The sequence below is a fragment of the Mustela nivalis genome (genome assembly GCF_964662115.1).
Source record: "Mustela nivalis genome assembly, chromosome: 7".
NCBI classification, from domain to species: Eukaryota; Metazoa; Chordata; class Mammalia; order Carnivora; family Mustelidae; genus Mustela; species Mustela nivalis.
In genome coordinates this window covers 136,954,407-137,026,495 of record NC_139026.1, presented here as the reverse complement: position 1 = coordinate 137,026,495, position 72,089 = coordinate 136,954,407, and the positions used below count along the sequence as shown (strand labels likewise).

The 72,089-nt window shown below is 37.9% G+C and overlaps 1 protein-coding gene across 2 annotated transcripts; it reads right to left on the bottom strand.

Moving 5' to 3' along the window:
* Nucleotides 1–21,274: 21,274 nt before the first annotated feature.
* On the bottom strand, nt 21,275–63,096 carry MTPAP (mitochondrial poly(A) polymerase). 2 transcript variants are annotated; one of them, XR_014314490.1, is made up of 12 exons: nt 62,913–63,096; nt 56,502–56,674; nt 54,610–54,843; nt 53,261–53,485; nt 45,781–45,992; nt 43,205–43,431; nt 33,307–33,399; nt 33,151–33,224; nt 30,810–31,518; nt 28,482–28,577; nt 28,234–28,391; nt 21,275–23,942 (listed from the first exon to the last, which is right to left on the bottom strand). XR_014314490.1 is itself a non-coding variant. In XM_082742208.1 (9 exons), exons 1-9 carry the CDS (start codon nt 63,064–63,066, stop codon nt 31,156–31,158), a joined length of 1,755 nt encoding a protein of 584 aa, XP_082598334.1. In that variant the 5' UTR covers nt 63,067–63,096; the 3' UTR covers nt 30,502–31,155. The 2 variants fall into 2 exon arrangements, 1 of the variants encoding a protein (XP_082598334.1); XM_082742208.1 differs by lacking the exons at nt 21,275–23,942; nt 28,234–28,391; nt 28,482–28,577 and having other exon boundaries at nt 30,502–31,518.
* Nucleotides 63,097–72,089: the final 8,993 nt, after the last annotated feature.

The window sequence follows — 72,089 nt, the reverse complement described above, 5'->3', positions numbered from 1 at the left end:
TGCTGGGATCATGACCTGAGTTGAAGGCAGCCGCTTAACCAACTGAGCCACCCAGGCGTCCCCAAAATAAATATTTTTGATGCATAATAAATTGTTGCTTAAAATTCATTCAGTTGAAATTATTACACCAAGGAACTACTTTAGTTACTTTTAACTACTAGCAGTCTTTATAAAACAAGAATACCTAACTTCTTATATGGATTTTCATTTTTGGAAAAAAAAAAGTTTCAGTGACATCAATACACTTATAGATCCTCCTACAACAAAGAACTGGGTGCCAGAGTGACTATTGATATCAAAAATAAAATTTAGAAATGCAAATTGGGTTCAAGACAAATACTTGTATTACATGTTCAGTTATTTTAATCTTAAAATGCACCTTTTCTCTATTAAGAAGTAACTTTTGGGGCGCCTGGGTGGGTTAAAGCCTCTGCCTTCGGCTCAGGTCATGATCCCAGGGTCCTGGGATCGAGCCCCACATCAGGCTCTCTGCTCAGCAGGGAGTCTGCTTCCTCCTCTCCCTCTGCCTGCTTCTCTGCCTACTTGTGATCTCTGTCAAATAAATAAATAAAATCTTAAAAAAAAAAAAAAGAAGTAACTTTTATTTTTTCTCTCACTCTTGTTAGCATCTCGTTTTAGAATAGAGGACAGAAATGTATGGATCCCTCTGGGGTTTCTCTGTTCCTATGAAGGCATCCCTGAAACCCCCAACAACATAAAAGTTCATTCCTGCGGGTGAGATAGGACGTTATCTGCCAGAAATAAGAACAAGGGCTTAGTAATAAAAAATCAGGGGGGGGGGGCGCCTGGGTGGCTCAGTGGGTTAAGCCGCTGCCTTCGGCTCAGGTCGTGATCTGGGGTCCTGAGATCGAGTCCCACATCGGGCTCTCTGCTCAGCGGGGAGCCTGCTTCCCTCTCTCTCTGCCTGCCTCTCCATCTACTTGTGATTTCTCTCTGTCAAATAAATAAATAAAATCTTTAAAAAAAAAAAAAATCAGGGGAAGAGGGCCTGAGTGGCTCAACCATTAAGCATTTGCCTTTGGTTCAGGTCCTGATTCCAGAGTCCTGGGATCGAGCTCCTGCAAGGTAGTCTCCCTCTCCCTCTGACCCTTGCAGCATAAGGAATAACACGGAGGACATCAGGAGAAGGAAAGGAAAAGTGAATTGGGGGAAATCAGAGGGGGAGACAAACCGTGAGACTGTGGACTCTGAGAAACAAACTGAGGGTTTTGGAGGGGAGGGAGTGGGGGGGATGGGTGAGCCTGGTGGTGGGTATTAAGGAGGGCACGGATTGCATGGAGCACTGGGTGTGGTGCATAAACAATGACTCTTGGAACACTGAAAAAATAAAATTTTTTTAAAAATGATTTTTTAAAGGCCAAAGAAATACTTTTGCTTTGAACAATTATAAGGTTATCAGTATTAGTCTAGTTTATAGAATAATTGGTAAAAACCCAAGTTTACTAATAAGATCCAAATTTAATAGGTGAAAAAACTATAACCCTAACCCATTATGTGACTTTTATGAATGAATAAACTTTAATTAATAATGGCTTCTGCTTCCAGCCAAGATGGAGTAACAGGGATAGGACTTGTTCCCTCCCCTAGAATAACTAAAATACCAAACAAGCTATATGGGGAAAAACAAAAACAACAATGAAAAAAATAGTTTTTATGACTTTGGACCTAAAGGAAAAAGCAAGTGAGCTCTGAGATATGGGAAAAAAATGAAACGAGCCCTAAGTTTTTCCCAGCCTCCTGTCTTGAGAGTTTGCAGCTGAAGTTCAAGGCAAGGGAAGTCAGGCAGAATGAAGAGAACTTCCTGAACCAAGGCACTGCAGTTTGCAGTGCAGAATACTTGGGATGTTTGTATGCAGACAGTATCTAGTTGGATCTTGTTTCTTAATTCATTCTGCCATCTCTGCCTTTTAATTTTCATTTAAAGCAATTACCAATAAAGTACTTACTTCTGCCATTTTGGTATTTGTCTTATATATGCCATATCTTTTTTTTTTTTCAGTTCCTTTATTACCACCTTCTTTTGTGTTTATTTGTTGTAGGATAAAATTTTTATTGAATTCTTACTTACTTTTCTGTATACTTTATAGTTGTTCTCTTAGTGGTTATCCTGAAGTTTGAAATTAACATCTTAAAAATAAAACAACCTAGATGGAGAGGAGAAGGGAGTTGAGGGAAATCGGAAGGGGAGGTGAACCATGAGAGACTATGGACTCTGAAAAACAATCTGAGGGTTCTGAAGGGGCGGGGGGTGGGAGGTTGGGGGAACCAGGTGGTGGATATTGGAGAGGGCACGGATTGCATGGAGCACTAGGTGTGGTGCAAATACAATGAATACTGTTACACTGAAAATAAATTATAAAAAATTATTAAAAAATAAAATAAAAAAATAAAAATAACACAGCCTAGTTGGAATTAACACCAGTTTAGCTTCAATAGTAGAAGAGTAGCTTCAATCTCTGTTCTTATATAGTTTTGTTCCCTATGTTTATAAATATCACAAATTGTATCTTTCCTGTGTGCCCATAACATAATTTTATGATTATTATTTTATGCATTTGTCTCAAATCATATATAAAATAAGATCAGGATTACAAACAAAAAAATATAATTTAACACTGGCTTCTCTGTTGCCCACGTAGTTAACCTATATTGGTGTTATTTCTTCATATAGCTCAGAATTAAGTCTGGTATCCTTTCATTTAAGCCTTAAGTTTCCCCTTAGCAATTGTAATAGGGCAGGTCTATAGGTGACTACCTAAGCTTTTGTTTATCCAGGAAAGTACTATTTCTCCTTGATTTTTGAAGGGTAGTTTTGCCAGATACAGTATTCTTGTTTGACAGGTATTTTTCTTTCAACACTTTAAATTAACCATCCACTACCTCGGGTCTCCATGGTTTCTGGTAAGAAATTAGCTGCTAAACCGACTGAGGATTCCATCTACACAATAGGTCACTTTTTTCTTGGTGCTTTCAAGACTCTCTTGGGCTTTGGCAGTTTCACTGTAATGTGTCTTGGTGTGAATCTCTTTGAGTTTATCCTACCCAAAGTTTGTTGACCTTCCTGGATGCATAGATTCATATCTTTTACCAATTTGAGGAAATTTTCAGTCATTATTTCTTCACATAATCTTTGTGCCCCTCTCTCTCTCTCCTTTCCGTGTTGGATTTCTATTATGTGTAGGTTGGCAAGCACGGTAAGTTTCCACAAGTTGGTCAGATTTTGTCTCCTTTTCTTCATTTTTTTTTCCCCCCTGCTCTCCAGACTGGATAATTGCAACTGACCCATCTTCAAGTTTATGGATTCTTTCTTCTGCCTGATCAAATCTATTGTTATGTCCCTCTGATGCATTTTTATTTTAATTGTTATAATTTTTTAGATCCAAAAATTTTTAGCTCCATTAATTTGATTCCTGTATATGGTCTTTAATCTCTTTGATATTCTCTACCTGGTAAGACACTTCTCCTTATTCTCTTTACTTCTTTGTCTATGATTTCCTTTATCTCTTTCAGCATGGATAAGATAATTTAAAGACTTTGGTAAGTACAATTTCTGCTTTCCTGGGGACACTGCTGTTAATTTCTTTTCTTCCTAATAGTGGTGCTACTTTGTTTCTTTACATGCCTCATAATTTTTTGAACATGGACACTTTGAATATTATAGTGTGGTAGCTGGAAATCAGGTCTTTATCCCTCCCCATGATTTGATGTTGCTGTTTCAGGAGGATTTTATTGGCTTTTTAGTGAGTCTTCTAAACTAATTTTGTAAAGACTCTATTCTTTCTTGGTAGTACACACATTAGTCTCTGTTATATAAGCTTACTGGTCAGCTAGTGACTTGCCAAAGACTTCTGTACGTGGCTTCAGCCAGTAATCATCATCCTCATCCTCATCATCTCCCAATCTTTGCAGACTGGCTCCACTTGGACACTCCTTCGATTCTTAGCCAAGCTGTGTATAACTTCATTTCCTGCTTTCAGGAGCCTAAAAGTCAGCCAGAGATAAAAGTTCAAGATCTGCTCATGTCTTTTCTGAGCAAGCCTCCAGTCCTGTGTGTGTGTATGACTTTCTGTATACCTGAGAGCTTCCCATAGCTCTTACATCCCTATATATCTATCCTCTTTTCCCTTTTTCCCCAGGATTCTTCAGCATATCTACTGTTTGGTATAACTGTTATCTCTTGCCCCAGGCAATTGCAGCTAGTATATTTGCTATTAAGTGTTTTGACAAATGCTTCCCAGACTCTGTTTTGATTCTGATAAACTCTGAGGAAAACAAATGAAAGCCAAGCCTTTGAGTTGATTATTCAGGGAGTCACCAAACAAGTCAAAACATGTAACACAGTTCTTTGAGAATAGGGTCTGTATTATTCCCTCTGCATCAAGAAGCTACGCAACGAATGCAGGCTGCTGTTTTCATAGCCACTGTCAAGCTGAAGACTAGGGAATAGTAAGCAGGTGAGTGAAAATGTCATAGAGTTCTCTTACTGAAATTCATCAGCTTCCTTCTTTATTATGTATCCTTCAGTACATTGTATAAAGTGTTTGTTAGATTACAAACTTCCAGAAATATTGATTCTGAAAATTGTCTCTAGCTTAATCACTGTTTCAGGAAAGGGATGGAATTTTGGAGTTCCCTACTAAAACATTTTAATGATTGCTGATTAGGAGTAATGTCACTCAGAGACAACTGATTTTTGACAAAGATACAAAGTCAATTTGATGGATATCTGTATGCAAAACAATGAATTTCAATGCATACTCTATACCATATATAAAAATTAAGTCAAAATTAAAGATAAACTAAATTTAAAATGTAAAATAACAAAACAGTTAAAAGAAAACAAATGAGAAAAATCTATTTCCGTGGATGAAGCAAAGATTATTTACCTGTGCCTCCAAAAGCATGATCCATAAAGGAAATATTTGTATGTTGGACTTTATCAAATTTAAAACTTCTGCTCTTCAAAAGATATTATTACATAGTATAGGGAGTGATGTCAACAACATGGTAGGATATGTTCCTGCTTTTTATCACCCCTTTTAGTAAAACGATTAAACATCCATACACTAACAAAAGTACTTTTGTGGTTATTTTTGGACCGGGTACTTTACCCCAAGAGGCTCTTTAGGAATCTTGCCCCTGAGTATGCAGCATGTAAGATGCAGACAGAACTCTGTAAGGGCTGCAGAACCATAGAGCCAGTGAGATTGCCTAGAGCCCTATAACTGCTGTCAGGACAAAAATCAGGTGAGTGCCATCCTGGACAGGGACTGATGCATGAGAGAGAATCTGCAGTAGTGGACTTCCCAAAGGGAGGCTGGACTTCCTGAAGGGAGATTCCAGGACACCACTGGGGAAAAAAAAAGAAAAGAGAAGAGAAAAAAGGAAAGAGAAGAGATGCCAATTTGGCTGCAGTGGAGATAGTAAGAGAAACTTTCCCAGTGCCGCGCCTCTCTCAAGGAAACACTGACACAGACTGAATTAACAGGAAGCCAACTCTCCCACAGGGAAATAGGAAAGTGGTGAGTGACAGCTGAAATATACCATTTGGAAGATATATTTCTCCCCATCAATACCTGCAGTACTGTGGTTGGAGCTCTGCAATGGGGGAAGGGAGCATAATGAGAAAGAGGCAGATAGGAATTTCAAACAATATTAGTTTGTGCTCAGTAGAAAGTCCACCCACATGCCTCTCAGAGTACCACCCCTGGAGATCTCTCTATTAGGTCCAGGGGCACCCCAATGCATGAAGTGCTAAACCCACACCTCCCCACCAACTCTGCTACCAGATCTTTGTGTATGATTAGGCATGCACCTGGGAGAACAAGGTCCAGCACACAAGGAGTTGGCTAAGGAAAAAGGCCAAGGCTGTGGGCAAGGGGCAGAGGAAAAAAACCAAGGCTGTGGGCAAGGGGCAGACCACAAACTTCAGCTGTGGGCAAGGGGCAGACCACAAACTTCAACTGTGGGGCCACTTGATGGGAAGAAAGAAAGGCTTCCAATATCCAGCAGGGTGAATTATAAGAATCAGAGTAGACATAAAAGTTTAAAAATTCATCCACAAGAGGGAACAAGAAAAGTGAAACAGATCAACTTTCACAGAGACAGAGAAGAAAAAAAACAAAAACAAAAAACCCTTAGATAATAACAACACCATAGAACATAACACTCCATCTGTTGAAGGAAAAGGGCAAAGAGTTAAAGGTGTCTGCTACTTCCAGAGCAAAAGCATAAGCACATAACAACAAAGAATATGAAAAATCAAGGTAATATGGCATCACAAAAGAAATGATAATTCTTAAGCAAACAAATTCAATGACATAAAATATTGTGATCTGATAAAAAATTCAAAATAGTTGTTATGGTTTTGAATGAAATTCTTCCACTTAGATATTTGGACTTTTTTCTGTTGTAGATCTTCAACTAATGTCTATCTTCTCCCCCAAAACTCTAAGTTCTTTGACAGCAGAAGCCATGTAACTTTTATCACCATTACATCACCCAGCACCTACAATGTATGTAATGCATAGCTATGTAAAAATGAAATTAAAAAATGAATTATCTTTAAAATATGCATATGAATATATTATTAAAACTAATTTCACTTATTTCCCTCATCTTTTTTTTTTAAAGATTTTATTTATTTATTTGCCAGACACAGAAGAGAGAGAGAGAGCACGCACAAGCAGGCAGACTGGAAGAGGCAGAGGCAGAGAGAGAAGCAGACTCCCCACTGAGCAAGGAGCCGGATGTGGGACTCAGTCCTGGGACCCTGGGATCATGACCAGAGCTGAAGGCAGCGGCTTAGCTGTCTAAGGCACCCAGGCGTCCCTTCTCTTATCTTTTTAAAGTGACTATTAGAAAATATTAAAGAGGAGGTAGGTAGCAGGCATGGGTGAAATAGGTGATGGGCACTGGGTGATGTATGAAGTGTTGAATCACTATATAGTACACCAGAAACTAATACAACATTGTATGCTAGCTACACTGGAATTAAAATTTTAAAAGTTTTTTTAAAAAGAAACGATTAAATAACCTGAATTACTTTTAAAGGTTGTTACGAAGACACTCAACAAGCTACAAGAAAACTCCAAAGGACAATTTGATGAAATCAGGAATGAAGTATATTAACAAAATGAGTTCTTAAACAAAGATACTGAAATTATTTGAGAGAACCAAACAACGAATCTGGAGCTGAAGAATGTAATGAGTGAAACGACAAATGTAACACAAAGTGCCTGTAGCAGGGCAGACCAGAAGGAAGAAAAACACACACAGTTTGGAGAATGGGAATTTTGAAATAACACAAATAGAAGAAAAAAACGGGACTAAGATTTTAAGAGCAAAGAAAGCCCACGAGAGCTATGGGAGTCCACCAGAAAGACAAAATAATCAGAATTGGGGTTCCAGGAGGAGGAGAAAGGGGAAGTGGGCGGAGAGCCCATTTAAAGAACTAAGAGCGGAGTGACTTCCGGGGAAGACGGCTGAGTAGGAGCATTCAGAGCTCACCTCCGCCCACATCAGTGTAAAGAACCCAGAAAAGAGCCCAAAGACTGGCAGAACCGATTCTCCACAGCAGAGACTAGGCCACATCTTCGAGGGTAGGAAAGGAGGAGATGTGGTGGGAGCGGAACAGACCCAGGGGACTGTCGGCGGGAAGGACGGATGCGGCCGTCTCAGAGAGCCGAGAGGGGCAACCCCCAGGGGACCCGCAGGAGGAAGATGAATCCCCATAACATCTGCTTTGAAAACCTAAGGGGTTTAATAATCAGTGAAGCTTCACACCTGGGACTTTGAAAAAAATCAGAGGGTTCAGCTGGGAGAGAGCTGGGAAGTCAGAGGCCATGCCCTTGAAGGGAGCACGACGAACAGGAGATCAGCACTAGAGGCAGCGGTTTGGAAATCGCCTGTGGTAACTGGGAAGATTTACTTACTAATCTTAGACTGTGCACTGGAGGGCAGGGATCGCTGGGAGACTTCTTCAAGAACAAAACAGCTGGTGGGGGTCACTTCATCCCTCCACCCCGCCCCATCCTAGACACAGGGAACACCTCCACCTGCCCCGCCAATTGTACAGCCCACCCACCCACGCTTCTACAAATCTGCCCCCTCCAGCCCTGTCCGCCTCAGCCCGAGGCTACAGGTCCACTCCCACAATGCACCAGTGCGCAGCTTGCTGGCACAGCACCCCCCGCCCCCACATTCTCTTGCAGACCTGCTCCCCTCCAGTATGCCTTTGGCTGGAGCCCATCTAAAGCAGTGCCACAAGGCTGGCAGTGCACAAGCAGCCCTGACAGGAGTTAGCACCACTCCAATTGACTCCTGCCCTGGGGAGTGGGGAGGATAATGAGGCACCATCCAACTTTGGCCCCAGCAGTGGGCTGGGGACAGACAGTCTGACTGCAGGACCTGCCCAGCAACAAAAGCTTCTCGAGGGACAACACAGGGAAAGTGCCTTGCACATCAGCGCTACCGCAACACTGGCAAATGCCTAGTCTGATACAACTCAAGCCCAAGGTGGCTCCAAACTGACCTGCTAATGACATAGGGACCAAACACTGTCCACAAAAGGCAAAGAGAGCCATTGCAGATGACTGAACTGAAGACAAATGCAGCTCAGCCACACACTGGGCACAGGCTACACACACAGGACACAGCCCTGAAACACCAATTCTGGAGAAGGGGACATTCCACTGTAGGGCACTATAGGAACTCTTCATAAAGCCACTACTTTGAAGAGTAGGAGACCTCACTGACTTTCCTAACACATAGAAACAGACACAGAGATTTAGAGTGAATGAGGAGACAAAGGAATATATCCCAAATGAAAGAACAGGACAAAATCACAGCAAAAAAGCTAATGAAATGGAGATAATAATATGTTCGATAGAGAATTTAAAGTAATAGTCATAAAGATACTTACTGGGCTTGAGAAAAGAGTGAAGACCTCAGTGAACCCTCCACAAAGAGACAGAAAACATTAAAAAGAATCAAAGATGAAGAACTTAGTAACTGAAATTAAAAATACATTAGACGAAATAAATAGTAGACTAAAGAAAGGAGAAGAACCAATCAGTGAACCTGGAGGACAGAGTAATGGAAAGCAATCAAGCTGAGCAATAGAGAGAAAAAGTAATAATAAAAAATGAAAACAGACTAAGGGAACTCTGTGACACCATCAAACATAATAACATTTACATTACAGGGGTCCCAGAAGGAGAAGAGACAGAAAAGGGGGCACACAATTTACTTGAAAAAATAATAACTGACAATTTCCCTAAACCAGGGAAGGAAACCAGGAAATCCAGATACGGAGGCACAGAGAGCCTCCAATAAAATCCACACTAAGAAACACAGCAATTAAAATGTCAAAAAGTAGTGACAGAGAATTTTAAAAGCAGCAAGAGGAAAGAAAACAGTTTCATAGAAGGGAAACCCCATAATGCTATCAGCAGATTTTTTAGCCAAAATTTTGCAGGCCAGAGGGAGTGCCATAATATATTTAAAATGCTGAAACAGAAAAACATGAAGCCACGAACACTCTAACCAGTAAAGGTATCATTCAGAATAGAAGGAAAGATAAAAGAGTTTCCTAGACAAGCAAAAGTTAAAGGAGTTCATCATCACTAACCCAGCCCTATAAGAAATGTTGAATGGAAAGGAAAGACCATAAATAGGAGTAAGAAAAGTAGAAAGCACAAAAGCAGTAAAAAACAGTTAAAAAAAAAAAGTAAGTATATCTATAAAAATCAGTCAAGGGATTCACAAAATAAAAAGATGTAAAATATGACCCCACATACCTAAAATGTGGGGGAGAGGAGTAAAGAACAGGTTTGAACTTAAGCAACCATCAACTCCATATAGACAGTTATATGCAGAAGATGATAAATATAACCCTAATGATAACCACAAATCAAAAACTGGTACTAGATATGCAAAAAATAAAGAGAAAGGAATCCAACTGTATCACTAAAGAAAGCCAGCAAACTGTGACAGAAGAAAGCAAGAGAATAAAGGAGAGAAAAAATGCCAAGCCAACCATTAAACAAGTAACAAAATGGCAATAAGTATATGCCTATCAAAAATTATTTTGAATGTAAATGAACTAAATGCTCCCATAATAAGATATAAGGTGGTTGAATGGATACAAAAGCAAGACCCATCTATATGCTGCCTACAAGAGACTCATTTCAGAAACTATTGACGCACACAGATTTTTTTTAAAGATTTTATTTATTTATTTGACACAGAGAGATCACAAGTAGGCAGAGAGGCAGGCAGAGAGGGGGAGGAAGCAGGCTCCCTGCTGAGCAGACAGCCCCATGCAGGGCTTGATCCCAGGACCCTAGGATTAGGACCTGAGGCAAAGGCAGAGACTTTAATGCACTGAGCCATCCAGGGGCCCCTAGACACATGCAGATTTAAAGTGAAGAGACAGAAAAGCACTTACCATGCAAATGGAAGTGAAAAGAACGCCAGGGTAGCAATACTTACATCAGACAAAACAGACTTTAAACACACAGTAACAAGAGACAAAGAAGGACAGTATATTATCATAAAGAGAACAATCCAACAAGAAGATATAACAACTGTAAATATTTACTCACCCGATGGGGGAGCACCCAAATACATAAAGCAGCTAATAACAAACACAAAGGAAGTAATCAATAGTAATATAATAATAATAGGGAACTGTAACATCCTATTTACATCAATAGATAGATCATCCAAACAGAAAATCAACAAGGAAAAAGTGACTTTGAATAACACATTTAGACCAGATGGATTTAACAGACATATTCAGAACATTCCATCCTAAAACAGCAATACACAAACTCTTCTCAAGGACACAAGGAACACTCTCCAGAATGGATCACATAATGGGCCACAAAACAAGACTTAACAAATTCAAAAAAGATCTTAGTTATTACCATGCATCTTTTCTGACCACAACCCTATGAAGCTACAAATCAACCACAAGGAGAAATATCAGAAGAATATAAATATATGAAGGTTAAATAACATGCTACTAAACAATGAATGGTTCTACCAAGAATCGAAGAGGAAATCTAAAAATACATGGAGAAAATGAAAAACACAACAGTCCATAATCTTTGGGATGCAACAAAAGCTTTAGTTCTAAGAAGGAATCTCATGGCAATACAGGCCTACCTCTAGAAGCAAGAAAAATGTCCAATAAATAACCTAACCTTATGCCCAAGGGAGCTAAGAAAAGAGGAACAAACAAATCCCAAAACGAATAGAAGAAAATAATAAAAATTAGAGTAGAAATAAATGAAATAAAAATGAAAACAAACAGTAGAGCAGATCAATGGAATGAGGAACTGGTTCTTTAAAGAGATCAATAAAATTGATAAATATTTAGTCAGACTCATCAAAATGAGAGAGAGAGAGACTCAAATAAAATCAGAAATGAAGGAGAAGAAATAACAACCAACACCAAAGAAATACAAAGGATTGTAAGAGAATATTATGAAAAATTATATGGCAAAAAATTGGACAAACTAGAAAAAACAGATAAGTTCCTAGAAACATATAACCTCCCAAAACTGAATCAGGAAGAATTAGAAAATTTGAACAGACCAATTACCAGCAATGAAATTAAGTCAATAATCAGAAAACTCACAATAAACAAAAGTCGGCTTCACAGCTGAATTTTACCAAACATTTAAAGAAGAGTTAATACCTAGTCTTCTCAAACTATTTCAAAAAATAGAAGAGGAAGGAAAGCTTTCACATTCATTCTAGAAGTTGGATGATATCAAAATCAGATAAAGACACTATAAAACAAAACAAAACAAAAAACTGTACAGGCCAATATCTCTGTTGAACATAGATGCAAAAGTCCTCACAAAATATTAGCAAACCAAGTCTAAGAACACATTGTAAAAATCATTCACCAGGAACAACCTGGATATTGAGATACATTACAAAGCTACAGTAATCAAAACAGTATGGTACTGGCACAAAAACAAACACATATCTCAAAGCAACAGAATAGAGAGCCCAGAAATAAACCCATGATTATATGGCCAACTGTTCTTTGATAAAGCAGGCAAGAACATAAAATGGGAAAGACAGTCTCTTCAAAAAATGCTGTTGGAGAACTAGAGAGCGATGTGCAATAGAATGAAACGGGACCCTTTCTTACACGTACACAGAAATAAAATCCATATTGATTAAATACCTAGATGTGAGACCTGAAAACATAAAACTCCTCAAAGAGGGCACAGTCAGTAATCTCTCAGACACCAGCTGTAGCAACATTTTTCTAGATACGTTTCCAGAGGCAAGGGAAAAAAAAGTAAAAATAAACTATTGGGACTATATAAAGATAAGCTTCTGCAAAGTAAAGGAAACAATCATCAAAACTAAAAGACAACCTACTTAATGGGAGAAAATATTTGCAAAAGTCGTATCTGATAAAAGGTTAGCATTCATAATACATAAAGAATCTATAAAACTCAATACCAAAAAAAACAAATAACTGAATTTAAAAATGGGCAGAAGACATGAACAGGCATTTCTCCAAAGAAGAAATCCGGATGGCCAACAGCCACATGAAAAGATGTTTGACGTCCATAACCAGAGAAATGCAAATCAAAACCGTAATGAGCTATCACCTCATACCTGCCAGAATGGCTAATCTCTAGAACACAAGAAACAATAAGCACTGGAAAGAATGTGGAGAAAAAGGAACACTTGTGCACTATTGTTGGAAATGCAAACTGGAGCAGCCACTCCAGGAAACAGTACGAAGATTCCTCAAATAATTAGAAACAGAAATGCCACATGATCCAGAAGTTTCATGATACATGCACTCCTATGTAGCATTATTTACAATAGCCAAATTATAGAAGTAACTCATTCATCCATAGATGAATGGTAAAGAAGATGTGGTGTATATATATACAATGCAATGTTACTCATCCATGAAAAAACAATGAAATTTATTTGCAACAACACAGAGAAAACATATAAAAGTACACAACGCACTGGTAAAGGTGAAAGATATACAGTCAGACTTAGAAAAATGCAACTCTTTATTAGGATAGTGTATTGACCACTCAACTGTAGTTTAAATATTAAAGGAAAATAGTAAAACTAACTATATAAATTAACAAAAACACAACATAGTGACATAAATAAGTAAATAGTGACATCATTAATACAAACACAAAGAGTAAAATGCTGAAGCCTTTATAGGTGATTGAAGATAAGTTGTTTTCCATCTAAAATGTTATCAGTCTTATCTATAAAATGTTTTATGTAAATTCCATGGTAACCAAAAAATGAAAGTAGTTATTAAAATGGCATTAGTAAGTACTTATATATCAATAATTACTCTAAATGTAAATGGACTGAATTCACTAATTAAAAGACATAAAGTGGCTGGGATGTGTTTTAAGAAAATAAGACCCAACTATCTAGTACCAGCTGTAAGAGACCCACTTCAGAATTAAGGATGCATTTAGACTCAAAATGAAAAATTAGAAAAAGATATTCCATGAGCAACAGAATCAAAACAATAAAATACCTAGGAATAAATTTATTCGTGGAAGTGAAGTATCTATAACACTTTACTGAAGGAAACTAAAGAAGACAAAACAAATGTAAGGACATCCGGTGTTCATGGACTGGAAAAATTAATATTGTTAAAGTGTCCATTCCAGCCAGAGCCAATATAGATTCAGTACAATCCCTATAAAAACCCCAAAAGCAATTTTCAGAGAGGAAAAAAAAAAATAAAAACCACTAAAATTCATACAGAACCACAAAAGACCCCAAAGAGCAAAAACAATCATAAGAAAACAACAACAACAACACCGGGAAACATCACACTTCCTGATTTCAAACTGTACTATAAAGCTATAATAATTAAAACATTATGGTTCTAGCATTAAAAAAAAAAAAAAAACCACACAGACCAATGGAATCAAATAGAGAGCCCAGAATTAAAGCCCTACATGTAGAGCCAACTAATATTGATAAGGAATCAAGTACACTAATGAAGAAAGGATAGCTTCTTCCACAAATTGTGCTGGGAAACCTGGAAAATTCCATACGAAAAATGAAAGTAGACTCCCACCATCATCTTTCATAAAAATTAATTCAGAATGAATCAAAGATTTAAAAATAAGACTTAAAACTAAACTCCTAGAAGAAAAAGTGAGGAAGAAGGTCTTTGACACTGATTTGGCAATAAGTTTTTGGACGAGAAAACCAAGAACAGAGGCAACAAGAACAGAAAAAAAAAATTAACTAAGTGAGATTGCATCAAATTTATAAAAGCTTCTGCTTTGCAAACGAGATCATCTATAAAATGAAAAGTAATCTACAAAATGAAAGAAAATATTTGCTGACCATGTATCAGATAAGGGGTTAAAAACCAAAATTCATAAAGAACTCTTATACTTCAGTAACAAAAATATTAAAAAATACAATTTAAAAGATGGGCAAAGGAACTGATTAGACATTTTCCCAAAGAAGACATCCAAATGGCCAATATCTACCAGAAAAATTCTCAACATCACTAATCATTAGGGTGATGCAAATCAAACCACAATGAGCTCACCTTACACCTCTAAATATGGCTCTCATCAAGAAGACAAGAGATTAGTGTTGGTAAAGATGTAGAGAAAACCCTTGTGCACTGTTGTAAGAATTGTAAACTGGTTCAACCACTATAGAAAATAGTATGGAGTTTCCTCAAAAATTAAAAATAGAACTATCATATGATCCAGTGATTCCTCTACTGGATATTTACCTACAGAAAACAAAAACACTAACTCAGAAAGATATGAGCGCTCCTATGTTTATTGCAGCATTATTGACAATAACCAAGATACGGAAGCAACCCCAGTGTCCATCTGATGATGGACGTCTGTTGATGGACAACAGACAAATGGATTGAAAAGGTATGTGTCACACACACAGGATATCAGCCATAAAAAAAGCATGGGATCTTGCCATTGTTGAAATAATGTAAACATAAAGTAAAGAATGGGAGAAAATATCAGCAGCTCATGGTATCTGATAAAGGACTTATGCCCAGAATACAAAAATAAAATACTTAAAACTCAGTAATAAGAAACAAAAGGTTGAAGGTTGCTAAGAGAAGATCTTAAAAGTTCTCATCACAGAAAAAAAAAAAAAAACTGTATGTTTGGTGACAGATGTTGACTAGAATTATTGTAGTGATCATTTAGCAATATATACAAATATCAAATCATTGTGTGTACACTTGAAACTCACATAATGTTGTTATAAGTCAATTATACCCCAATTTTTAAAAAATAAAGAACTTAATTTTTTAATCGTAAAATATTTGGTCAAACACCTTAATAAAGAATATATATAAAACATACATAAAGTATATATTTTTTAGGAAGAAGAATAAAGAAGATATAAATAGGGTATCAGCAACATGGCAGACTAGGAGTTCCAACCCAAACTCTTCATAAAAATGATCATTTAACAACTATTCATAGATTAATGAAGGTCTGGGAGGGCTCTGTTAGAATGGCTATTAACAACAAAACATAGTAAGTGTTGGAGTTGATGTGGAGAAAGAGGATCCCCTGTACACGGGTGGGAATATAAACTCATACAGCCATTATGTAAACCAGTACGGTGAGTCCTCAAAAAATTAAATGGAATTACCATGCGATCCAGCAATGCCCTTCTGGATATATAGTCAAATACAATGAAATCAGTATTTTAAAGAGATATCTGTGCTCTTACATTCATCATGGCACTATCCACAACTGCCTTGATACAGAAACAACCTAAATGTCCATCCACGAATGAATGGATAAAGAAAGTACAATTACACACTCAAACACGCATACAGACACACAGGGATATTACTCAGCCTTAAAGAAAGGAAACCCTGTCACTGGTGATAGCATGGATTAACATGGAGAACACTACGTTAATGGAGTCAGTCGGACAGAGAGACACATACTGCATGATCTCGCGTGTATGTGAAACCTCATACAGTCGCACTCACAGAAGCAGAGTGGAATGGTGGTTCTCAAGAGCTGGAGGGAGGAGCAAATGGGGAGATGGCCAAGGGGTGCAAGGCTTCGGTTATGCAAGGTCAGTAAGTGTTGAAGATATAGTGTACATCAGTGGTACTATAATTAATACTGAGTGGTATACTTGAAATTTGCTGGAAGAGTAGATCTTAAATATCCTCACCACAAAAAAGGAAGGAAGGATGGAAAGGAAGAAAAGACAGAAGGATGGAAAGAAGAAGGAAGGAAGGGAGGGAGGAAAAAGTTACTATGTGAGGGGATGGGTATGTTAATTAGCTTGACTGTGGTGATTTTTTGCAATGAACATGCTCATCAAAACATCAGATTGTATACCTTAAATATATAAAATTCTATTTGTCAAATATATCTCGAAAAAGCTGAAGGGAATAAAACAAGTTATAAAGGAAAAAAAACTGTTTAAAAAGAAGAAAATAAAGAGGTCATATTAAAGGAACTTCACCAGGGATTATGGGTCCAACTTCAATCATAAAATCTATTGCACATTCAAATTCCTCACTGAATTTTAAAAATAAATATATAAATATGTCATGTAAGCTCATGTTAAACATCATTAGTTACTGGGAAAATACAAACGAACACCAAAATAAGACTCTACTACATGATCAATTGTTTGTTTGTTTTTTAAAGATTTTATTTATTGGACAGACAGAGATCACAAGTAGGCAGAGAGGCAGGCAAGAGAGAGAGGAAGGGAAGCAGGCTTGCTACCGAGCAGAGCCTGATTCAGGGCTCCATCCCAGGACCCTGAGATCATGACCTGAGCCGAAGGCAGAGGCTTTAACCCACTGAGCCACCCAGGTGCCCACCCCCTGCCTTTTTTAAAGGTTTTATTTATTCTACGTGATCATTTGTAATAAAATACTTGGCTCCAATTTTGATGTTTGGTTGCTAAGTTTTCAAGCCCATCTTTTCCTCTTCCCTTTCTGACCACAACTGGGAAAGAGGATTTAAAAACAAAACCACAAACAATACAGGTGTTCCCAGCCTTAGTGCCAGTGAGAAGTTTAAAACACACAACCATAGCCCATCTATAGAAACGTTCACTCCAACCTCACCCCTTAACCTCACTAAAACCCCAAGCCATTCTCCCTTTCTTGTTATCTCAAGCTAATTTCAAAGCAGCTTAGGAAGCCTGCCCTCTCTGAAGACTCAAGAGAGTCTTATTATGTGATAAACCTTTTCATTCCTCCTTGGTCTGTCTGTGTATGACATCATCAGTGTTGAAATCCAAACCAAACTAGCTGGGGGTCCATCCTACTAGCACCAGATAACCGAATCACCATTAATGTGGCTAAAATTAGAAAGCCTGACTATATTAAATGTTGTTGGGGATGGGGAGGAAGTAGAACCAACACATATAATGAGAAAGTAATATACAACTGCTTTGGAAAATAACTTGTCAGTTTCTTACAAATCCAAATAGACATTGGCCATATGACCCAGAAATTCTACTCTCAGGCATTTGGCCAGGAGAAAAGAAAACATATGTTCAGATAATGTTCATAGCAGCCTTATTTACAATAGTCCAAAGCTGGAAATGACCCAACTAGCTTATAAAATGGAATACTATTCAGCAACTTAAAAAAAAAAAAAAAGAACTGAACAGGTAATAAAGCAAAAATAGGAATCTCAAAAAAAAATTGTGCAGATCAAAAGCTGAGCACATACTTAATTTCCCAATTATATAATTTCTACTTGCAAATATCTACAGGATAGAATGCAGGAAGTTGCTGCCTGGAGACCACTTTGGGAATGAAACACAGGTGCTGGTGGGGAGACACAGGAAGAAGGGAATGCACGAATGCAACATGGAACTTTTGGAAATGATAAATATATGCAGTATCTTCATTTTGGTAATGGGTACATGCCTATGTCAAAACTTAACGAAATTTTACACGTAAGATGTGTGCAGTGGTTTATATGGAAATTGTGCTTCAAATTAAAAAAAATTGAATATTTCACCTTGATTACTTATTGACAGAAAAGAATTCTAAGGATTGTGCTTTGGATCATTTCTTGGATCTCCCCACCCCCCCAACAATCATTCTAGGTATTCTCTTCACTTTTCTCCTCTTTTGATTCTTTTTCTGAATCCTGTCTTCCTCTTTCTTGGTTTGCTCTCTGATGTTACAGAAGACATCCTTCAAGGATACTGTGAGAAATGACACTTGTGTAAAATTACCTCAACAGTATTTATATGACAGCTTGCGGAGGCACAGAATTTTGGGTCAGAATTCCTTGTCTACCAGAACTTGGAAGGCATTGGCTGTTACCTCGTTTCTCTGTTACTGTTAAAAAGATCAAAGATGGGGCGCCTGGGTGGCTCAATGGGTTAAAAGCTTCTGCCTTCAGCTCAGGTCATGATCTCAGGGTCCTGAGATCGAGCCCCGCATCGAGCAGAGAGAAACTGCTTCCTCCCCTCTCTCTCTCTACCTGTCTGCCTACTTCTGATCTCTGTCAAATAAATAAAATCTTGAAAAAAAGAATAAAAGAAAAAAAAGATCAAAGCTATTCTTACTCCTGATAATATTCCTTTGTAGGTAGACATTGTTTTTTGTACTGATCTTTCCTTTTCTTCACTCCCTCTCTCTCTGGAGGCCTGTAGAATTTTCTAATTGCTTCCATCAAAGTTTATGATAATGTGGCTTAGGACAAGTTCATTTACCCGTTTTGCTGGTTACTCAGTAAACACCTTCAACCTGAAAACTCATATCCTTAACTTTGGCAAATATTCTTAATGAATTTTTTCCATCTGTTTCTTCCTTCCTCTCAATGGAAGTTCTACTCTTCAGGTTTCAGACCTACTGCTTTTGCTCCTTTAATTTTCTTACCTTTTCTTCCTTGTTTTCTCCTTTTTTTTTTTCTCTTTCTGGGCAATTTCTTTAACTTCATCTACCAACCCTTATATTGAATTTTAAAATTCCATTATATTTCCATTTTTAAGGTTTTCTTTGAGTGTTTATATGTATATGTGTCATTCTGTTCTTTCAGGGATGCATACATTCGCTTGTTTCTACAAGCATGTTAGGGAAAGTTTCTATCTTTCAGGTGTCCCTCCTCTTGGATGGGAATATGTTCGATAAATCATTGTTCTGGTTTCTCCCACTTTAGAAGTGTTTCTCAGATATCTTGTGTATTATTTTCCTATTGCCAAACAAATTACTGCAAACTTACTGGCTTAAAGAAGCACAATCATAAATCTTGAAGTTGGCAGGTCGGTATTCCTTGTGGAGGCTCTAGAAGAAAATCTGGTTCCTTGTCTTTTCCAGCTTCTAGAAGTACCTACACTCCTTGGCTCACAGCCCCCTCCTCCATCTTCAAAGCCAGCAGCCTATCATCTTCAAATGCCTCTGACTGCATCATCACATCTTCTTCCCTCTCTCTTCTTCTAGTAAGTGATTATATTGGGCCAACCCTGGATCAATTTGACCCACCCAGATAATCCAGAATAATCTTACCATCTCAAGACCTTTAACTTAACCACAACAGCAAAGTCCTTTTACCATGTAAAGGAACATAATCTTTCTGGAGATTAGAACGTAGACACAGCTGGGCCATTACACGGTCTACCCTATCTAGTAACCTTTGTTTACCAAGGAGTCCACCTATTCTGTCTCCATCATTTCACTGCTGATCCTGAACACAGATACTTGCAATGTTAAGATAATTAACTTTCACCAAAAAAAAAAAAAAAAAAAAAAAAAGAATAAGAAGAAAAGGAGAGATTTTCCCAAATATATTAATCTTTTGTTACTATCTAACAGATGACCAGTAATTTAGCAGTTTAAAACAATATTTATTTTCTCACAGTTTCTGTGGCTCAGGGTTCAGAGACGATTTAACTGGTCTTAACTGGTCTTCTGTTCAGGGTCTCAGAAGGTCTCAATAAAATCAAGGTGTTGGCTAGGATGTGGTCTCACCTGACGCTTGGGGGTCCTCCTAGAAGCTTACTCATTCATTATCTCACAGTCTTTTCTTGTCTGGAACTGAGGTCCCTGATTTCTTGCTGGTTGGTGTCTGGGGAGAGCTTACAGCTCTCAGAAGTCATCCTTGAGTCCCAGCCACATAACCCTCCACAACACAACAGCTTCCTTCTTCAAAGCCAGCAGGAATCTCTCCCCAGTCAGTAAAAGGATCTTAGGTCATATAACATAATCACAGGCATGACGCAACCATCACCTGTGATGTTTAATGCAACCCAACCAAGAGAGTGAGGGTTCCATCCCAATCACAGGTCTGATCACACAGAAGGACACAGGGTTCTACAGGGTATATACTCCAGGGCCTGGAAATCCTGGGAGCCACAACAGAATTCTGCCTACAACATCATGTATTAGTGTTGAATCTTTGTTTTAGAAAAAAAAAATTTAAAGATTGACATGGAAGCTGAGCTCTTAAACTCTTCTTTGTACTGTTTTTATATCTTAACACATTTAAAATCATGAGCTAAAAATGCGTGCGTGGTGGAGGTTTGCGAAAGGGGGAGGGAGGAATTTACTGATTACCAAATATATGTCAGGTAGGGTGCTAGATTCCTTTACTTTATAGTTTACTTCCTGTCTGAAAAAGAACAGCATTTGAACCACAGAGGCACTTTAAAAAAGCTTGTAGTCAAATCAGTCATCAGCATGTTCTTAAGGCTTTTAAGTACAGAGAAAAAAAATTAGACAATGATAGTAACTGTCATTAATTTGAAAGGCTAAAACTAGTACTTCCAAATTTTCCTAAATGAGTGTCTGAGCATGCTTTTGATGGTTTTGGAAAACAAATACTCCACATTTCCCAGCGTAATGAACATTTTCTTAAAAAAGGCAAACCAGATTTTAGTTGCATAGAATTTAAAACAGATTGTAGCTTATGTAACTAAATTTAATGGCCTAAAATACCTTCTCCTGAATCACGCCGGACAGATTTTATTAATCTATGAATAAAATTCACTCCAAAATGGCACTGCACATATTTAATCCCAGTCAAATCTTTCTTCATCTAGAAGATCAAATACAGCTAATATTGCTTGGAAAATAAAAACTACAAAGGACTTCAGAATTAAAAAACATTTAAACCACATTTAAATTCAAATATTGCTTAACCTGACTTTCATCCTGAAGCATCAAGGGGAAGTTTGAAGTACGGTCTTTGTGCAGAGCGATCAAGATAAAAACATCAAATAATTTCAGTTTTCACCAAAAACGGTTTTATTAAATATTTAAAGACCTGTATGAATGTCTCTGGCAATACAGTAATGTTAGAATATATGTAGCAGATCACAAACACAAGTTGAAAACCAAAAATAATGAAAACTCAAAATAATGACGGTTATTTTTAATTGCAGGTTCTGTTACCTATGCAAACACAGGCTGATAAGACAGCTGAAAAACAACAAATATGAAATGGCTGAACATGAGAGCACTGACTCATAATAAGACAGAACACCTATATTATTTCACTGACGTAAAGATGCACTGAGATGTTTATGTTCACATGTAAGATATGATAATAACATAGGCTCAAAGTTCAAAAGAAAATTTCTTCTTATAAAATCATAAAAATTTTAAGAAGCATCATGGCCAAAATTGCCTCATTCTTGGTCTCAGCCCAGAGAAATGTTTTGGAAAACTGGAAGAAAAATTGTATTTCATAGTTGTCTGAGGTGTCTCAAGACGGTTGGAAAAAGAAGATATTTTCCCCATTCTTATTTGGGCATTTTGCACACATTCACACATGGCATAAGTTTAAACTTTGAATAGGCATGTACAAAATCCTGTATGAGGAAATCACAGTCCAGAAATATAAGCAATTTCTGAAGCACAGCATGAAACAGCATTTGCAGGGCCCTGTTTCCTTACTGGTGAATTAGGCATTCACTGCAGACAGGTGTTCACACTGTTACCCAAAGCCCAGCTCAACACATGTTGTTAAGTGAGACAGCATTTGGAAGCTTTTTACAAGGAAGCGTTTGAAATGAATAGTATTTATCATTTCTATAAGGTTAAAACACACACACACACACACACACAGAGGGATGGGAAGCTGGAATCACAAAGAATTCAATGTAATGGCACACCAGGTAATAAACACCAACTCTGAACATTAAAAAGGTGTGCAAAACTGAGGGCAGTTACTTGAAAGCACCGAATGCCAAGAAGGCAGTGAAAAATTACAGGACAGTAGAAAAGTAAACGTACACAGACAGGTTAGCCCAGCATCTGGGGCTACTATTCGCATAAGGGCATCTGCTGATGAGGTAAGCTGAGTAGAGCTTTCAAAAGACTCACAGGAAAGGGGACAAAAACTGAAGTTCAGGGCTTACCAAGGACAAAGGACAGTGGTAAAGGCTGCTCTGGCTTTGGACTGGGGACACACTCTGAGAGTAAAGAGTAACTAAAATCAGGAACTGAGACCAACTTCAAAATCTCAAAACCCTTTCTTGACTAAGGTGATTCAAGATCCTAAGTATCCCTACCTCCTTCTGAAAGCAAAACTAAATCAATTCTGAAGGATGAAACCAACCTCTGGGAAATAATCTCTGTTCTTTCACATACAATGTCAACACACAAAATAACACCTAGGTGTACAAGCAGAGAAATCCACATCATGAAAGACGGAGAAACACGGGGCAGCAGATATCCAATTACCACTCACAGACTTTAAAGTGAGTGTTTAATACAAGAAAAGCAGACAAGACAAATCAAATTTTTTTCAGAAAATTAGAAAAAAAAATTTAAAGTACCAAGTGGATACTCTAGAATTAGAAAAAAAAAAAAAAAACAAAACCAAACACCAAAACCTACTAAAGATGATAATTCAGCGAATAGATTTTAAAAATTAGACACAGCTTAAGAAAAAAAAAAATAGTAAACTGTAACACGTTTTCAGAAAGAAATATCCAGAATGAAGACGAAGAAAAGGATAGAAAATACAGAATAAAATATGGTTGGAAGTTTTCTAAAACTGGTGAAAATTATTTTTAGGTCATTAAGTTCATGCTGAGTAACTCCACAGCACATAATCATATGTGCTGACATAATCCACATAATCCACACTGTGTAAACTTAAGACAAACCATTATCTTCAGTAATTTGCAAGGACAAAGGGAGAGGAAATGGAAATCTAAAGATTAAAAAGAGACTCCAGAATCAGGCCCATCAAAGTGGACAACAACTGGGTCCTGACTCAAACGAATGTCCTTCCGGAAAACCACTGCGAGATCTATAAGACAACCTGAACACTAATTGGATGTGATGATACTAAGGAATTATTGTTTTTCCTTGTTCCATTTAGATTTAAAAATGGCTTGTGATTTTGTTACAAAAAGTATCTTCTGGAGATACAGATTTACAGATGAAATGGTAGAATGACTGAAATTTGCTTCATACAAAAGGGGCAAGAACAGGGTTATAAATTAAACACAATTTGCCAAAAGTGTTGAAATAAGTGACAGATTCATGCAAATTCATTGTACTTTTCAGTTTACTTTGTTCAAAATTCTCCACAATAAAGCCTTCTGGAATTCTTAGTACACTTCTTCTTTACTACTTATGGGTGCATTTTCGTTGCTTCTGTGGCGTCTTTGTTTTGGCCTATTACTTATAGATTTGTATATCTTATGTATTACAAAGATTAGTCCTTTCTCAGTAGTTGCCAGAATTCATTTTGCTTATGGTTGTTTCGTGGCACCGCTTCTATTTTAAAGTAGTCAAATTTATCAATGTATTCTTTTATCAGCACGTGTCATACTTGAAAAGACATACTTCCCTGCTTCAAATTCATCATGTTCGTCCACGGTTTCTTTTAGGACTTTAGGATTTCACTTTCTCCAGCTCCACATTTAAATCCCAACTCATCTGGAATTTATAAGAGTGAGAATGGGATTAAGCTGGTTTTTTTTTTCTTTTCCCCCAATAGCTATCAGCTGTCCCAACACAAACTATCGAATAATCCATGTTTTTACTGATTTGAAATGCTGTGCTTAGGTTACTGAATTCCCACATAGATCCTGAATCTGTTTCTGGGCTGTTTCATTGACTTGTCTATCACAAACCAGCAGCACTATGTTTCACTTACTTATGTCTTATACTGTAGTAAGTTATTTACCAAATTAAAAATTTCTCCTAGCAATTCCTGTATGATTATTCTTTGAAACACTTCTGATGACTTTCACATTTGAAAATCCTTATATGATTTTAATTGATTGCATCATTATTAATTGATAAATATGATTAAAACGGTTACCTTTATACTAAGCCTTTCTATTCAAGAACAAAAATCATTTTTTCCAGTAATTCAAACCTCTCTTACCTCTTAGTAAGCAGGGTGTCTTGATTTACGGTATCTGGTACATAGTAAACATGGTTACTGAATGAATGACCCTACTGAACCAGTATTTGGGGATTAAGTATCATTATTTCAGAAGCCTGAAAACTTTAAGAAATCAGTGGAGCTTATAAACAGAATACCTTTTGGATGTTACAGAAAAAAATCCTAATTAAAACATTTAATCACTATCTTTTTTTTGTACACCTGTACAAAAATTTGCACGAATATTCAGGATTGCCTTAAGTACAATTCCAAGGTATTCTCAGAAACATAACAAATACACACCCAAAATTTAATATTCATTTATCATAACAAGTCTCTCTTAAATCCTACTCATTTGAAATTAACAGTTCAAATGGATAGACAGAAGAAGGAAATCATTAGGTTAAAAAACAAGCTAACAGACTACTGCATTAAATTAGGAGACATAATCGAGACATGAATTAAGCTAATGGCAACAGGAATAGAAAAAGATTAACCAAGCAAAGGGGAAAAAACAGAGCCTAAAAGGTCCCAGCCTTTGGCCTGTGGTGGCAGAGAATAATGGCACGAACCACAGAAAAAGGCCAAGTATGAGGTTAAGTCAATTTTAAGGAAGAAGATCATTTTAACTTCATGCAAGCTGCACTGGAGGGGAGGACACAGGACACAAAGCCCAGTGCACAATCAGGATCAAGTGTGAGCAGGTGGGGCGACAACGACCGGTCTTGTCCTATGCCCAGAAAGGATGATGAAGCTGTGCAATCAATGTTACCTGAACACTGTTTATCTGAACCCATCTTACTGGTTAACAGAAGATAAGCGAAGTGCTACTGCTCACCATTAATACAAATGTAGTTACTTCTTTTATTTTTTTAAAAGATTTTATTTATTTATTTGACAGAGAGATCACAAGTAGGCAGAGAGGCAGGCAGAGAGAGAGGAGGAAGCAGGCTCCCTGCTGAGCAGAGAGCCCGATGCGGGGCTCCATACCAGGATCCCAGGATCATGCCCTGAGCTGAAGGCAGAGGCCTTAACCCACTGAGCCACCCAGGCGCCCCAGTAATTACTTCTTTAAAAAAAAAAAAAGAAAAAAAGAAAGGTAAATGATGGGGTGCCTGGGTGGCTCAGTCGGTTAAGCATCTGCCTTCTGCTCAGGGTCTGGAAATCAAGCCCCCATCTGGCTTCCTGATCAGGGGGGGCCCTGCTTCTCTCTCTCCTTCTGCCCCTACCCCTACTCGTGTTAGCTCTCTCTCTCTCTCTCAAATAATCTTTATTTAAAAAAGGGTGCATGGGGCGCCTGGGTGGCTCAGTGGGCCTTCAGCTCAGGCCATGATCTCAGGGTCCTGGGATCGAGTCCCGCATCGGGCTCTCTGCTCAGCAGGGAGTCTGCTTCCTCCTCTCTCTCTCTCTGCCCGCCTCTCTGCCTACTTGTGATCTCTCTCTGCCAAATAAATAAATAAAATCTATAAAAAAAAAAAAGGGTGCATGAAGAAAAATTTAAAAATAAATAAAAATTTAAAAGGTGAATGAGTCAAATACAAAAATATGCAAAAGATATTATGGTTCTCTTTTCAAAAAACTCAATTACACAAAGTTAAAGGAAACCAGTCAATATTGATAACTGAATTTTATAATCAGTAATGCCAAGAAATCAAGCAGGGAAACTCCAAAAATGTTTACTGTTGGGTCTATTACAGAATGGGAAAGAAGGGGATATGAAGGGACATTATCACATAAATCATTAACCAACAGCCCTAATCACCAAAATTAATTGTTAATAAATTAATTAAATTAATTGTTAGGAATAGCAAGGTGAAGCTTGGCTCAAATGTTGGGATCCTTTCAGACTCTCTTTTTTCCCCCTTTGTTTGGTTAAATTTTTCTATTTCTGTTGCCATTAGCTTAGTTCATATCTTGATTACCTCTCCTAATTTAGGTGAAGCTTGTGCAAGGTTTATATTGATATTATATTGATATGTGCATATATAAATTTACGATAAATTTTTTTTAAGATTTTTTATTTGAGAGAGAGAGAGAATGGGAGAGAGACAGAATGAAAGGTCAGAGGGAAACAGAGACTCTCTGCTGAGCAGGGAGCCAAATGTGGGACTCGATCCCAGGACTCTAGGATCATGACTGAGCCAAAGGCGTTTGCTTATCCAACTGAGCCACCCAGGCGTCCTACAATACACATTTTAGATGGAATAAAAAAACAAAAAAACACAGGCTTTGAGTTTCAAATTCCATCTCACAACACCCGTCAGCTTCATAATCCATCTTTTACTATTAATTTTTCGCACAGAGAACACATCAGTGTGTTATTTTACACCACTCTCTAAGTCCATGTGTAAACTCGGCAAAGATTCATTAAAACCCTAATCATTAAAACGCACTAATTTAAGCCAAATACCAGTAATTTTGTAACAGGAAAAGTTTCAAAAATGTAAGACTTTCACCATACCTCACAATTTAGCAAGTTAAAGAATTTTGGTAAACCAAAGCATAATAGAGACCTGATTTGTCATCTTGTCATTCATTTGAGGCGATTTTATTTGACAGCATTCCATCACAGTAGGTTTTCAATCTGTAACCTATATTTTTTGTTAATTTTGCCTTGGCCTATTCCAAATTAGGTATTTTGCCATACTATCCTGGCTTCAAAGTAGAACATTTATTATTAAAGGTGAATCTTTCCAATACCCTCTTTTAAAATGCTTTAGCTCTATGTGCTAACAGCTTTGAAACTTTACCACAGGGGGAGGATAAGTTTAAGTGCATTTATCTAAGATTGGACAGAGAAAGTGAATAATGCCTTTAATCTCGCTTTGACTCCACTGAGTTCTTACAGGTGGGTGGGATACACATGCCACAGATAACATATGAACAGTATATTTTTAAATAACTTGTGGTGATTTTACACATCCTGTATGATACATATTACAGATTAAAGATCCTATATAAAATAGACATTTTCTGGGAGTTGTTCCATGGGAATTCCAGAGGAACGTTGTAATGTTTATATTCTTTGGAATATGTATCCCAAGTAACTGAACTCTGCATGAAACCAAAATAAGCCTTTCAAGTATTTAAAATAAATTTTCCAACATCATCCCGAGGTGAAAAGTGATTTTTGGTTATACTTTCATTCCAAGTATATATTGCAAAGGATTTTTCATTAATAAGGCTTTACATGAAATTGTGTGTCACGACCTGATATTTCCTGATAACTTTAAAAACTAACTTAAACCTTACTTCCTTATTAAATATTAAGAAGAAAAACTCTTCTGAGGTATATGGGGGTCAGCTTCTGGACCTTCACGGAAAACTGAACAGCCAAATTTTATCTGACTTAATGATGAGATCCATGGAACTGAAACTTGCGAACAAAGCAGCAGTGCTCTAAAACTACTTGGTATGAATAGATGAATCATCTAAAAGCACTGCCTTAATTTTTATTATTTTTACATAAAAACCTTCAGTAGCTTACCACTGAAAACACACTCAACTTCCTTAAATTGCCATTGGCAGTCCTTCATGATCTCACCCAACCTTAACTCTTTTTACAACTGCATTCCAACCCACCCAAACTGCCAGTTCTCCGAACACTCTTCCTTCTTCCTGACTCTTTCTCGGGCTGTCCTGCTATTTCCCAGCATAAGCCATATGCTCTTCTCTGTCTACCTGTACTTTCAAGATATACCTGAGCCATTCATCAGTTAGGCTTTCTCTGATCATTTCAGGCAAAAATGATTTATTTGTTTCTACGGCGTTCTGAATGTTGTACTCCTACAAGGTTTCCCGAAGGGACTGAACGGAGACTGAGGACAGCTACTCACCAACCGAATGCCAGACTCTGGCAAGTGCAAAGTGGCCACATGGGCAAGCTGTGACTGCTTGGTTGCTCTTCCTGATGGCTTTGCTGCGATGTTGCCTGTGCTGGCTTAAAAGACACAGGCAAATGTAGCTTTTCCCTACTGTGGCACCAGCAGGCTGTAAGGAATTGAACAGAGCTGTACTTTAAAGGCCAAGGAATTTCTAGGAACATGACATAACTTGAATCAATTCTAATTCTGTTCTCACCTGACTAGAGCCCCTGAGCAAAAGGAAGAAGAGGATCGTAGTAATGACAGCAGGAAGTCCTACTTCGACTGTATTTTCTCTTCTCCTCTATGATCCCTAGAGATTTGTGAATGAGAGAGATTACAGATTTTTTCCTAGAATGCCTCTGGCCAATTCTCTAATTTCCTAAGGACTGGAATTATACTAGTGGACCATAAAATCCGGAACGAAGTAGAAGTGAAATCGATCTGATCTAGGTAGGCTCATATACAAATTCTTTCCCATACTTATAGCAAAAGTTAGATGAAGGCGACCCAATGGAAGCTGAGTAACAAATAGCTAGAAAAGAAACGCCCTGAACAAAACTTCTTCCTGACCTTATCGCTACAATCAGTTTTAAGAAGTGGCAATGACAAGTGCAGATTATCTCTAATATGCAATAAAAACCACGTTTTAAGAATTTGGGAGATGATGCAAAGAACTTATGAGAAAACATTAAATTTCCTTGTAGTCTACGTTCAGTTGACTTGAATGAAACTTTAGATTAAAAGATCTTTGTAGATTAAAATTCATCACATAATTTAATCTCAGCCTGAAAAATAACACAAACCTACAGTATCCAAGTTGTTGTATAGATTATTAAAAATGATCATTTTAGGCTTAACACCAACCTAAAAAAGAAAACGTCCGATCAAATATCTGGGATCATTTCATTTAGAAACTCTAACGTAGGGCGCCTGGGTGGCTCAGTGGGTTAAAGCCTCTGCCTGCGGCTCGGGTCATGATCTCAGGGTCCTGGGATCGAGTCCCGCGTTGGGCTCTCTGCTCTGCAGAGAAGAGAGCCTGCTTCCTCCACCTCTCTCTCTCTGCCTGCCTCTCTGCCTACTTGTGATCTCTGTCTGTCAAATAAATAAAATCTTTAAAAAAAAAAAAAAGAGGGGCGCCTGGGTGGCTCAGTGGGTTAAGCCGCTGCCTTCGGCTCAGGTCATGATCTCAGAGTCCTGGGATCGAGTCCCACATCGGGCTCTCTGCTCAGCAGGGAGCCTGCTTCCTCCTCTCTCTCTGCCTGCCTCTCTGCCTACTTGTGATCTCTCTCTCTGTCAAATAAATAAATAAAATCTTTAAAAAAAAAAAAAAAAAGAAACTCTAACGTAATTATTTTCAATTCCTAGTACAGATTCTAGCCCAACAGAATCAACCTAACTGAAGAACAAATGAAAAATGGCTTTTCAAAGAACTGTATAAAAGAACGTTGCTGGGGCGCCTGGGTGGCTCAGTGGTTTGGGCTGCTGCCTTTGGCTCGGGTCATGATCTCAGGGTCCTGGGATCGAGCCCCGCATCGGGCTCCCTGCTCCGCAGGAAGCCTGCTTCCCTCTCTCTCTCTGTCTGCCTGCCTCTCTGCCTACTTGTGATCTCTGTCTTTCAAATAAATAAATAAAATCTTTAAAAAAAAAAAAAAAAAGAACGTTGCTACTTGTCCGTATAAAAGCACACCATACATATATATGCAAGAATACGGATATCTGTCTGCTGGTTTCAGATGCCAAATCACAACAGCAGAGCCACACGAGCACTCCGAGAACCCTGCTGCTTCATAACAATTCTATTAGTGAGCCCCCCAAAATATCCCAAGCAGAGCTCGTTAGAGTTTCTGACCTACACCGTAAATCTGAATTCTGAGTAACAAGAAGAATTTACACATCACAAAAAATAAAAAATAAAAGTAACACGTATAATGTGTCAGACTCTTGACCTAGCCAACTTTCCTATGTACCTCATGTAAACTGTCAACAAAAATCTGAGAAGCAGGCACTATTATTGTCACCCTTTTACAGAGAAAACAACAGTGGGCCCTGAGAGGCTGAGTAATTTACCAGGAAGCCAGTCTGGCTCAAGTCCCCTGTTTTCAAGCACTACTCTGCTGGCTTCTAAACATGAAAGTCCACAAGGAATGTATGGAAATTATATTTCAATACGTATCTGCTTTGAACAGGAAGAAAGGAGGTTTCAAAAAATAAGAAAAAGAATACTGCAAATATCATATAGTAGAAATAGGGCTTTATTTTTGAAAACAGAAAGTACCTAACATTCTAGAATACAATGTACCAATATTTTTATGTATCTGGCTTAGAATACTGTGAATGTACTGAAGTATCCGCACTCGTATCTTTTAAAACATGAACCCTTTTGGAAACCTGCTTTAATTTTATATATGAAATAAAACAGGAAAACCTGTTTTAATTTATATTTGAGTAAGAATAGTTTGCTTGAAGAATATAAAACTACATACTAAAGGGTAATAGCAAATTCTGAAGCTTTATTAAATTCAATGACTACATATGTACATACCCAAAGTCCTTTTAAATGATTTCCATCCGGGGCCTAATGTTGGTATCAATAATGGTTTGATTCTAAAACTGATTTTTTATCTCTTGCTTTGTATAGTTTATCTAAAGTGCATTCCAATCCTCTGTCACCCATTCCTTGTAGCTGACGTTCTAGGTGCCGATGGATCTGAGCCTTATCAGGCTGAAAACTCCCAGAACTTCAGACGAGGAGGAGACCCAGTGAGAAGATGATGAAAAGAGACATCAGATGACAGTGGGCATCTGTGAGAGTTTCACACGCATTCTTCCAGGCGCCCCAAAGCGCATGTTCTTGAGGGAAACCACTTCTTAAAGCGGAGGAGGAGCCACTATGCCTGAGTACTAACTGTTCTTTTCCCATTGGTGTTTGTGTCATTTTCTGGACTGCTACTTTTTATGGATTCCAGTAAATTTTTAATTCTTTCACTTGCAGGCTTCTTCTTTTTCTTCTTGGCAAGAGAAACACTATTTACCACCGAAGGAAGCAGCAGCGTTGCCAGCCCCCAGGGGCGATTACTTGATGGGGAAGGGCGATCTTTATCTTCCTGACTTAAAATCCAGGCACTTTCTCTGGCCAGATCTACAAATTTTTGTAGCTGGCTTTGATTTACATTTTTGCTGATGTTGAGAGAAGTTTCAAAAGGATTCTGAATATGCAGGGGAGAAGACTCAGGTTTGTTTTGTTCCCTTCCCTGCAGATTGTTATAAAGAAGAAAAAAATGTATAAATATATGAAAGGCTCAGCTATAAGAACTTAGTCTAATAAAATGTCAAAAACAAGGAAAATCCCAGCATTTACTTTACAGAGTAAAGAAGTGCTTTCCTAAGAGAACTGGGCATGTATGCATGTTGTGTGTGTGTGTGTATGTGTGTGTGTGTGTGTGTGTGTGTACTTCTGACTGGGTTTTTTTACCACTGTAGTTCTGTGATTTTTCTTGAGAGAAATATAAATTAGGTTTATAGCTACGGATGATGATGCTCAGATGGGAGTTATCTAGACTAACTCAATCAACAGAAGTATTTTTAAAGTATCAACTGACCTAAGAGGATAAAGCAAGGAAGGGAAAAAAGTGAAAAATGGCAATAAATAAAATGAAGACACACTTATTTTTGAGACTTGCTAAAAACAAATAGAAGCACACAAAATTAGAATCCTTAAATTAAATACAGTAATTAATGTTTCCCAAGAATAAAGTCAGAAAGGAAGAGAAGGAACAAAAGATTATTCACTATTCATTATAAAACACTGCAAGTTTTCTATTATTCCTAAAGATCCAACTTCTATAAGCCGCTGACAGGTAAGGCCACATCCCATAGAAATAAAAGAAAAGCTAAAGTTGTGATTCATACGACCGGCAGTGATGCATTAGTATATATAATCCCCTCTTTCAAATGATATCACAAATACTACTAAAATATTAACAAAACACAGGGCCAGGATTCTCCAATGTGAGCAGCACCTCTTTATTCCCTAATGGCTCTCAAGCCCTGCCCAGCAGGGGTCCTGCCTATCCATCACCCCTGAAGCCCAGGGGTAAGAGGACAAAAAGGATAAAGAACTTCATGTGATCAGTGATCATCTTCTCATACGGAATCTAAGCCATATGAGCTTGCATTCCAGAGCTCTGTGTCCCCGCCTTCTCCATTCCCCACACTTTTTTGTTGTTGTTGCTGTTAAACAAAAACTCCTTAAGCAGGATAAGAGGCAAGAATGAAAAAAGGAAGAGGTAAATAAAACAACAAAAGAGAATATCTGATTATATGTTTTATGTAGCCAATCTTACAATGGTAGTACCCAAATGCTTAACAGAATAAACCCAAACAGAGAGCTAACTCAAGTATCCCTCATTTGGTAACAAATTTTGCCTAGGATTCTGCTCTGGATTTTCTTTAAAAAAAAAAAAAAAAAAAAAAGTCTCTTATTCCAGCTACTCATATGAATCCAAATCATAAATTCATTTGCCCAAATAAATTTAGAGCTCAAATTGAGAGAACCACTAAAATCAAAACGACTAGGTATCCTACTTCTTCCATGAACACAAAAGCAGTTTAATAAGAAGTGTATATAAAGTTATCTTTTCCAGAAGATTTTTCAGAATATATTCCACATTTTGAAGGAGGCAGTATTAGATGCTCAAAGAGCTGGGTTTTGCTCTTCCAAATAACTAGATGAATGATCTTACATAGCTCCTTTAGGCATCGATGTCCTTATTAGTATCTACTACTGTGGAGCTGAAATATACTAACAAGTTAGAATGCTTTGAAAACTAATTAAACACTAGTACAGCAGAAACCACTTAGTCATTAAATATTAAAATATTTACCTGTCGAATATTTATGGAATTTTTATTGAAAGCGAAATTGCCAAAATATTCAAAAAATTCTTTCAGTAGTGATTCTGTAAGAAAAATAAAACAAGAAAAATGAGAGAAAGGCCTATTTCAATTAAAAAACAAAGAAAAGGGAGAAAAAACACCTACCTAGTGTTTCTGTGTTTCCTGAAGGTTTAATTCTATTCAAGTCACTAACAAACGTACAGTTGTGGCCTTCTATTATGCATTTATCTTCTGCACCTTCAAAAAACAGAAATGGAAAATTTTCACATTTCAAAGATATTGTCTACTTCAGAAAAGGATTTGATAATTAACTAAATCAAAGTTACAGTTTAATGTATCCTATTATTAGTGTTATACATATTTACAGTGAATAGGATTTAAAACTCCTTACCAAAGATTTGAGACTAATTACAGTACAGTGAAAATTAGCATTACATTTTTTTTAGCATACTAAAGTTGTCTATCAACAACCCAACAATTCTTAATCTCTCTTTTGAGGTCATCAGTTTTTCAGTTATAAACGCAAATGTAGATAGCTCCCATCCTTCACCAACTCAAATGCTGACACTATCTTTGATCAAAATATTGAATTTCCTCTCCATTTCTATCCATCACCCCCCATGCATGAATTTGCAACGACGACACAAACTGAATAGTCTAAGAGTTTTGAAGAACTTCTGGTGATTTCTAAAATGCAGTATTCTGGCAAAACTAGATATTCACTACCACAAAGTAAACAGCACCCTAAACTTAAGCATTCACCTCTTCTAATAATATCTGTATCTTCAGAAGGATTCACCCCCTTCATGATAAATATACAGCCAACATGAAATTCCTCGCCCACTCTAACCTACCTTCCACTGTACAGTAAGCAGGCAAATTCTCGCTCTTCGAAAATCGGATTAACAGCCACCTCATCTGAAAGCATTTCCCAACTCCAAGTTGGCCATCCTCCATTAGTTATTTCACACTCCATGAGCACCTAACTGACTGCCCTGTGATTGTGTACGCACGCTGCTCACGCCCCTACCCCAGTCTGGGATTAAAATGTCGCTGTCCCATTCATTATTCCCCCTCTCCACAACCAGTCTAGCCACAAATGTCTAGCATACAGCAGGCACATAACCAGTAACCTGAATGATCACTTCTATTTTGAAGGGGTTAAATCTAGAAATCAGAAAGAGACAGATAAGGGTCCTTCAAATTTTTGTCTCCCCCTTTTTTGGTCGTTTTTTGTATTTTCTGTTAAGACTTGGTCACTAATAGAATTTCTCAAGTTACTCTAGATCTTAACATATTAATTTTATGTATTTTTTAAAAAGATTTATTTATTTAGAGGGAGAGAAAGCTCATGCGCATGATGCGAGGCAGGGGAGAGGGAAAGGGGAAGCAGCCTCTGCACTGAGCACAGAGCCCGATGTGGGGCTCAACCCCAGGACCATGAGATCACCTGAGAGGAAAGCAAGAGTCGGATGCTTCAGTAACTGAGCTATCCAGGCACCCCGGATATTTATTTTAATAGCAAATTTTATGTCCTCTATTACTTTACTTAAAGTACCCTGAAGAACTTATACTCGGTTATATTAGATCTATTTTTCTTTAAAGATTTTATTTATTTGAGAGAAGTAGAGAGAGAGAGAGAGATTGTACAAGAGAGCATATGCATGAACGGGGGGGGGGGGGATGGTGGTGATGGGGCAGGGAAGAGGGACAACCTCGATTTCTGACCATGGAGCCTGATGCTCTGCTCAATCCCAGGACCCTGAGATCATGACCTGAGCCGAAGTCAAATGCTTAAAAGACTGAGCCACCAAGGCATTCCACGCTTAGATCTATTTTTTTATGGGACCCAGGCACATGTTTTACTCTTTCAAATTATCGACAATTATATTTCTTGTGACATAGTGATAGTCACATATATTGATGTTCTTTTAGCTGTTTTGTCTTTTTTCAGGATGGTATTTCCAATTAAAGCATTATAGAAAAATGAGGTCCACATTAAAACATTTCAAGAACTGTATAATAATGAAAAACCGAGACTGTCTCTGTGACCGCTACTTTTCACTAAAAGGGTTAACAGAGTGTGTTAAAACTTGAAGGACAAAAAAAAGTATCCTCTGATTTAAGATAGGGCCATCTTTGTCTTTTCAAAATTCCTGAAGTATTCACACCCAGCAGCGTGGCTGTCAAGTCCTTCCCCTCCTATCGGCTCTGCCCCATTTATCTACTGTCACACCTAGACAATATGCACACAATCCAATATAATAGCCACCAGCCACATGTGGCTATTAAAATAAAAACTTCACTTCCTTGACCACACTAATCATACTTCAAGTGCCTAAGAGCCACAGGTGACCAGTGCCTACCCTCCTAGGTACAATGTGGATCTGAAACATTCCTATCATCACAGAAAGTTCTACTGGATAGTCCTGCAATAGAAAAATGATTCCCAACCTATTCAGACATATGAACCGTAACGCTATTAGTTTAAACCTGCGGTACTCTTTTCTTAAAAGTATTGTATGACATACTGACAAAAATTTCTAAGTAAATATAAACTCCGATTCTGAAGAAAAGAGCCAGGTAAGCACCTTCATTTCCCCGTATCAGGAGCTTGATGACACATTCCCCCACCTTCACCTTAAGTGAGCTTAGAAACTATGAAAAAGTAAGGTTGTGTATTCACTAAATTTGATTTCCTTGCTTCTTTTGGAAACCTCAGAGCCTCATGGATTGGTACACCCATAACTCTTTTTCAGCACAGTATACATGACAAATGAAATGAACCGAGTAATGTTCCCAGAGACATAGCTACACTGATAACTTACCCACAGTCTTCCAGGCAATTAATATCCACACTATAGGAATTCATAATTAGTAACAGGGATCACTACTGGCACTCTTAACAGACTACTGAGGGGCTGCAGTACAGATAATCATGTCTGCAGGCTGTATAATTATTTTGTTAATCTTTCCGGTCGAAAGAACAAAATCTATACTGTGCCAGCTACATGTATTTCTAGTAAGTCACCTGAAGTTGACAGGCACATATGTAAGGGGCGTAACAGGAATAAAGTTCATTTGAAGGCTTACTATTTTTTTCTTTGATAACAAGTCTTTTGTGATGTCCCATTTTTGTAAGAGGAGCTTACTGGAACACAGCTTGAAGAGCTAAAAATTGTAACTATATTCAGCTTCTAGGAGAACTATTAAGAGGTCCAAACGTTCCCGTATGCCATGGATCAGCAGTAATTAAATGGGAGAAGCCAACAGATGATCCGTGCTGTATAATTAATGCAGACAGTATAACACGCGGGGGCGGAGGTGCTATTCACTTAGACACATCGCCGTTTTGTTTCCTTCTAACCTACGCAGCCAGAATGCTTTCCGAAATGCCCATCCAAGCAACTGCCTCTCAAGCACTTGGACCTAACCTTGTGAAGAATGTGTTATGGTGATATCTGTGTTATCAAAGGAGCTTTATTTATTGCCTCGTCGCTCACCCAACTCCAGAATGTGACTCAGATCCTATTCTTCACACACACACATCTATATACAGATCGTTCCCTATTAATCACTCACGCTCATCAACGCGCAGGTTGAAGTTTTACCTGCTTCTCCCATCATGCCATATGCTCCACTAACACTCGGCCTCTCCAGGAGGAAGCCAATATTCTGATTAAGAGCACATGCTATGGGGTAAAGATGATGAAAGGAACACAAGCGTCTATCTCCCCCTCCAACACCAATGAAATGACACTAAAATGACATAAAATCTTAAAGATGGAGAACAGAAGAAATATGAATCAAAAACTTTTCAGTTTTAGAACAGATGGACAAGCAGCAAAGACTTAGGAGATCTGAAAAGACTGAATCCTGAACAAGCAGTAAAGAAAGCCAGGAAAAAACCTGATCTACGAGACAGACCTCCCAACAACTCAGGAGCTGCGAGCACCAGGGCTAACTGGAAGCACCAAGACTGGGAGCCTGATGGCTGAGAAAGAAGTTAGACTCCCCCAGATCTCCTCTTCCTGGAAAGAAAACCTTGAGCTTACTTTGGACAGGGTAAAAGAAAGGATATCTATACACAGGAAGACAGGAGACACAGCTGAGGGTAGGAACATTGTTCTAAAACGAACAGTAAGTAAACAAAAGTGTAGTAAATGTCTACGTGACAGCATGCTAGTACGGGGTCTTTTCTTCCAGAAAAATAAAAGTCATTTCTGGGGAATCTGAGTAGCTCAAGAGGAATGACGCAGACAGTGACACCCTGAGATCATGACCTGAGCCGAAGGGAGAGGCTTTAACCCACTGAGCCACCCAGGCACCCCATCAACTGGACTTTTTAGTTCCTAACTCAAACATGAGCAGAAAATCAAAGACTATCAGACACCTGAGGTAGGCCTCTAACATGACACGAAACTTAAAATGAAAAATGAATAAAATGAAAAAAAAAAAAAAAAACAAAACAGAAAAACAGAGGCTACATAAGGAAGAATTAATTAATAGAATATATGATGACTGACTGTTTTGACAAAAGATTTAGACAACTAGTAGCAAGCTGGAGAGTCAAGTAATATTAAGTACATGAAAAACTAAGCAAACAAGAAAATAAGGAGTATTAAAAACTATTAATTCCAAAGAACAGAAGAAGTTGGGCAGGAATGGAAATTAATTTTAGTTTACTCCATGGATTAGACAGGAACAGCATTTAGACAGTCATAAAAGTATAAAGAGTGCATAGCAAAATTAAGCCATAGCCACATTCAGAAGATGAGGCATGGAAGAGACGTGTGTATGGTGAGGAAAAAAGGTAATTCCTCTTCTTCCATAAAGGGAAGTTATACATACTGCCTAAAACTAAAAATCAAGAAACACGGTCATCGTTTTGCAACATATACAAATACTGAATCATCATGCTCTATTACCTAAAACCCATATAAAGTTGTATATGCCAATTATACTCCCTAGTTAAAGAAAAATTATGATACTTTCTGAAAATATAGTTTATAACAGCAAACAGATCAGCTAAAAGAGTTAAAAGGGGCTACCTACAGAGAGAGGCAAAAGGAATAGGAGGCAGAGGCTCAGAGTGGGAGTTATTGTTACTAAGTTTGTAGAATATTTTACTCTTCATCTATTACGTGCATCTGTACTTTGGTAGAACTGAACTTTCAAAATCAGTTCTTTTCACCAAACACCATTAAGAGAATTAAAAGGGAAGCACTGTATGTATTTATTTGAGATAAAAAGACATACACATGAATCCGCAATGTATGACCAAGGACTCACGAGGAATACATAAAGAATTCCTACAAATGAATCTTTGAAGAAGACAAGCCAAGAGCAAAATTGGCAAAAGACTTAAAGAAACATTACAAGAATTACTCAAGTGACTGATGTAGATATGAAAAGGTACTCAACTTCATTAGTCATTAGGGAAAAGAAACCCAAAACTCGCCATGATGCCCCTACACATACATTTAGAACAGCTACCACAAAAAAAGATAACACCACGTGTTGGCAAAGATATAGAGCAATTAGAACTTGTCCATAATGCCTGTGGGAGTTTACACTTTGGAAAACTGTTTGGCAGCATCTACCGAAGCTGAATACACCCAAATCCCATGACTCAGAAATTCTACTCCTAGTTTATACTTGACAGGAGAGCCTATGCTCACCAAAAGAAATGTACTAGAATGATATTAGTAATTACCTGTAATGGTCCCAAACTACAAATTATTTATATGCCCACCAAAAGTAGAATTAAAAATATTTTTTGATTTGTTCATATAGAAGAATACCATGCCACAATGACAATGAGTGGTCCACGAATACACGAACAGTAGGAATGAATCTCCTAAACACAATATTGACAGGGAAGAAACCAGATGCCAAACAATACACTCTCTATGAGACATAAACAGGTAAAATGAACCCATGCTGTGGAAGGAGGGCGTGGAGGGGCCCGAAGGGAAGACAGCTAGTGCTTCAGTGGTATTTTCACTCAGGGAGGACTTTCCATGGGTGTGTTCAGTTTGTGAAAACTGATACATATACACAGATGTACTTCTAGATGTAATATATTTCAGTTACCTTAAAAAATCTGAAAAACCTCTCAAAGTTTTCTCACCTATGAAAATAGTAAATGTGCCTTTTAAGATTTGCTAGGAGGACTTAATGAGATGGTGTATATGACTTTTTAGCCAAGTGCCCAGCACAGAGTCAGCACCCAATAAATTGTTACTGCATCACACAGAACTAACAATTAAAACTCTCTTCCATCCTGGGGTTTCTGCATCAAAACTGCCAAAGATAATATACCCAGTCTTTTCTTCCTCAACCCTTTAATTCATCGCAGGAAGGAAGCATAGGGATCCTAAACAAAAAGGTATAATCTAACAACTGTTTATGAAAGGAAAATGCCACAGAAAGCACTAAGTGAAGAAGTAAATTTAACAAAGGCAGCAAAGCCAAAATAGGAGAGAACACACAATAATAGACATAATGGGAAAAGGAGCAGAGATTATAAGAAAACACAAAGAAACAGAAATTTAAGAGTAACCAAAATATGAAAGTTTCCATCATGCTCAGTACAAAAAGCTCTCAACTGTAAAACGCTCAGCCTATCCTCTGAAATCTGTTTACTGAACTTCTCCTACGAACCCAATACTATGCCAGGAACGGAAGATGCAGAAATGAATCAAAGACTGCCTGCCCTAAAAAGGCTGGGCCAACACAGGCAGGTAAATAAGTTGGTAACATGACAGCTGTTCTAATACACGTGTGTACCAGGTGCTGGAAGCCAATCAAGCGCTACCTCCAGGAAGGCCGGCAGCGGGGAGACAGCCAGGAGTGACCCAACAAATGAGATCGTGATCTGGGTTCGTCTTCTCCCTTCTCTGGCAGAACCCTAAAGAGCTTCTCTCCATAGGAGAAGAGGAGGCAGTGAGAAGAAGGCAGTATCAGGCACAAGAGCAGAACATGAGGATCAACAGGGAGGGTAGAGCACTGAGCCTCCAGATTTGCACACAGAAGTGAATGTAAGAGAAGACGAGGAAAGGGAAGATCAAACGGACCCTAAATATAACTCTACAACCTCTGGATTATTCTAAGTTCCAACCAGGTTTATAAGGCCCTAGAAGTGATAGAAGGTGTTCCAGAAATTCATGCCGCCTTCTATTAATAAACAAGCAAGCAAGAAAATAGTTTTCCTTCTTAAAAAAGACAAATTGAGAGCCACTATCTGAACATTGAGGCAGAGGCACAATGTAGATTATACACAGGACTTAACTCACTCAGCCAATCAACCATAGAGCACCCGAGATGGTTTTGATGGTTTCAGAGTTTAACATTGTTTTTATTCTTAGGTCCTGTTGCATATATACCAATGTGGGACCACTGGTTAAAATCAGAAAGTATAAAAAACATGGAATTTGAAAAATACCTAAATGAATAAAAAAATATATTTTTATATAGTCTCCTTAAAATAATCGTAACATTCATTTATGAAAAATTCTTTTATAACAAATTCAAGGTATTATCAGAACTTCAAAAAATCAAAGATAAAAAAGTAACAATAATGCTAATCAAATTCGTGTATTCATTTATTGGCAATTCACACCCACAATGTGCTGTGTGTGGAGATGAAGCTGCAAAAAGCAGCCTGAAAGTTTCTCTTACAGTGTTTAAAAGCTATCACAAGGGACCTCTGGGTGGTTCAGTGGGTTAAGCGGCTACCATCAGCTCAGGTCGTGATCCCAGGTCTTAGGATCAAGTCCCACACTGGGTCCCTTGCTCAGCAGGGAGTCTGCTTCTCCCGCTGCCTGCCTCTGCCCTGATTGTGATTTTTCTCTCTGTAAAATAAATAAATAAAATCTTAAAACAAACAAACAAAAAAAAACTAACACAAAAAAATTGTAAGCAACCAATCTGGTATTTTAAAATAGAAAATTAAAGAATTCCAAAACTAGCTGTGTCTGTTCTGATGCCATTAGATGTGAATAAAGGTAAATTGTTTTTAAAAAGATAGATCTGGAATAAAACCTCAACATGTCATTTTAAGTTTGTCCATCAATCACATTCTTTTTCTAAAATAATTAGCAGAAATTTTTTCAGAAAGATTTTAGGAAGTTACCTAAGGATTTCAAGTGAGAATAATACAGTGAGAGATGGATTTTTGACAACCATTCTGCTAGTTACAAATAGACTGGTGGGAAACAAATGGAGGTAAGGAGAGAAGGTAGTAGAACTGCTCCCAGGAAGGGTATGTCAAGGGCCCAACTCTGGCAGGAGTGGCAGTTCCCGTGCGACTGGAAAAGAGCAACGGGCTATTAGGAACAGTTTGCCCCCTACGTCAACTTGCCTCTATTCTTCCTCCTTTTCACAGCTTCTGCTTTCCTTAGCTTCTAAACTCCAAGAGTTCCATGATTTTTCCCCAAAATGGCTTCTGTGAGGGCAGTTTTTTTTTTTTTAAGATTTTATTTATTTATTTGACAGAGAGAGAGAGAGATAGCAAGAGAGGCAACATAAGCGCAAGGAGTGGGAGAGGGAGAAGCAGGCTCCCTGCTCGCCAGAGAGCTAGATGTGGGGCTTGATCCCAGCACCCTGGGATCACGACCTGAGCCGAAGCCAGAGGCTTAACAACTGAGCCATCCGGGCACCCCTGTGAGGGCAGTTTTAGGCATGAGCACATACAGCAAAGGTTGAAGAGGAAGTGCTATTTACAGGTTGTTTATTATGAGGAAATACCCACATTTTATGTCTGTCTGTGTGTCTGCTTTATGCCTCTACCAGATTGTAAGTTAACTAAGAATATCATCCATATCCTCACTGTACCAAAAATGCAAGCCAATGTACAATAAGCAACCAGGAAATAATGAGTGAATGAATGACCCCAAACAATGAAAGAGCACAGCCACGGATGTTGCCTCTTTAGTTCAACCTCAAGAGAGAGATTCATGACCACTACACCCTACCTTCTGAAAACTTCCTACTCTGCCTTCCTACTCTGCCTTACCCTACCACACTGAGCGTTTTTAAAGCTCGGTTTCAAGCTAGACCAGTGCTTAACAGGGTTCACAGGAAGAATTACTTCAAATTTGGATAACGAGAGAAGGTGGCACAGAAGAGAGAACTGAGAGAAGTCACGGTCCAGGCAGAAAAACAGAGTCTGAACCAACGAGCTAAGATGGGAGCATGAGGGGAGGCACCACGGTCCTGAGCGCAACGTGAGCGCGCATGAGGAGGGACAGGAGAAGAGGCTGGGGGGTTGGGTGTGGCTAGATAAGTGAAGATCTTCAATACCAAGCTATGTAAATGGAGATTTATTCCGTAGGGAATAAAATCCCCGTAAGGTTATTTTAAACCAGGAAGCTTCAGAGATGTACTTTCCTGTGGCCGCAGCACACAGGATGGGGGTTAGACACAGTGGCTGTGCTCTGTGAGCATATTCCTTACTTACCTTCCCTTTAGAATTTAGAACTGTTCATCCTTTAGTATTTCCGCAAGCAGTCTACCAAAATGTCAATTCATTTGTGACATAAAGAATATACTTATTTTGCAATAATTCACCCAAGACTGCTTGTAAGCTTTTAACTACACATTTAGGACCTCTAAAACATGATGAAACTTTTTAGCAACTTCAAGAAAAATCTGGAAATAAATTCAGATTTGGAAAGCCATCACCGAAACTCTGATCCACTCAAAAGTTGTATCTGGGATGTGTTTTTTTCTCCCCAAGATCATTCCAGGCTTGGTTAAGAACAGAGAAGCTCCAACTGTTTCATGATAGCTGTAAACAACCCTGCCAACTGACACAAACAGGACAGAACTCTAAGGGCCTCAGCTTCGCAAATCATCTACTCTCATGACCCCTTGTGGGCATTAAAAAATACAAAGCACTTTAATTCTAGATTCACAAAGTTTTAAAAATACAGGAGACAAATTTTATGACTAATAAACAAACGCACGTGTCTGACAACACATGGTAATTATATTCATTTAAAATGTCAGAAAGAGAAGAGACTGCTTCCAGTCTTACCTGCTAGAGTTTTTAGGTAGTCAAGTGTTGGAAGAATAGGGGGTGATCTCCTCTGGAGAAAAAAGATGACCATCATTGTAAGAGAGAAATTTGTAATCCACGAACCAGGAATACTACTTGTTAATGAATGTGCTCGAGCCCAACACCGAATACAGAACACCAAGGCTCTCACTCTTGAGTCGAGAGCACCATAAATATAAAGGAGTTCAGAACTTTTCAAGGCAATCCTTCAAATGAAAAAAAAAAGAGAGAGAATTTTCAAACCCCCAATTATGGCTCCAGAGTAGAGTAAAAACACATACCTGGAAACATACGTAAATATCTTACTGTTATCTACGCATACTCAGCACACCATGATCAGATAATCAAAAGCATTATGTATATGCAATATAAAATTTAATGTGAATGGCTGAATATCAAAGACATTCATTAACATTAAAACACTCTTTTAAATGCTGACAGTCATAATGCAGTTGTAAAATTCAGAATTTTTTTTTTTTAAGATTTTATTTATTTATTTGTCAGAGAGAGAGCGAGTGAGAGCGAGCACAGGCAGACAGAGTGGAAGGCAGAGTCAGAGGGAGAAGCAGGCTCCCTGCGGAGCAAGGAGCCTGATGTGGGACTCCATCCCAGGACTCTGGGATCATGACCTGAGCTGAAGGCAGCGGCTTAACCAACTGAGCCACCCAGGCGTCCCTAAAATTCAGAATTTTTAATCAAAGTTCCTAAACATGACTTAAATAATAAAGGAAACACACTACATCTGTGCTCTTTAGAAACTACCAATAAAGACACTGACACATTTGTAAATGAGAGGCTCTACACCTCAGTTTCACACCTTAGTTATCTAGTCCTTTCGCAAGCAAGGAAAATATTCTACTTATTTTATCAAGAGTATATATGTCTTAAAATTCAGCCAAAATTACGTAAGTCTAACATTTATAAAAACCAAAACCCTTGAAGATAAAATGTCTTTTAAAGAAATCAAATTTCAATAACTAAAATCTTTTTTAAAAATAAAAAAATTTAGGGGCGCCTGGGTGGCTCAGTGGGTTAGGCCTCTGCCTTCAGCTCAGGTCGTGGTCCTAGGGTCCTGGGATCGAGCCCCGCTTCTGGCTTTCTGCTCTGCGGGGAGCCTGCTTCCTCCTCTCTCTGCCTGCCTCTCTGCCTACTTGTGATCTCTGTCTGTCAAATAAATAAAGAAAATCTTTAAAAATAAAAATAAAAAAATTTAAAAAAAGAAATCAAATTTCAGAACCTATTTTCAGAGTCCAGCGTGCTAACCATTACACCATGGAACCCACTCCTCAGACCCTATTTTCAGTAAGTTTCCTAGTCATAATGTTACAATGCAAAAAATTATTAATCAAAAATATTTTAAAATTAAGCTCCTACTGATCAAACATGTCTTGTAATTTCCCAAAGAACCAACAGAGGGCACAAGACCATTAACAGTAACAACTTCAGCCTATAAAGTTTTATCATGGCATTTACTTCCTGAGTTTAAAGAAAAAAGAAGAAACGGCAAATTAGAAATTCCACGTGATTAAATGAGTTATATAAATAAGTCTAAATTAAGCTGAAAATAAGTATCAAATAATGCAAGGTATTTTATATAAAGAAGCAATGCAGGAGTATAAAAACCTGAAGGATAGTAAAACAAATTTTAAAAATCTGTCCTGACAAAACAATAAACATAACACTACTACAAACAAAGATGTCATTTTGTTCTAGTTTACATGTTATTTTTAAAAATTTAATAATGATAGGAAGTGCATTATGTATTTTATTTTTACTCTCTGAATACTTGAGAGAAATTCCAAAGCACTCAGCACTAACTTGTTAGTGAACGCGAGTTGAAGCGAAACAGCTCTGGAATGGATTTCCTAAATCTGTTTTTGGTAAAGAGTATTTATCTAACAGATGATATAGTGTAATCTAATGCATGCAATGAGAATACTAGAGTTATGAAATAAATTCAATTGAGAAGTTTGCCGGACTAAGAATGAAAGAAAAGGAATCAAAGTATGAAAAAACGTGTCATTTGCACCCCATTTTTTTAAGGAAGCAGGTTGCTAGGATAATGAAATGAAAATATGCTAAAGGAAGAAACTATGCGGTCTGAAGCTGCGTAGACTGCTTTCTGACCTAAGCAAACACCATACGGGTTTAGGACCCAAACTATATCTGGAGCCAATTCAAAGGTCAAACTCAAGGTGCTACTTTATTTTCTAAATATACTTGGAAGACTACATACAGAACATCTGCTCTAGGGCTTTCTTGTTGTTATGAGGCTACATAAGTTAAGAACAATGAAACAGTTCTCAGAAGATGATGTTAGTTAGGTATGATAACACTTTAAACACAATATCCTAAGGTTTTATTCATGAAGACCAAAAAGCCAATAGATATGTATGAGAAAACATTTCCAATTTTTAAATCTAAGTGTCCAAAACTTTAAAAAGTTATTATTATTAAAACATATATGAATCCAAAGCCACTGTTTCTGTACAAGAAAAACTATGTTAAAACCTCGTAATATTCACATTTAAGATGATAAATTCAAGAGATCATACCTATTATTAGTAGTCAAATCACACTGAAATCCAGAGGCCTGGTGTGAGAACCTCACAAGAGGACACCGAGCATTTAAGATTTTTTGTACACCCACACAGCCAGGGCCAAAGTGGTCAAGGCATTCTCCTATCACAGACAGGATCTTCTGAGTTGCAATCCTTTCTGAAGAAACATTCTTCACTTGAAATTCCATCAGAAAATTTCCAGAGGTCTGAATAATAAAAACATTTGTAAATGGGAGCTTTTTATAAGAAGGAATTTCTTAAACTTTCTAGAAGGATGCTCTAAATCATTTTTGGCACAACAGAAACCAAAAAAACAAGAAACACACACTCAAAAAGTTCTTCATGAAATCAAAGCCAACAGCAGACTTAAAAAATCTTTAGTTGTCTTTTGTTTCTTCAGAGTATAAAGTACTAAATTAAAAAATCACTGGCTTTGTACAATTAACTGATATGCCACTATATATCATGTAACACAAAGTAACATGACATGTAGAACCACTGACTCTATAAATTCAGCAACCATCTATCTGCCTTTTCCCAGTTAACCATTACATTATAAAAGATGTTTTAAGCCGATAGTAGTTAGAATACAAAGTACATGTACAAATCAAATCAAACTGCAAATCAATCGAAGAAAACAAACTATAATCTGACTTTAACTATATATAGGAATTTAATACAAATGACTCCATAAATCACTGGGTTAAAATTACTATTTAACAAATGAGTCAAGTAGCCCTTGAAAAAAATAAACTAGATCCTGACTTTAGCCCTTAACCAAAGTAAATTAAACATAAATCAGATTTACACACAAAAAGTTTTATCAGTAAAGTAGTACTAGAAAACAATGAATGTTTTTGCAAGTAGTGAAGGATTTCCTAAGCATAATACAAAATTCCAGAAGATACAAAAGAAGAAATATGATTTTGTGAGACCATCTCAAGGTAAAGCATATATTCACTACTAGATAAAAGACAAAAATAAAACAGTAATACGTATGTCATATAAAGGACTAATTTCCCAAATTTATGAAGTATTTATATAAATGAAAGGGAGAAAAAGATAACCCAATTCTAAAAATAGGCCAAAATTTAAAAAAAAAAAACACAAAAATAAGAAATAACAGAAGAAATAAAAATGGCTAAGAAATGGCTAACAAAGACAATAAAAGATGCTCTTGTGGGGTGCCTGGATGGCTCAGTCATTAGCCATCTGCCTTTGGCCCAGGTCATGATCCTAGGGTCCTGGGATCGAGCCCCACATCAGGCTCCCTACTTAGTGGGAAGTCTGCTTTTCCCTCTCCCACTCCAAGATGCTCTTGTTTTCTAAAAACTAAAGAAGAAATTAAAACAACACTGGGACTATTCATTTACCAGTCTGCCAAAGACAAAAGGTTGCCAGGATCACCACTGGTGGGCGTAGGGAAACAGGTATATCCTGTCGGTGGGAGTGTAAACTGGGACATGTTTGGTACATAACTGTGGTATCTATTGAAACTCTACTGTATACTTGGACCAGCTACTAAAATTCTAGGAAATTATCCTTAAAAAAACACTTGGCTTCGACAGGCCGATTTACAAAGCTGTTCACTCACTGTAGCATTATTTGCATGGCACACACCCTTCGGTAATTCTATTTAGCTTAATAAGGCTCCCTACCCTCAACCACGCATTTTCTAGAACCCATTCCTACTACAAGGATTCAGGTCCTAACAAAGTTTATCATAGAAATCCACCCCCTTACTCTCAGCTGAGAGGACCAGGCATGGCAGCTGATGTAAGCACTGGAGGACCGTACCATACAGTCATCTGGGAACTGGAACAGCGGCGGTTCAGAGGCAACCATAAGGCCAAAATATGTATCTCAGAAGCTTTGGGGCAGGCACATTCTACACTGCAAGGTCCAACAACGTAAATAAAATCAGTCGGGGTGCAGAGAGTATAATGAAGGGGAAAAAGAAAAATAAAGCAACTAAGTAGAAAGAAACTGAATACTGTATGGGCTCTTGATAATTTACACTTCCTACTTCTAGTTCTTTCCTAAGACTCATCCACATTCCTGGCCCTGGGTTCTAGAATGCTTCCTCTACATCTTCTTCATTTTGTTTAATCTAGTTTGAGTTGGTTTCTGTGAACAACCAAAAAGTATTAACTAATACAGCTGACAATAAAAAAGGGAGGAAAATGCACCACCCTAACTAGCTAACAAATAAAGGATTGGTTAAGTAAATTATGGTTCATTCTTTCAGTGGAATATCCTGCAGCCACTGAAAAGAATGCAGGAGACAGAAATGCCATGGCACTATTAACTGGAGGGGGGGAGAGATCAAGTTAAAACCTAAAGATTAACAGGTTTTTGTTACAAAAAAGAGTTTCTACATGTAAAGAAAAAAAAATCCAAAACAAAATACATTAAACGATTCACAATAGCTACCTCTGGAGGTGGTGGAACCATCAAAGATATTTACGGTACACATTTTGTAACTACTACTTTATAATCAGAGAAAAAAAAAACCCTTTAAAAATATACAGGTATGACATGTTTACAAATAATCCCCACAAATAAATATGTTGTGGTTTTTTTTACTTTTTGTCATCCAGGTTTTTTTATTTACTAGGAAAAATTACCTCAGAGAAAGAAGGATTTCCTTTAAAAACATTAAAACTTCAAAAATCTAGCTTAGCTTCTTTTTTAAAAACATCTAACTTCTGGTTGCCTAGTCTATTTAAGATTCATACCAATTTACATGGGAAGCAGGAACCCAAACAAGAGTAACCAACAAAGAGAACACAGGCTCCTCCACAGAAAACCAAAGGAGAAACTTCCTCCATTAGGACTAAACAGTACCAGGAGAACGAGACAGATCTGGCATCAAATCATCTCAGGATGGCAGAAGAAAAGCACCTGGGAGAGTGGTATCAGACCAGATGACCGAGGAGTCATGATGAACTCAGATGTATGGGAAGTGTTAGAAGTAACGCAGAAGGAAGGAGATAATGAGATTTTTTTAAATTAAATACTCTAATGAGAGAAAAATAAAATCACCGAAGTAACAAGTGAAAATGACACCAGGGAAAAATAGATCTGAGTAAAGGAATCAGGGCCAAGAAACTGGAGAAACCGAACTGTAAGCGGGAATGTGACTGTTACTGAAGCTCTTCATCAAAGAGCCCATGTCACCTTCCTGACATTCAGTAGGATGATCGTAGTCCTGTCCCTCTGAGTTAAGCGCAGTCGCATGGGGACTTGCTGTCACCAATGAAATACGAAGAGGCTTTACAAGCCACTTCCAGGCAGAGCTTTAAGAACCAGAGTTCAGGGGCGCCTGGGTGGCTCAGTGGGTTAAAGCCTCTGCCTTCAGCTCAGATCATGATCCCAAGACCCTGGGATCAAGCACCACATCCAGCTCAGCAGGGAGCCTGCTTCCCCCCCCCCCCCCCCCCGCCTCTCTGCCTACTTGTGATCTCTGTCAAATAAATAAACAAACAAACAAACAAACAAATAACTTTTAAACAAAACAGAGCTTAGTTCTCTACTGTGCCTTTCCACTGCCTTCAGCAGGATAAGCACAGGCCCGGTGGTTCAAGTTCCTCAGCCTGGGAGCTTGAGTGCCCCCTGCTGACCTGCTTTGGCCACACAGCCTTTAGCAACAGATAATCAGTGATGTGCTAATTTACGGAGATTTGGGAGCTGTTTATCACCAAGGCATAACATGGCCTAATCTGGCCAATGTGAGAAGCAAGAGATACAGAACCACATGACGTAATTCTACTTACATAAATGCACTCTGCACAGAAATAAAACACTGCAGTTAGGGAAGATGCAGATGATAAAACCATACCTATTATCAGCAAAATGAAGATCCTCCCCCAAATTACTCCTCTCTTACAAATAAAACTTGGAGAAATTCTTCACAAACACCTTATCAATAAACATTTACTAATTTTGCTGTACCTGACACTACTTTGTCTCAGATAAATTTTTAAAACATTACTGCATGTTCTTCATGACTACTCTGGTACTAGGCCAGTATCTAATAAAAATAAAACACAAGGAGGGTAAGCACCTTGTCCACAGCAATGATTTAGACAATGGAATAGGACTTTGCCACCAATTTTTACTTCTGTTACCTAAATCCCATCAGATGTAAACCCTTTAGAAAAAGAAAAACTAAAAGAAAGAGCAAGGCAGATTTTAGCTTAAAATTTTGTGCTAAAATGATCTTTGTGATAAGTTAGGGGGCACATTTCCCTTGTAAGCATCTTCCACACATTAGGAAACTTACACAAGTTTACAAGCTTAGTTGGTAAATAACTTTGACTTATTCGTTAGTAAATCAGCTGCTGGCCTAGTACCAGAGTAGTCATGAAGAACATGCAGTAATGTTTTAAAAATTTATCTGAGACAAAGTAGTGTCAGGTACAGCAAAATTAGTAAATGTTTATTGATAAGGTGTTTGTGAAGAATTTCTCCAAGTTTTATTTGTAAGAGAGGAGTAATTTGGGGGAGGATCTTCATTTTGCTGATAATAGGTATGGTTTTATCATCTGCATCTGTACTCTTGTACTCTGTAGTACAAGAGTATCTACACAGGCTGAAAGACATACAAGAGTCTAACACCCTCTTCCTAACCCCCCTCAGTCTGGGTCGAATAAAGCAAGCACCTGAACTACAGAGCAAGGTGGTGTATGCATACCAAGAAGGAAGAGGAAGGAGAGTCACAACTACACAAAGCAAGAGGCTATTTTACAAAGCTGATGAATTTAAAAGTGCTTCTGGGGGCACCTTCGTGGGGCAGTCAGTTAAGCGTCTGCCTCAGGTTAGGCTCTGGCCATGACCTCAAGGTTCTGAGATGCAGTTCCGCGCTCAGTGCCAGTGGAGGGAGTGCTCCCTCCACTCCCCTTACCACTCCTGTGAACACACGCTCTCTCTCTCAAATAAAATCTTTTTTAAAAAGTGCTTCTTTTTCATTATATTTCATTTTGTATGTTTCTATTAGCAAAGCTATTATAATCTTAAACAAGCACATATTTCAAAGTATACATTTATAACACATTTCGTTAGTTAAACCTACATACCAAACAATGTGAAATTGTTTAGTGAGACTGGAGCACTGTCTTTTAGTTATTTTTAAAGTTTTTATCTATTTATTGGAGCGAGACAGAATGAGCTGGGGGCTGGGCAGAGGAAGAAGCAGATTCCCCGCTGAGCGCAGCAATAGATGCCGGGCTTAATCCCAGGACCCTGAGATTATGACCTGAGCCAGAGTCAGATGTTTAACCCCTGGAGCACTGTCTTTTAGAATGTCTTTTCAGAATGCCTCTATATTTCAGAAATCTAAGACCCAACTAAAAGTTTCCAACACCTCTACTTTCAAAGAAAAAACTTTTCCTGTTTGCATAATAATTAAGTAACTAGGAATACTGTTGCTGATAGTGACCAACATCTGAACACTTACTACATGCCAGGCTCCATCCTAAGTGTGTGTTGTGTATTAACTCAGTCGGCCCCGCCAGTGCTCCACGAGACAGGTGCTAGAGCATGACCCCAATCTCACAGCTAGAAAAATGTCAGCATAGAGAAGACAAGTAATTTACGAAGGATCCCAGAACTGGTAAGTAAAAAAGTACCTTCCGCAACTTGGCTCTAGAGCACAGGCTTTAACGGTTAACAATACATTATCATGTACCTCGATTATTTCGCAAGTCTTTTTACCTATATTAAAAATAACACAGCACAATTTAAGTGTCCCTGCCAGGAATTCAGTATGATATCAAGTAGATGCTAGTCTTATTAGAGGGATGAGCCATTTCATTTTGAGGTACTCTGCCTTCCTTGGTAAGTTTTAATTCAGTAAGTACATACTGTGCATATTAACTTGTGCCAGGCACCGTGTGGGACAGGAAAATGAACCAATATGGCTGCTGCCCCAACCCAGCTTATGACATGGTGGGAGCAATGTGTCAGCCCCTAACTAAACCTAACACAGAAGAATTTGGAGAGAGACAGAAATATGAGCAACATACTGCGAGAGTTTACAAGGAACTGTGTGACTACAGCTTTGAGGATATACGTAAAGGGAGAGATACAGAAGATAACTTAGAACAGAATTAAGATAGCAAATGTCAGAAAAACTAAAATGTTGCTAATTAACATATGAAACATATATAAGAACTTTCATAAAAACTTATAAAGAATATTTGCTAAGAATGAAAAATGTTTTGTTTTCAAAATGGTAGGCTGAAGGGCCACCTGCACATCCATGTAGAGAGGGGTACTAGTTTGAAATACATAAGAAAAGACAGACATAACAATCTACATTTTATAAACACATAGGAGTCTTTTCAACGTTTTATTATATTGATATTATATGTTTGGGAGGATGGCAGAGATATTGGTTAACTTTACCCATTAGACATGCATATTTATAAGAACTAAATGGAATATATAATTTCCAAACTGTAAGAGGAAAAAAGTGGAATGAGGCAGGAATAAAGCAGTAATCCACAGGAATAAAAGGTACAACATAAAGAATATCGTCAGTGGTACGGTAACAACATTGTACTGTGCCAGACCTGACAAGACAGATACTTGTGAGGACAGAGTATCATAAACTTTTCTAACACTGCACACCTGAAACTAACATAACACTGTGTCAGCTATATTTCAGTTTTATTTTTTTTTTAGCAGTAATCCAATAAGAGGAAGGGAAAGGGAATGAAAAAGTACAAAAAATAAATAAATAAAAAATAAGACAGTAGAAATTAATCCAAAAATCATCAGTAACAATGAATGAATACACTGACTTCAAAGACTCACAGCTCAGAATTAAAGCACAAAATTCAGTGATCTGCTATTCATCAGGGAGACACCCAAAATATAACAGCATATTTAAGGTCAAAATGAAGATACAGAAGAAGACACACAAAACAAATAACAAGTGGTTATCTAAACAGACAAAAAAGAAGTTAAGGAAAAAGCATACGTAAAAATAAAGGACATAATTTAATGATAAATGAACAATGAGAAGATAAATAATCATATACCTATATACACACATGAAGCTAACATAGCCTTTAAATAAAACAATATCAAAAGAATTCCAGGGAAACTTAACAAAACCAAAAAATCATGAGATTTCAGAATATTTCATTACTAGATAAACAGATTTAAAAAAATTAGTTAAGATACGGACAATCTGAATAACACAATAAATAACCTTGGCCTAATGGAAAAACTCCAGAATCCTTGGGAAAAAATAATTCATTTTATTATGTGTAGAATATTTACAAAAAAATGATCATATATTTTATCAAAACAAAGAAAGACTTTATAATTCCGAAGAATCAATATCAAATGGATCATATTCTTTAGTCAGAGTGTCTATTAAAGTTTAGAAACCAACAGTTATAATTTTACAAAGTCCAAAGATTACTTTTAAAATATCTTTAGTGATCTAATGAAATATAATTACCTTGTTTGTGTTGAATTTTCCAATTTCACCTAGATCCAAAAACATGTCCAAATCACATCCCAATTTCCCAAAACTGTTCACGGAGGAGCCAAAGGGTCTCACTATACAGTCCTGAAAATATGCAGCTGCTAGGTCTTCAATGAGAGAACAGGTGAGGTATCTGAGCTTAATGTCCTCCTCCGTTAGCTGGAACTCCTTCAGGAGAGTGTTCAGCTGATCATCTATCTAGCTGGCCAGAAGAAAACCAACAAAATACAGAAAATGTACAGGTCATAGAAAATAAATGTCATTTTACTTCCAGAGATCTGATGGCTTTGGGGACCTACCATAAAAACATATTCTTTTTTTCCTTCAATCGTAAAAGTTGATTAAATTTTTTTAAAAAGATTTTTAAAAAATATTCCTTTAAAAAGAACTGAGGGATGATAACAGTGGCAAAATCAAAGTTGGCTAGAGCTAAAATCACCATTACTTTACAATTAAAGTATTGTTTTAGGAAAATGAAAAGAGTAAAAAGCTCCAGAAAGAGATCAAAACAACCACAAAGCTAGACATTTTAAATGAAGTGGAGGAAGGAAGACCAATGTTAAAGGCAAGAAACACTAGAAATAAGCAATGCTTCAGGTAACGAAGGCCCATGATTCCTCAACTCCTCAGAATAATAATCCTGTATCTTCACCAGAAAACTGGTGTTAAAGGCATCACATTTTGAAACTGTACTGAAGTATTTAAAATAAAAATCATAGCCTCAAATGCCCATATTTGGAAACAGTACTGAAATTAATTGAACTAAGAAGCATTCAACTCAAGAAAAGTAAGTAAAAGAAAATAAAAGAAATGTATAAGGTTAGGAATAAAATTTTTATAATTAGAAAGTCAAATCAAAAATAGCATTTCGATAAAAATCATGAACTAAAAAAAAAAAAATCATGAACTAATTCTTTGAAAGTAGTAAACTAGCTAAACTTCTGACAAGACTTTGTAAGAAAAACTAAAACTAATATAAACAATGTTAGGGCAGCAAATCAGATTAAATCAGAAATGATATTTTTTCTGAGATATTTTTAAATTTCTAGAAAAATGCCAGGTACAACTGTATGTCATTATGCTGACTGGAAAAAGAAAACCTGTACAGACCAAAGGCTGAAAACTCTGGAAGAATGTGGTTACTTGGGAGGAGCACAAGAAGGGTGTGGAGGCAGGGAGTGGGGAAGGATTACTTTCACTTTTCACTAAACATATTCCCTAGTCTGTTTTATGATAAGAACCTATAATATATAAACTAATGTCATACACACACATATTTTCAGGAATTGGGGAAAACTGGGGAAGTATACTTAAAAACTTACACTTTCTGCATAACAAAGTAATTCAGAAAGCTTCTTGCTTGAAGGAGGGGTATGATTACTGCACTGTATGCAGGGCTGTTCTGAAGTCTGGTTTGATGGATTCTTCATCTTTACATTGAAGAAACGTGACTTGAATGGAATTGCAGCCTCTGTGTCCATACTCGGAGTGCGAGTTACATTCTGTAGTGAAGTGACACTTTCCTTTTGACAAAACTCCACAACAGCATAAAGACCCTATGCCGAAATCATAAGGAAAAACAGAAGACATCTCAGAAGGATATATTTCACATAGTATTTCAGTTCAAGTATCCGAATGATTATCGTAATACTAAAAAAGATTCATTACAAATGACAGACTTCTAACACAAGCACTGATTTTAATCATTTTAAGCAAACTAAGAAAAGGAACACCATAAAGGGATATTAGTCAACAGAAGCTGAAAACAATGATGAAACAGAAAATCAAAAGGCAAATCTTGAAAGAAGTTGCTGTGGCCGATGTAGAAGAGGTTACTGCCTATGTTCTCTAGGATTCTGATGGATTCCTGCCCCACGTTGAGGTCTTTCATCCATTTTGAGTTTATCTTTGTGTACGGTATAGGAGAATGGTGAGTTTCATTCTTCTATACGTAGTGTCCAATTTTCCCAGCACCATTTATTGAAGAGACTGTCTTTTTACCACTGGATACTTTTTCCTGCTTTGTTGAAGATTTGACCATATCGAATTGTGGGTCCATATCTGGGCTCTCTACTCTGTTCCACTAGTCTATGTGTCTGTTTTTGTGCCAATACCAGACTGTCTTGGTGATCACTGCTTTGTAGTAAAGCTTGAAATCAGGCAACGTGATGCCCCTAGCTTTGTTTTTCTTTTTCCAACATTTCTTTGGCAACTCAGGTTGTTTTCTGGTTCCATACAAATTTTAGGATTGTTTATTCTAGCTCTTTGAAAAATGCTGGTGGAATTTTTATCAGGATGGCACTGAAAGTGTAGACTGCTCAAGCCACTTTGGAAAACAGTGTGGAGATTCCTTAAGAAATTAAAAACAGAGATACCGTATGACCCTGAAATTACATTATTGGGTATCTACCCCCGAGATTCAGATGCAGTGAAAAGAAGGGCCATCTGTACCCCAATGTTCAAAGCAGCAATGGCCACAATTGCCAAACTGGAAAAAGCCAAGATGCCCTTCAACAGACAAATTGATAAAGAAGATATGGTCTATATTATACAATGGAGTATTATGCCTCTATCAGAAAGGATGAATACCCAACTTTTGTATCAACAGGGACAGGTCTGGAGGAGATTATGCTGAGTGAAGTAAGTCAAGCAGATAAAGTCAATTATCACATGGTTTCACTTACTTGTGGAGCACAAGGAATAACATGGAGGACATCAGGAGAAGAAAAGGAAAAATGAGTTGGGGGAAATCAGAGGGGGAGATGAACCATGAGAGACTATGGACTCTGAAAAACAAACCGAGGGTTTTAGAAAGGAGGGGGTGGGAGGTTGGGTGAGCCTGGTGGTGGGTATTAAGGAGGGTACGGATTCCATGGAGCACTGGGTGTGGTGCATTAAACAATGAATCTTGGAACACTGAAAAAATAAAATCAAATTAAAAAAAAAAATCAAAAGGCAAAACAAATATCCTTTACCCCCGGCCTTTATCCCTAAGATAACAGACTACTTAAAGTATTCAAATGATGGAATCAGTCAGCTTTAACTTACTTATAATTCTGTAATAATGCCATAAGGATGTCTATTCTCATACCAAAAAAATCATTTAAAAAATTTAAGGATATCAAAAGAGAATCTAACTTTACCATATTGCAAATTACAAACAGAACCTTTTTCTCTCAAAGGCATGAATGGTAAATTTATTTCAAATACTTACAAAGCTCTCATAGAAGAAATGATTACTAATAGGTCCATGTTGAGATAAGTATTTCAGAAACTTTTTTTCACTGATTTTACTTGGGCAATGTATTAGAACAGTTCGCTGTGCCTGTTCCCGTCTTTCTTTCTGCACCTCAGAGAATTTCTTTTTGGGAGTCTTGTCTTCAGAGCCTATGAATGAGACAAAAACATTTCCAGTGCCTGCGTGTGCTTGCACGTTCTCGTTCTCTCTCTCTCTCTCTCTCTCACACACACACACACAGATATAAAATTTAAAGCATATTTTGAAAAGGTACATTAAGATTTTATAGATGACTAAAACCATTAAATCCAAATCTCATCCTCTTTCTTCTTTACCTGTGTAAGAATGAAGCTACACTACTGCCAATTTTCATTTGACCATTCTCCTGGTTTTGATTTACTGCATTCAATGCCTAGCACTGAAAAGAGAGAGCCACAAAATTTTAAAAGCAAAATCAGGAATGTAAAATCACTTGTGTAACACCTTCCCAAATGCACACATACAAAATCTGTACAAAGTATAACATTACAAAGCCTAAAGGAAATTATTACAAGCCTGGGTGTAATGAGAATGAGTTTAGAACTTGAATGTATTAAAGTAAGTTATTATCGTCCTTCTTTGCCGTGGGCCTTGATCTGGCTGAAACAATTAACAATGAGTTACCAACTACCATGCTGTGTATCACAGGGAAATCAAAGAATATAAAATCCAGTTGCTGCCCATAAAAGTTCATGATAATTTTACTAACAAAATGCAGGGTTATTTCTTTTTTCATCAAAACCACTCCAGGGGGTACCTGGGTGGCTCAGTGGGTTAAGCGTCTGCCTTCAGCTCAGCTCATGATCTCAGGGTCCTGGAATCAGGTCCCACATTGGGCTCTCTGCTCAGCAAAGTCTGCTTCTCCCTTTCATTCTCCCTCTGTGCTTGCCCCTCCCCCACCTCTCTCTTTCTCTCTCTCTCTCTCTCAAATAAATAAAATCTTTGCGGGGGAAGGGAACCACCCCAAGGGTTAGGGGTTTTACAATCAAAGGAAATGAAGACAAGAGCTGTTAAAATCAAGATTTAAGTATTAATAATCGATGACCAAGAAGGAAAGATCGCCAACTAAGTATAAGGAAAAAGAAAATCATTCAAGTTCTAAGAGCATATGAGAACAAAACACTGAGTTTTAGAAACTCATCTTTTTCCTCCAATCTATTTAACTTCTAGTTGGGTGGCTTTAAAGTGTTTCCAGAAATCTGGAGAGATTGATTCTAGAGATTATAAATCACTAAGTCTGGTATCGATACTCCAAAGAAATTCCAAAGAAATTAAATAGTACAGAAAATAGAATTGTTATATGGAAATTGGCAGATGCTTTTAGACCTGTCTTCCTTCAGAAGATTATAATACTGATGGATCAAGGAATAGTACAAACACACTGCACCTTAATTTCAGCAACTCTAAGACATCCTCACAGACCAGACAGACAAATGTGTTTATACCAGTAAGGGCTTGCTGAACCCTAAATTCTGTTCAATAGCACAGACCCAGAGGCAGTTTCTAATGGCACACCACAGAACTCCTGGCCCTGACACAGTCCACATTTCCAACTGATCAAACACATATTGAGTACCCTTCCTACATTCACTGTAGCAGGTGCTGAAAACACATCTCTTAAATAGGGGTCCACATCTCCATTCTGAATGCCAACTCTTTAACATCGATCACTTCTTTCAAGGTCTGATTCCTAAACTGGTCTCATTCACACCAGTCTTGTCCTTCTCAAGCCATTCTTTGTTGACAAAGTGATCTTTATAAATTAATCTTTTAAAAGTCTCATTGTTTGACCTCTCTGCTTCAAACCCATCAGTAGCTTCCCTACTGCATTCAAGATCAAGTCTAACCCTAATAGCATGGGTACAGTTACTGGCATTTTGTCCTACCACTCCCTTTCAAAGTCAATTTCTACCATTTCCTCCTTCTGCACTGTTCACTTAAGCTACTCCACACACATGACTGCCACATACTGTGAACTTTTAAAATTGTCCTGTCTCTGAGTGGAATGCCCACTTTCTCATTTTCTGCTCGAAAACTCTATTCACCTTTCCATAGGTCTGTGGAGACTTTTCACTTTCCAGGTAGAATCTCCTCCACTCCGTATTACCTTACTTCAACACTTGTGAAAGAAGGTAATTCATGGTGTTGTACCTACTTAACAAGATGGAAAAATATCTGTCCTCCATACTGAGGAGAGAGACTATTATTATTATTATTATTTTGATCTCAATCTACTGACAGTTCTTCCAATTTTTCCTATTTCCTTTTTTTTTCCTTACACCAGATCTGCCTAGATCACCTCACCAACTCTTCCCTTTGTAATTACTACCTATATATTCCTGTCTCTGTTTTTCACTGACTCTAGACTGATGTCTAAGGGCTTACTGTAAAAGTAAAGTCAAATTGTTAAATTTGACAAAGTGAAAGTATAACACCTTCCCTTGTTCTCTGTCGCTAGTAACACCCAACCATTAAGTTTGGTATTTAAGCTTCCAGACATTTTTAAGGCACATATAAACATATACATTTGTATTTCTCCACAGATAAACATTTTTTACATAATTAAAAGATTACTGAAATCATATTATACATTGTTTTATAATATACTTCTGAAGACTTAATACATCGGGGACACCTGTGTTTGTATATGTTTACCTCATTATTTAAGTAACTGCTTAAGTATTTTTGTTAATTTACCATAGTTTAGCCAATCCTCTGCTGATAAATATTCAGGTGCTTTTCCTTTCTTCACTACTACTAACAATACTGCAGTACCAACTGCACACAGTGTCTGTGTACTTTCATGCAAGTATATCCCTGCAGTTGGTCACTAGGAAGAGGAGAGACTGAATTTAAGATTGATAGAGAAGTCTGATAAAAGATCAAGACATGTGCTTGAGAAGATGGGAGAGTTAGAAACCAAAGAATTAACAGTTCTGGCCTTGAAAAACAGTAGGTAAGAATGATGAGGACAAGACAAAGTTGTGAAGGAAGAAACAAAAAATTCAGGTTGTTTGGGGCGCCTGGGTGGCTCAGTGGGTTAAAGCCTCTGCTTTCGGCTCAGGTCATGGTCCCAGGGGCCTGGGATGGAGCCCTGCATTGGGCTCTCTGCTCAGCGGGGAGCCTGCTTCCCTCTCTCTCTGCCTGCCTCTCTGCCTACCTCTGATCTCTGTCAAATAAATAAAATCTTAAAAAAAAAAAATCTGGTTGTTTATTATCTCACAAAAGGCTTAGCAAATCTACAAATGACAGAAAGTTTAGAGTAAAAAGTAGTGAGTGCTAATGTTTTATGACCGACTCAACTTACGGTATTGATGATCTAATTTGGTAAGCATAAACTTAAAACAAAAAATAAGGCCAAATACTGTCCTACATCTAAAATTAAAAACAACATAAAGATACAATGACATAGTGGGGAAGAAAATCAACCTAGGAGTAGTTGCATATAAAGGGCCCAAAATTTCGATTTGATCATAGCTCAGAATTAGTCAAAGAAATGTCTTAACTTCTGGGGTATGAATAGGGAGAGAATAGAGAAACATATATAAAACTCCAAACTTTATTAATATTTTCAAAAATCCAAATCTAAGAGATAACAGCATTTCTTTACTATTTACTGGCCAGGCCACATATGCAATATATGTTCTCCTCTGGACATACTGGATATGAAGGATATTAAAGAACCAGATAGGGGCGCCTGGGTGGCTCAGTAGGTTTTGTCTGCCTTTGGCTCAGGTCATGATCTCAGAGTCCTGGGATCCGGTCCTGCATCAGACTCTCTTCTCAGCAGGAAACCTGCTTCTTCTCCTATTCCCCCTGCTTGAGCACGGACTTGCTCTGTCAAATAAATTAGGTCTTTAAAAAAAAAAGAACCAGAGAACATCTGGAGAATAGTAAAGGGTCTAGAAACTGACAGAGAATTACTATAAATAAAGTGGGATTTACAGCCTGGAAAAAAAAATTATTGAGAACCCAAATGCTGTCTTCAAATGCCCTCCATTCGCCGCAACACTTTAGTTTTCCAAGCACTTTTACATATATACTCTATATTTCAATTCTCACAATAACCTCTGAGATAGAGCGGGTCTCATAACTGGTGAAAAAATGGAACAAAATCAAATGTCTAATAAGGTACGTAGCCATTTATAGAATTAATCTGTTGTCTGGTTGTCAGCAACAGTCCCCTTGTTGGAGGCACAAGACATCCCTGCTTGTAGAAAACTACTGTATAAAAGGGGGGCAGTCAATGCAGTTATCCTACCTGTGACACTGACCCTCACTCCATTAGATGGTCTAAGATTATGAAACTATTTTGGAAAGCTCCTCTGGGTCCAAAGCAGGGGTGGGGGTGGGCACGGGATGTGATCGATCAAAAGTTCTTTCTTCAAATTCTACAAATTCCGTAAAAGATGATCTTATTCTTCCTTCTGGTGAAGGCTACAAACAGGTAAACATGAAGCTGCGGTAGCCATGCCTCCATGGAGAAGATTCTGAGATCAGGAGGCCACCAAACAACAGCTGAGGAAAACAACAATACCCTACACTGGCCATATCCATTCAGCTGACCTTAATGCACCTAGCTCTCTCTGATGTTTCGTGACATGGCTTGGTTTGTCCTCCCCATCTACTTAAGCTAATTTAAGTTAGCTTCTGTCACCTGGACCCCAAAAAGCGACAAATAATACACTGCATATTCTCATTCTTAAAATTGAGGCTCTTCTCCACTACTCAAATAAAAGCTATGTCTATGTTAAGCTTATTTAGCTCATTACAAACATTTTCCAACCATTAGAGCCTGACCAAAAAATGGAATTGACTGATTCTGGACTAGTATGTTCCTTGTTACTACAAAATATGACTAAAAATGTTTTCCATCAAGTTCTCACACTAAATGGAAACCTCAATTGGAAATTTCTCAAGCCCCTTCCAATTATAAAATGTTACATTTCTGAGTATAAAATGCAGTTACCTTCTTTTTTAAAAATGGAAAAGAAATCCATAGGAATATTTTGTTAGGCACCGCAAGAGTCTGACTGCTTAGCCAGTTATGATACAAAATGAAACACATTTCCTAAGAAAAACAACAAAGCTGTATAAAATGAAGAGTATAACCTGGGAATCGGGTTCTTTCCTTACCTACTTAACAGATGGGTAAGTTTGAACTAGCCATTTGGACTAGCCTGTTTCTTCATCTATAAACTGCTGTAATAACTCCTTCTACACCAACCTGACAGAGTTTTAGTTCTCAAAGAGCGTAAGAAAAAAAAAAAAAAAAAAAAAAAAACAAACCTCCCAAATCTAAACCACTATACACACATTAAATTACAATAGCTTCTTTGGCAGAATCCTTACTCAAGTTTTCAGTAACTTGAGAATTTTTAACAGAACCACCTTCTACCAAATACAATCCATCAGTATGTCAATGAAATAACATATTAAGTAACAACTCCCGCTCCCTGTCCATATGAATCTTCATTTTATATAGTCTGATGAGAAGAGCAAACCTACCATTTATTTTAGGGAACATTTTACTTGTTTAGCCTACTATAAAAATATTCCCAGAAATAATTTCATCTCTTAAAACTATAGCAGAAATCGACATTTTGCTTACTAACTCTACTCGAGGTCTAAATGAACTCACCTATGTATCCCAGCACAAGTTACTTTGCTCTTTGAGCCTCTCTGTACACTTGTTAAGTGGCGAGAGTTGATACATTCTTTGCCAGATTGTTTTAAAAATTGTAAATCTGATACCGTAGCTCTTGGGTCACAAAAGGGGTTCAGTAATAGTGAGCTTCTCCATACACAAAGCAGCATATAAATTTAGAACGTCTGCGGGACAGCAGCCTGTTCCGGTGAATGCAAATCTGTTCCCATGTTACCAAAATGGCCAAAAGAATAAACCAAAGGACAGTAATTTCCATAAACAGAACACTGTATTTGGGAGCCGCGAATACTGCTATTTCATTATTGCTTTACTATCCTCGTCCTCCATCAACAACTTTTAAAATCAGATACATTTGTAAATGAAGCAACTGACTGATGTGTGGCATCGCTGTTTTCATCGGGAACGTTGTTTTGCCAAATTATAAAATATTAGCAAGCCTATTTAAATACTTCAATACATCAATACTTCAATACATCACCCAACCCACTCCCACCATGAGCAAGGAGCGCCCCTGCGAACCCCTAATGAGATTAGTGGAGGACGGGACACGGCCTCACCCTCTTGCCAAAGGCTTCACGGACGTATACACAAGCCACGCGCTCGCCCAAGATCCCAGGCTCTTCCCCCCTTCCTGGCCCGCTGTGGGGCGCCGACACAGACCGGGGACAGGGCGCCCTCACCTGTCTCCACGTTCCTCGAGGACTGCTCTTCTCTCTTAAGGTCTGCGGCCACAGGCCCTGGGTAACTGAGAAGCCTGTGGGTAGGACGTAGGACTTGACCTCTCTGAGCACAGAGGGGTAAACGTGCCAACATCCCCACGCCGCGAGCCGCCATTGCCAAAGCAATAGAAGTAGGAAAACGAAAGGGCACTGGCTCTCGCGCATGCGCGCTGAGGCGAAAGGAATGGGAAGCCTAGAGGGTCAAACTAGGCGAAAACTGCCCGACGGAATCTGTCTTTGCTTTCCGACCGGGTTGCTTTCCGCTCTCCTGCAGTTCTCAGAAAGACCCCGCAAGAGAATAAGCCCACCACCTGCTCTTCAAAATAGGCCTGAAAATGGAACCAGAGAGCAGGGTCCTGAGGAAGGAGCACTGATTTGGGAATCTACACTTAAGAGTATAATAAATGACAGCACTTTTTCTTTAACGGACGGTGTTGTGAGTGCTCTGCTCGTATTAACTCCCAATCCTTACAACAACCCTGTGAGATAGGAACGATTATGATCTCCATTTATTTATGGGGAGACTAGGACATACGGAAGTTAGGTGAACATTTCTGAAGTTGCACAGCCAGTCGGGAGCAGAGATGGGACTTAAACCTAGATTATCTGGTGAAAAGGTTTTTTTTTGTTTTGTTTTGTTTTCCTTTTTCTTTAAAAAAAAAAAAAGATTTATTTGTTTATTTATTTATTTGACAAACAGGGAGCACAGGTAGGCAGAGAGGCAGGCAGAGAGAGAGGGGGAAGCAGGCTCCCCAGCGAGCAGACAGCCGGATGCGGGGCTCCATCCCAAGACCCTGAGATCACGACCCGAGCTGAAGGCAGAGGCTCAACCTACTGAGCCACCCAGAAGCCCCTGTGGTTTTTTTTTCGTTTGTTTGTCTGTTTTGTTTTGTTTTCTTGTAACAAGTTTATTAAGATTTAGTTCACATGCTACACAGTTCACCCCTTTTGGTGTACCATTCAATGGATGTTGGTATATTTACAAAGTTGTGCTGCAATCACCATAATTATTTTTAGAACATTTTCATCACCTCCAAAAGAAACCCCCTGTCCCTTAGCTATCACTCCCTGCATCACCACACTCCCCAGCCCTGCAGGACCACTTCTCTCCTTTTTGTCTCTAAGCTGTGGCCTTTTCTAGACATTTCGTATAAATTGAGTTATGCAACATGTGGTTTTTGCGACTGGCTTCATTCCCGTGATGTAACACTTTCAAGGCTCTTCCATGTTGTGGCATCTGTTAGTACTTCACTCTTTTCTGTGACCAAAAATAACCTTCCATTACATGGTGTTAAAAGATAAATGGAGGCATATTAAAAATTTTAAGAGATTATTTGAGCAAAAAAATCAATTCAAATTAAGCAACATCTAATCTAGCAGATGGAAAGGACTCTTAAAGCCTGAAGGGAAGACTTGAAAATAAAAACAAAAGACTTTTATAAGCAGAGGAGAGCAGGAGGAACAAGGAAGTTATACTAAGCAAAAGCCCGCTGTTATTGCAAAGTTACTTTCCTTTAGGGGCTGTCCCAGTTCTATCCTGTAAATTAATTAACTAGTGCTGATCAGGTGATTTGTAATTGACTGGATTAAGATTCCATTTCCCAGACAGTTGAAACTAATAAAGTCTTGGTTTGGTTATATGGGGTTTACACAAGTGACTCCCGTTTTCTTTGGGCCTGTTGTCTTATCTTTTTTTAAAGATTTTATTTATTTATTTAACAGAGAGAGAGAGAGAGAGAGAGATCACAAGTAAGCAGAAAGGCAGGCAGAGGGAGAGGAGGAAGCAGGTTCCCTTCTGAGCAGAGAGCCTGATGCGGGGCTGGATCCCAGGACCCTGAGATCATGACCTGAGCCAAAGGCAGAGGCTCAACCCACTGAGCCACCCAGGCACCCCTGTTGTCTTATTTTTAACAATGAATATGCCCCATATGCTTATCCATTTCTGCTGTTTCTACCTTTGGGGTATTATAAATAATGCTACTATGAACATTCATGTAACAGTTTTTGTGTGAGCAGATGTTTTCACTTCTCTTGAGCATATACCTATGAGTGGAAGTGCTGGGCGGTATGATAACTCTGTGTTTAATCTTTCTAGGATATGTCAGGCTATCTTCCAGCTGCACCATTTTCATTCCCACTAACGTGTAAAAAGTTTCCAATTTCTGCATATTCTTGCAAAACTCATATACTTATTTTCTTATTTTTTTTGTAATAGCCACACTAATGGGTACAAGTAGTATCTCATGTTTGATTTGCATTTGATGAGTGATGAGCTCTCTTCATGTCATTTGTATATTTGAAGAAATATCTATTCAGATCCTTCCATTTTTTTTGGTAAGGTTTTATTTATTTATTTATTTATTTATTTGTCAGAGAGAGAGAGACAGAGTGTGCACAAGTAGGCAGAGCGGCAGGCAGAGGGGTAGAGAGAAGCAGGCTCCCCGCTGAGCAAGTAGCCTGATGCGGGACTCAGTCATGACCTGAGCCAAAGGCAGCGGCTTAACTGACTAAGCCACCCAAGCGTCCCCCTTCACCCATTTTCAGCCTGATTATTTTTACTACTGTTTCAAGAAGTTATTTATATACTCTGGATATAAGTCCTTATCAGATACATGATTTGCAAACACTTGATCTTATTCTGTGGGTTGAACTTCACTTTTTGGATGGTGTCCTTTGAAACATAAAAGTTAATTTTGATGAAATCTAATTTCTTTATTTTTCTTCTTGTATTGCTTGTGTTTTAATGTCATATTTAAGAAACAGTACCTCACCTGAGGCTGTGAAGCTTTACCCCTATGTATGCTTCTAAGATTTTAATATTTTCAGTTCTAACATTTAGGTCTTTGATCAATTTTGGATAAATTTTTATAGATGGTATGAGGTAGGCATCCAATTTCATGGTTTTGTGTGTGGATATTCAATTTTTCCCAGTACTATTGTTTAAAAGACTCTACTTTATCCATTAAATGGTATTGGCCTATAACTGAAGTCAGTTGATGATAGATACCAGGCTTATTTCTGGATTCTCAATTCTATTTCATTGATCTATATGCCTGTCCTCATACCAGGACCACACTACCTTGATCAATGTCGCTTCATAGTAAGTTTTAAATTCAGGAAGTATGAATTTTCCAAACTTGTTCTTCTTTTCCAAGACTGTTTTGGCTATCTCAGGCCCCTAGGTTTCCGTATGAATTTATGATTATCTTCTTAGTTGCTGCCAAAAAAGTAGCTGAAATTTTGATAGGATTGCGTTGAACCTGTAGATAAATTTCAGGACTATTGTCATCTTAACAAAATCAAATCTAAAACATGAACATAGAAGGCCTTTCTATTTATTTAAGTCTCCTTTAATTTCTTTCAACAGTGTTTTCCAGTTTTCACTGTATGAATCTTACACTTATTAAATTAAATTTATTTCTGAGTATTTTATTCTTTATGATGCTACTGTAAATGAAATTGTTTTCTTCATTTTGCTTATGGATTATGGATGTTTCATTGCAAGTAGATAAAACATTCAATAGAGTGTCCATTGCAAAAATTGATTTTTGTATGTTAATAGTGTATCCAGTAACCTTGATAACTCAGTTTTAGTTCTAATAGTTCTTTTTTAGCTGCATTAGATTTTTCTATAAATAAGTTCATGCCATCTGCAAAGAGAAATTGTTTCACTTCTCCCTTTACAGTTTGGAAGCTTTTATTTCATTTACTTACCTACTTCATCTGGCTAGAACCTCCAGTACAGTGTTGAATAGAGGTGGTGAGAATGCACATCCTGTATTGATCCTGTTCTTAGTGGAAAAGCATCCGGTCTTCTCTTATAGTTTAAGATGTTAGCTGTGGTTGTTTTGCAAACATCTTTTACGAGGTTGAAGAGGTACCCTTCTCTTACTGTTTATTAAGCATTTTTATCATGAAAGGGTGTGGGATTGTTTTTTTTGTTGTTGTTATTGTTGTTTTGTTTTGTTTTGTTTTCTTACATCCATTGAGATGATCTTACACTTCTGTCTTGCATTCATTCAATACGATATATATATTACATTAATGAATCTTCAGGTGTTAGACCAATCTTGCATTCCTGCAATAATCCCACTGGTCATGGTATATCATCATTTTTACATGTTGCTGCATTCAGCTTACCTATATCTCTACTCTAACCTCTTAACTGGTTTGCCTCCTTTTACTATGTTCCATACAGTCTGTTCTCAGTCCTCTGGCTACAGTGTTGTGATCATGTCATTCTTTTCAAAACACTCTATGGACTTCTTTCCCACTTCAGAGTCAAAGCTAAAATCTTACAAGATCTGGTATAAATGAGCCTCCCAATTCTTCTAGAGCACATTTCCTGGCACTGTCTCATCTACTCTGCTCTTCCTACCTTAGTCTCCTTGATATTTCTCAGAAATCCAAGAAAATTTGCACCTCAGGACATTAGCACTTGTTGTATTCTCTTCCTTGGTTGTTTTTCTCCCATATGGCTTATTTTCTTACTTCCTTCAGGGCCCTGTTCAACTGTTGCCTCACTAGAGAAGCATTTTCAGATCATCTTATAAAATAACAATGCTTTTACCCTCAAGTATGATGTATTATTTCTTATTCTTTTTTTTTTAAAGATTTTATTTATTGATTTGACACAGAGAGAGAGAACAAAAGTAGGCAGAGAGAAAGGTGGCGGGGGGGTGGGGTAAGCAGGCTTCCCGCTGAGCACAAAGGACGATGCAGGACTCAATCCCAGGACCCTGAGATCATGACCTGAGCCGAAGGCAGAAGCTTAACCCACTGAGCCACCCAAGTACCGCTATTTCCCATTCTTCTTACCTGCTCTTTCTTGATAGCATATTTTACCATCTGACACTCTCTATATATGTTTCTACACTTCTTTTACTTACTGTCTTTCCTTAAGTACAGCATAAGCTCAAGTATATATATTTACATATTTATTGGACAGGTATTATTGATTTATTGCTATGAGCAATGTTCTAAGTGCTGGAGATAAAATGAAAAACAAAACAAAACAAAAAAAAACCCCACTCAGATAAAATCCTTGCCCTAGGGAGCTTATCTTTCAGTAGGGAGAGATATTCAATAAACTAGTATAATAAAAATATAAGTATGTCAGTAGTGATGAGTACAATAGAGAAAGATTTTGCAAGAAATACGGAGGTCACTAACATTCTTAGTAAAAGCTATTTTAATGGAAGGTGGATATAAAAACCCAATTGGAATGGGCTCAAGAATGAATGAGAGGAGAAAAATTAAAACAGATGGTACAGGAAATTACTTTAGGGATCTTACTACTAAGGTGAATAGAGAAATGGTGCATGAAGAAATAACATATTTGTACATTGATTCAAACAATCCCAGTAGAGATAGAAAATAGATGTTATAGGAGCCAGAAGAGAAAATTGCTGAGCTACGTCCTTTAGTAGTTCTTGAGAGAGGATGTGTCTAGTTCCCAAGTGAAGGGATCAGACTCGGAATATGGACTATATGAAGATGATGTAGATAGGTGGTGTGTTTGTTAAATGAATAATTCACTGGTGATCATAATAGTAGAGTACTTGCCCCAGGAAAATTCCAGCAAGTGGCCTCACATCATGGGGCTTTCCCTGATGTCCTTGATGAACTGAAATCATCTTTGTATGTAAAATAGTCAACTAGGTTACAGTCCACAATATTAAATCTGGGTTTAAGTGCTAACTTGTTCTCATTTTCTCAAGACTGTTGCAACAATTCTTTTACTTGGAAGCATTTTAATACAAGGTATCAGAAAACCAACTCACATTATGTAGGTTTAAAAAACACATTCATGACTTTTTTTTTAATATTTTATTTATTTAACAGAGAGAGAGAGAGACAGAGAGAGATCACAAGTAGGCAGAGAGGCAGGCCGAGAGAGAGGGGGAAGCAGGCTCCCCGCTGAGCAGAGAGCCCAATGCGGAGCTCGATCCCAGGACCCTGAGACCATGACCCGAGTCGAAGGCAGAGGTTTTACCCACTGAGCCACCCAGGCACCCCCACATTCATGACTTTTAACCAACATTTCCACCTCGAGGAATTTACCCTATAGATATACTTGTATGAGTGTGCAAAGTTATATGTACAAGAAGGTTCACTGCAGCATTAATTGTAAAAGCAAAAAATGGAAATAACTTCAACATCAATTGTTGGTTACATCAACTAGGGTAGAGACATACCATGAAACTCTCTTCCTTTATTACAAAGAATAAGTTACTTTGTCCAAAGGGTACTTCTGGCATGAAAAGACTTCAAATTTTTACAACATAGAATTCTAATTGTACACAAGTTTTTACAAAAAGAGTGTGTCAGTAAATTAAGTTTTATCATTTAAAAAATTCCATATAGGACACCTCAAAGATATGGTAATTATTTATTTTTTATTTTTTACACTGTGTGGTAGGGCCATGGGTGTTCATTGTATTAGAATTCTTCTTACCATACACATATTTGTAATTACCATTTTGTATCTATTCAATATTTAATAAAAATTTATGCCCGTGATACCTGATTATTTTCTTGTTAATGATTTCTCTTTTGAAAAGGTTAGTGCAAATAAATCTTTGTCAAAGAGTTGGGGGTTCTATTAGCTGAAGTCAGTTCATTCATTCTCTATGTCCATCAAGAATTGCCCACATAGCGGCGCCGGGGTGGCTCAGTGGGTTAAAGCCTCTGCCTTTGGCTCAGATCATGATCTCAGGGTCCTGGGATCGAGCCCTGCATTGGGCTCTCTGCTTGGTGGGGAACTCTGCTTCCCCCCACGCCCCCTGCCTCTCTGCCTACTTATGATCCCTCTGTCAAATAAATAAATAAAAACCTAAAAAAAAAAAAATTGCCCACATAGATTCTCTTGAACATAGGAAGGAGAATCAAGCTTCTGGATATCCCTGTTAGACAGTAGCCTTCTTTTTTTGGTTTACGAAGTTTATTGACTGCTGAGGACTGAATTGTTTCCTAAAAAAAAAAAAAAAAAGGATAGGTTCAAGTCCTAGCTCCCTGTACCTCAGAATATGACCTTATTTGGAAATAGGGTTGTTGTAGATGTAATTAGTTAGGACGAAGTCATACTGGAGTAGCATGGGCCCCTATCCAATGCAACTGGTGTCCTTGCAAGAAGATGGCCATGTGAAGATAGAGACACAGAAAGAATGCCATATGTTGACAAGGCGCGGATTGTAGTTGTGTGGCTGCAAGCCAAAGAATGCAAAAGATTTCCAGCAAACCACAGAAGCTGGGGAGAGACTGAGAGATACAGCTGAGGATTCCCCAACAGATTTCAGAGGGAACATGGCCTCACCAACACTTGCTTTTGGATTTCTAGCCTTCAGGACTGCAGGACAATACATTTCAGTCATTTCAAGCCACTTCAGTGGTGCCATTTAGCTAAGAGAAAGACTGGCGAACTAATAATCTTGCCATATACTTATACTTATTATTAATATTATTGTGACATCAGACAATAGACATCAATCAGATTCAATGAAGCTGAGGGACCCGTCTCTCCTTTGAGAGATCCTGTGAAATACAGCATTGGAAATGTCTGGAAGGGCACTCCCCAAGCTGTCAGCCGTGACAGTTCTCTATGAGAAGGGAAATCAGAGGCTTAGGTGCATAGAAATGAGGGAGTTTTTAACCTATCACCATCTTAAAAAACAAACAGATATTTGTCACAGCATCAAAAAGAGAAGAGGGCGCCTTCCGCTCAGGTCATGATCTCGGGGTCCTGGGATCGAGTCCCGCATTAGGCTCTCTGCTCAGTAGGGAGCCTGCTTCCCTTCCTCTCTCTCTCTCTCTGCCTGCCTATCTGCCTACTTGTGATCTCTGTCTGCTAAATAAATAAATAAAATCTTTAAAAAAAGAGAGAGAGAAGAAAATCCTATGCAGATTGGGAAGCCAATGGGAAAAGAGTGAATAATTGTGTGTACATTTCACAGGCCACTAAAATACTTACTGTAAGTTAAGTTAGTCTTTAATAAAAACTGAACATGTGTGAGTAAGGGCTCAGAGACCACATATATTGTTTGCAACCACGTAATTACTGAAACACTCTCACTCTCAAAGTATTGCAGTTGGGCAATAAACTACAAGGTCAACTTACTAATGTCTTTTCAGATCCTGGTTTCCTGTTTGAGTCACCAAGAAGGATTTTGACGTTCAAAGCCAAATATACTAGCTACGAACATCTCAGCATGCAGAGGCACCAGGGAAAATTCTACTAGTGGAGAAAAGCAAACTCGGAAGCTCTGGGACTTTTGAAAGTTATGCACCAATGCAATTTTTCAGTTTCTATGTAATTGTATCTTTTATCTTTAAGATCAGGGAAATGTGGCATTCTCTACAATATCTACTGTATTTAGAACAGTAGACAAATAATGCTTTTCTCACTATGCATTTGAATTTACTTGACTTTTCCTTTCAAATCATCTTTGAGTAAAATTGGATTGACACTCCATGGATTTTATGCTCTCCACTCTCTGCCCCCCATCCCCAAATGCCTGAGATTCCTACCTCTCATCTGAAAGGTACAGCTCTAATGCCAGAGACTTCTTGAGCTCCTTTATGAAATGCCTGGGTGTTCAGTAGAACACTTACCTGAATGTTTTCACCACTTTCTAGTGCCGTTGTCTAATAAGGGGAGACCCCTGTGGATAAATGGCCCTTAGTAAATGAAGTGTTTGACATTGCCCAACCTTTCATTCCACGTGAGTGAGGAAAACTCACGAACTCCTTTCACTTGCTTTAGACTAATACATGTACAAAGACTGACTTAGTTATCAGGTAAACAGAGATAAATATTTTTATTCAGGCCATTCGTTCATTGATTGATTGATTGATTGATTCATTCATTCATTCTGTGCAAAGAGCACATCTCATAGCTCGGCACCTCCGGGCTCAGCCTCACACCTGGCAGAGGGACAGTCCCTGAGCATGAGCTGAAGATCAGGCACAAGCATCAAGTGAGACAGAGAAAAGAGCACTGGCCTGGGAGTCAGGAGGCCAGAGTCTAGTCCTACCTCTACCAGGAAGCTGCTCTGTTCATCCTTAAGAAAAGGAATTCAACATCTTGCTGTTGTCCCTTGTGTCTGATAAACTGCAGAAAGAGAAACATGAGATCTTCTG

What these genes read in the sequence shown, in the direction of transcription:
- MTPAP (XM_082742208.1), bottom strand. Translation starts at nt 63,066, where the DNA reads ATGGCGGCTCGCGGCGTGGGGATGTTGGCACGTTTACCCCTCTGTGCT. An exon ending in CTCGAGGAACGTGGAGACAG is followed by an intron (nt 56,675 to 62,912) that starts GTGAGGGCGCCC and finishes TCTCATTCATAG; the next exon opens with GCTCTGAAGACAAGACTCCC. An exon ending in TACTTTGTTATGCAGAAAGT is followed by an intron (nt 53,486 to 54,609) that starts GTAAGTTTTTAA and finishes CTGGCCAGCTAG; the next exon opens with ATAGATGATCAGCTGAACAC.